A 60,948-nucleotide genomic window follows, 5' to 3' on the forward strand; every position below is an offset into this window, starting at 1 on the left:
GGCTGGCTTTGAACTCTTGATTCTCCTGCCTCAGCCTCCTGAGCCCTGGGATTACAGACGTGTGCCACCACGCCTGGCATCTCATTAATTACTGACTGAGACAGTGTGACAAGAAGCTGATTCGAAGAGCATTTGAGGGTGTTTATAAAGAATTTAATAAAGAAATGTTAGAATAAGTTTTCTTGGTTTAATGTTTGATAGTGAAAATCACAAACTTCTGATATATCTCCTACTGCATATTTATTGGTCATAAATCTACAAGTCAGTATAGCTTCACAGAGTTCCTAATTATTAATAAGTAGAAAAGTCAGAAAATGGTCACTTCTCCTAAAGAGAAGAACACTCCTTGGGAGGATGGTCAGGCAGAGACCTTACATCCATGCTCCGCGGCGTTGCTCTTGGGCAGTCTGAGCAGGCAACCTCCCTTCTAACCTGTAACGTCTGTGACGCTCTAGCTGTGGGGTGGTGACGTGCAGGGACTCCAGAGCAAAGCTCTGCCCCAGTTGGAATCTTGCTTCCATTCTTAGTATCCATGCGACCTTCCCAAATTAGATAACCTCTTCCTCAGTTTTCTCATCTGTGAGGTGAGGGCATCTGTTAAACTTCTTTCAAAGGTTGCTCTTAGGGTCAGGTGAGCAGTGTGGGCCACAGGTAAGGGCAGTGTCTGAGTTTCATCTGGGAAATCTGTTGCGGTGCAGAGTGTCGAGGATGTCCAGGACAGAAGTCCAGGACTCTGTTTTCATCCTCCAGCCCAGTGGTCTTGACGAAGGCCAGATCTGCTGTGGTGTACCACTGTGCACTCCACAGCAGCCCTGAAGCCGAGAGGGCGAGAGGGCGCTCTGCATGCAGGAGGGGAGTGGCAGCAGGGCAGCCGCAAGGGGCTGTGTGGCCCAGCAGAATGGATCTTAGAGGGAGCTGGGGACTCAGGAATTGCTCAGCGGGCTTACCAGAGAGCGTGAACTGGTGTTCCCTTCCACCAGTGTACCAGGCCAGGGGCTAGAGACGGCACGGGGTGATACAAACCCACACAGAAGCTTTCCTGGAACAGGTGCCTTGGAGCCACACTCTAAGTACTTGATAATCATCTTCAAACACACTAAGCACACTTCTCAAATGGTCATAAGGAAGAGAGATGGTACGTGTTGAAAATTAGATCCTGAAATCGGAAGAGAACAAAGGGGCAACTGTTGAATGTCAGGCATCATGACTTAGGACAAAGACAGCGTGGAAGGGTGTCACACACAGACACTCAGGGCACGCACAGGCAACGAGAAGACACCGGCTCAGTTACGGAGCGACGCCGGGCAGTCTGTCCAATCCTGGGTCATCAGAGACAGACAGTCACAGTGGGAATGTTGATGCAGACAGTTTGGCTGGGGTGAGAGTTTATGCAGTTTTCTTCTCTAACTGCACAGTTTTGATCAGCTGGACTCAAAGGGAGAAGATATCCTGATCCAGAGAAAGGTTACCCAGCTGCATCTGGACGTGCATAGATCAGAAATCTTGGACGGGGATGGAATGAAGGAGCAAGAAAGGCAGTTATAGATTCCTAAAGTCAGCGCGGAAAGCAAGATATATGTGTAAAACAAAACTTTTGACTCTGTGCAATGGATTGAAACTGTACTGAAAATGGATTATCTTAGAGAAACAGATTTTAGCAGCAATATAGAAACTAAGAGTTCTTCTTAGACTTCAATATTTGTGGTTTTTAAAAAAAATATTTGTTTCGAATAATTCACACAATAGGTTGATTATCCATTACTATTTTTGTGCATGGCTTCTGTGTTTGAAAAGAAAGCCATTTTCTCTCCCCCAGATTTTCACACCAAACATCGTTTTTGGTGGACTGTGGTCCATTTTCGTTGTCTGTGGTCAGTTACAGGATCTTTGTCACCTGTGGAGAATGGATGTTTCATTAAGTCAGTCAGCTAAAGTGGCCACCAGTGTGCATCGGGACCATGTTACAACCATCGTGGACTCCTTGGAAGGATTTATTCTGATTAGGGAGTCCACCAGGAGGCCAGATAAAGGGGGAATCTAGAGTGGCATCAGGCTACTGCAGGGAAAGTCTCTTGGAGCTTTTGTAGAGCATGTGTTTTTGGGTGCAGTAAAAATGCCAATTGTAGGAGGTATGTGGGACCTCTTAGTCATATCCTTGTCTCAGAAATGATCCATTATTCATTCATTTGTTCTTCCTTCGATAAATATTTACTGAGGGGTTTCTATGTGCCTGACACTGTTAGGTAGCAAACCAGGAAGGAAGGACAGCAGAATAAAATAGACATTTGTTATTGCTGTGTGTATATACGTGACTGCATGACCAATGTGATTCTGCAACCTGTACACTCAGAAAAATGAGAAATTATATCCCATCTGATTCAAATATATGATATGTCAAGATAATTGTACTGTCATGGGTAACTAATTAAAACAAATTAAAAAATTAAAAAAGAATAAAACAGAGAAGTTATTATATGGCTTACCATTAAGGAAGGGGCTGGAATAAATGACTAAGTTAACAAGGAACACGGGATAGTTCCTTAATGTTGGGGTGTGAAGGAAGGAAACGAATAAATGCAGTGAGGACTCCCTCATGGGGACAGTGTGGAGAAGGATTCTGCTTAAGATTCTCATCAGAGAAGACCCCCTGAGGCTGTTAAGCCAAGCCCTGAAGAATGAAAAGGAACCCACCTATGTCAAAGGAATCTGGCTACGGGGGGAGTGGCATGCGGTGGGGCCAGGAGGCTGAACTTTGTAGGCTGTGTAATGAACGTGGCTGTTGTTGGATGTGCAGTGGGAAGGTTTTAAGTAAGGGTGTAATGTGCTCCGAAAAGATGATTGTGTCCTGGAGAATAAATGGGTAGAGGCTGGTAAGAATAGAAGTTGGGAGGCCTGTGTGCAGTTATCTGCATGAGAGGTGATGGAGCATATGGACGTGTCAGCTTTTACTGCTGGCCAGTCTGGGCTTGCAAGGTAGCCAGCATAAGAAGAGGGAGTCCAGCTGTTGGCTGCTGTGTGTTGATGGCTTCTTGGAGTAGGAAGCTGACAAACAGCAACCCAACAGAGAGAAGTGGAGTAATGGAGAAGAAAGGGAGGGTTTTGGTTTTGGTTTTTTAAGGATGCTTCTGTTGTGCATATTTTGTGTGCATATACAAGCTGGTGAGAGAACCCAGGGCCTGACGCATGCTGAGTACTCACTCTACCACTGAGCTATGCCCCCAGCCCCTTTATTGGGCATGTTCCTGGTATAGTAATAAGTAATATGATTCCAAAGGAAAAGCTAGGAGATGGGAGTTAGAGGGACAATTCAGTGACAAGTTTCTAGTTGTAATGTTGGAGTCTTTGGGTCCTTGCTCCCTAATTGGCACCTGTCTGTCAGATAAAGGGGGAGTCTAGAATGGCATCAGGCTACTGCAGGGGAAGTCTCTTGGAGCTTCCGTAGAGCCTGTGTAGTCTTACCTACTGGGTAGGGAGGACTTTGGGAATGTAAGGATTTGGGAGAATTAACCGTGCCTCCTTCATTCCTGGAGACACAGGCGTCAGAACTACTGAGAGCCCCAAAGACCTGACCCACAGCTCTAGGCATGACACCGTTCCCAGGACTTAATGAATCAGAGAGACGTTCAGAAGCCTGTTGGCCTGTGGGCAGCTTTGTGAACTGGCTGTCAGTCTGTGTTTAGAGTGCACTACCAAGAAGAGACGTGAAGAAGTGATCACAAGGAGACTCCCTAGAACCTGTATTTCTGAAGCTGTCACAGGCAGCCTGTTCACTGATGCTGTTCACAGGGTTCACCGGGTCCCTCCACTCCCCCGCCTTCCTCCTCTCTTCTGCAGCTTCCCACCCTGTGCTCTCGGGCTGGCAGGTGGGGAAGCCTGGCATGTTGAGTCCTGCAGTCCCTGCTTCTCCAGGGGCTCGGTCGAAAAGTCAGAAAGGTGGGGAAACCCCTGGACGCCTGGGTCGACCTGCAGAACGTTCGCTGTCCACGGGAGCTGGGGCCTTGCTGGAGAGGCTGTGTGAGGGAGCCTGGTGGCGATGGTGGGTGGGGTGTTGGGGGGCAGGGGCAGGGGCTGTGAGGGAAGGTTCCTGTGGGCGCAGCACACAGCCTGGAGCTCCTGTCCTCACCCGCGGGAGACAGTTCTGTGCCCTCTTGGGCCAGCGCCTTCAGGGTGAGTGCGCTAGCCAAGGGAGCGCCTCTCACTATTAAAGCTTGATCTCACTTTGAATTGCTTGTTATGCAAGTTTGATGGGACTTGGATCCCTTCTCACAACACAAAAAACTTTCAATGTTACATTTATTGATGAAAGAAAATATTTCACGGTTTCAATTTTTTTTGAATGGCTGTGAAATGGTTTTACATTATTTTGTAACTTGTAATCACATAAAGAGATCATTGTTTAAAAATCTTATTTAGAAATTAATGTAGAATATCAAGTATGATAGAAAACCCCCAGAAATGAATTCAAGTTTTAACCAAAACCTGTGAAATTTTATTTGGAAGTATATGATAAATTCTATATTTAATATTTCGCTATTTTTTGGCTTAAGCAGTTTTACTTCAATATGAAAAGATGATTTTCCCTGTGCTCACATCGATCTCCCTTCCCCTTATCTTATCAGCTTATCGTAGGGTGGCTCACAAAGACTGTCTTCATTTTCTGTGTGCATCATGGTGTGAACAAGGTTGGTGGCCACTGTTGTAACACGCCTGCCCCAAGGCCACTTGATGATTGCTGACAGAAACAAAGCCTTCCGTGAGACTGTCCCGGGGCCACTCTCTCACTTTACCCAGTTTCCACTGGCAACATTTCGGGTGTCACCTCTTCAGGGAAGCTTTGTGTGAGCGTCCCCGCAGGCTCCCCCACCCTCTCTGAAGCCTGCATGGTTGGTCTTCCCGGAAGTCGTCACACCCCTGCCTGTCACAGTGCAGTACGTGTTCCACGACGTCAAGGACTTTCTCTCTACTGACCATGGTTACCCCGTCTAGAAGAGTGCTTGGAACACAGTAAGGGCTCAATGCATATTTGTTGAGTTAATGAATGAATTAACTGAGCACTTAAAATTCATTTTCTCTAAAACTCACACGCCTGTTCTACGGGACAGCCTCTTCAGGACGCCAGTGTCTTTGTGGTCAGTCTCTGGTGATTGTCTGATCATGCAGACTCTAATGCAAATCATTGACAAAGTGAAATTACATATATTGCAAAATAAGGATTTCAAATAAAAAAAATTGCCGAAGGTGATATTGGAGGACTGCTAAGCCATGGCAACTCTGGATCTAGCAGCATTAAACCAGGAAGACGTTTCAAGAATGGCTTAGAGATGATTGGCATGTGTGATGACAGGAGTTTCAAAAGAGATTTGTATAAATATGAGAGGATTGAAATTTTAGTTCCTTGGCAAAATCAATGAAAACCTTGAATATTAAAATATTGCTAACTTATAGTCTAGTTTTGAAAGTTGAATATGTAGTAAAGGAAGTCATAAAGGTGTTTTATCTAGCTGTCATGTAAATTCTCACAACTAGGCAATTCCTTTTAGAAGATGGTTCCAGTTATAATCCAAATTTGGTAAATGAAAGGCCAAGCATCCATGTATCAGAGAAAACATTTGGCCTTTGTTTTTTTAGGATTGACTTACTTCACTTAGCATGATATTCTCCAGTTCCATCCATTTACCTGAAAATGCCATGATTTTATTATCTTTTAGTGCTGAGTAATATATCTCAATATCACAGTTTCTTTATCTATTCATCTCTTGAAGGGCATCTAGGTTGGTTCCATGGTTTAGCTTTTGTGAATTGAGCTGCTATAAATTGTGATGTGGCTGCGTCACGATAGTATGCTGATTTTAAGTCCTTTGGGTGTAGACTGAGGAGTGGGATAACAGGGTCAAATGGTGGTTCCATTCCAAGTTTTCTAAGGAATCTCTGTACTGCTTTCCACTGTGGTTGCACCAATTTGCAGTCCCACCAGCAATGTATGAGTGTGCCTTGTTCTCTCTGATAAGAGAATGCTGACCCATAATGGGGGAGGGGCATGGAAAGAATGGAGGAATTTTGGATTGGGCAAAGGGGAGGGATGGGGAGAGGGTGTGTGGGTAGGAAAGAATTAGAAGGACATCATTACCCTATGTACGTGTATGATTGCACAAATGGTGCAACCCTACATTGTGTACAACCAGAGAAATGAAAAGTTGTGCTCTGTGTACAATGAGACAAATGCATTCTGCTGTCGTGTATGACTGATTAGAAAAAAATTTAAAAAGTTAATATATTAGCAAAGGCATTTAAAAAGACCAAGCAAACTTATTTTCAAAATTCTGATCTGATTTCTCAATGAAGTCTTGATCAAACCTAGTATTTTCCCCTAATATTTACTATGAAAATTTGATTCTCATTTAAAATGGGTTAACTCCCAATGGGCTTTTCCTGGTATTGGGGGTTCTTTGAGGACTAGAGTCATGGACTTGCCAAGCCCAATGCTCCCAGTCTGTTCAGGGTGGGAAGGCAGTGCAGAGGAGGGAGCCCGCAGGCAGGCAAGTGCAGGCTTCCTGGAGGAAGAGGTGGAAAAGGTCTGGGCTTCACTCACCAATTGAAGGGGCTTGAGATGAGTAGGGAAGTTACCTCCCAAGGCAGCTAGTGGCTTCAGGGTTTGCATATATTTGGTTTAAAATCCCTGTTCTGTCTCCTCCTTTCTGTGAAAACCAGAGAAAATTACTTCTCTGAGTGTTTGACTCATTATTTAAAAATTACTGCATTGAAAAAATAGCACATTATAAGTTTAAGTTCTGATGAACTAAGAGACATTCTCAGTTCCACTCTCTCCCTCAAGAACGGGTGTGCAGTTAGCTTAAGCTGGACGTTGCTCCTGTTGGTGTGCCTTAGTGGGGTTTGAAGTCCACCGAGGAGCACAGGTAAACCCGGACACCTTCACTGGTCGTTTCAGGATGGCTATTTCTAACCCTCCTTTGCTAGTGTTTACCTGCTGCATTCAGGAGAGTCCATCTGAGGGTGGAGGGGACACAAGGACAAAAGAGAGACTGAGCTGTACAGGCCAAGCCTCCTGATTACACAACAGCCCCTTAAGGCAGAGAATAGAAAATGTCTTTCAGTTCTGCACGGACGCCCTGCACGTCTCTCTCGCTGCTCACCCTGCACTTGGTGCTGTTATTACCCTCCCTTTCCAGGTGAGGGCACTGAGGCTTGGAAAGGCTCCTTGGCCAGGGCCTCATGGCTGACACCAGAGTTAAGGTGATGATCCACGTCTCCTTCTCCATGGAGTGAGCTTGACCAGTAGTCTCAGCTGCACAGAGCTCCCGACCCGGGAGGCCGACTCCTGGACAAGAGCTGGCACCCTGCCTCAGGCTCTTGGTTGGCTTTGGAGGTGAATGAGGGAAGGAAGAGAGAACAGACTGTCTGCCCCTCAGCTTCCCACTCTGGGGGCCATCAGGCCCGCCTTCCTCGCGCAGCTGAAAGCCGTGGCTCTTGTTGTATAAAGCTCCTTCCTTCTCTCGTTAGTAATTCCTCTCCTTCCTGGCCTGCTTTGGTCTAGGGATAGTAAGCCACCTCACTGTAGTCTGAGGGCATGTTATGATCCCTACAATTTCCCAGCAATGCTCACATCTTCTTTTTGATTAATCTTTATATTAAATTTCCACAAATTATTTGAGTATCATCATCTTATTCCTTTCAGGACCCTGATATGAATGATGATCATTTTAATTTTAGGCAAGAATGCTCATACTTTTATGTTTGGCAATGATGATCACACTGTTATTTTAGGATAGCTGCTTTAGCTAGCAGGATAGAATGTGCACTGGAAAGAGAAAGATACGGAGACCAAAGAGTGGTACACAATATAATAAATCTGCTAAGAGGTGACTAGACCTAAACTTGGATTATAGAAGTTACAGTGGAAGGAGAGAAGGGATACACAAGATACTTGAAGAGAGGATCATCATGGCATGGTTTGACCCTTGAAACCAATCAGCTTCGTCCTCACCAAACACTAGGTGTATTAGTCCGTTTTTCCATGGCTGTAACAGAAGACCTGAGATTAGTTATTTATAAAGAAAATAAGTTTCTTTGGCTCACAGTTCTGGAGGCTGGGACGTCCAAGGGCCTAGGGGAACTTCTGGTGAGAACTGTGTTTTCATAACATGTTGAAAGGTGGGAGGTTTGCTTCTCAAGCAGGTGCCTTAGAAGGAGAGAAAACAAGGGGCAGCCTCACTTTATAACAACCTCATGGAAACTAATCCAGTTCTGTGAGTGGCATTGATCCGTTTATGACCCCAGTCCCTCCCCTAGTCCCCACCTCTCAGTGCTGCCACGCTGGAGGCCAGTCTGCCAGCCCATGAACTCCAGGGGGCACACCCAAAGCTCAGCCCTAGCTGAGGGGAGAGTCTGTCCTGCATCCACTTGGAAAGTGAAGACTTGTAGATAAGTAGGAGAGAGGCCAGCAGCACAGGGCCACCCCAAGCTCTCAAGCAGTGTGACGTGGAGGCAGGCTTGGGGGTGTCGGGAGGGACTCGGGTTTTGAGAGGCTTCAGGGTCCTGTCCCATTGGGTCAGGATGGCATTTCTGGCCCCTTCCCATCTTCCGGGGCCCACCAGGCGGTATTGGTAAGGGGTACAGGGTCCAAAGAAGACTTCCCAGGCTAGTCTGGGGTCCCTGAGGAGCAGCAGTGGGAGGCTGGGCTTGGCGCCGATGCACGCAGCAAGCTCATCCAGGTAGAGGATGTAGTCGAGCTTGTCCTGACTGGTGTCCGCGATCACACCCCTGTGGGGAGAAGGGAGCATGGGTTTGGTGATCCTCCCTGCCCCGCGTTCCCGGGTTACAGAGCCCACCCTCCTCCTGTGTGTTACTTCTGCCTCGGAATCAAACCACGTCTTGGAGATGTGTTTCCATGTCAGACAGAAAAGGCTAAAGGAATTGCCTTCAGAGGACGATTCACCTGTGGAAGGAGGAGGCGAAAGGAGGCCCTCGGAGGAGACGCTTTCGTTCCTGGCGTTTGGTAAGAGGGTAAAGTGTGATGGTCCAAACGCAGCCGTGGTTATGGGTGAGGAGGGCCAGAAGGCTTCGCGTCCATGGGCACCTACATTTTTATTCATGTGATTGTGAGCTGAGGGGCCACAGCTTGGGTACCAGAACGGAGCTAGACACGGAGAGGGGGCCTAGTGTTATGTGAAGCCTTCGTCCGTGTCTGCTGTTAAACCTTCATAAGGTCCATGTCAGTCAGTCCGTCCATGAGTCAGACATTCCAGGCACCATTCTAGAGCCAGCAGGGAGCAAGGCCAGAGCCCTGCTGTCAGAGTTTGCCCTCTGGTGGGGACTAGCAGACCATCAGCAGCTCAGTCCAGCGGACATGTCATATGCGGGCAGCCGTGGGTGGTATGAGAGACCCAAGCAGGGCGGGGGAGGAGTGGGACGGCCGGGTTGCAGTTTTGTGCAATGTTGTCAAGGAAGACTTCCCTCACGGGGTGACATTTGAGCAGTGAGCCATGCAGGTGCCCGGGGAGAAACTTCAGGCAGAGGGGGACCAACTGCGAGGGCTCAGGAGGGTGATGCTGGGCCTGGCTGAGGTGTGGTGGGCAGGGGCAGGGAAGGGTGGGCACTGAGGGTGCCCCGGGGACTGCAGAAGCCACCAGGAGCCTTTCTGGGGGGAAAGGGAGGCAACCCAGGGTGTGAACAGAAAGCAGCGAGGTGTGGCTTGTGCTTGTTGCTGAGTCAGAGCAGAAGGTGGGAGACAGGTGAGGGGCACAAGCGTCCTGAAGGCCTGGTCTGAGGTGGCAGCAGCAGGGTCACGAGAAGTGTCCGAGTCCTGGATTCCTTTGGAAGGCAGAGGCCGATAGTATTTGCCGACACAGGTGTGAGAGAAAAGGACTGCTCCAGTGCCACTCAGCCGGAACGAGCGGGTGTCACTGAGGGGAGCAGGGTCAGAGGGGCGCACTGCCAGGGCGGAGCGGTGGAGAGGACCTGAGGAGTTTGTTTTTAAGCTGGGCGTGTTGGTCATGCCTGCAGTCCAGAGTTCAAGGCAGCCTGGCAGCACAGTAAGACCTCATCTCAAAAAAAAAAAAAAAAAGGTTTCCTTTTTTTTTTTTTAAAGAGAGAGAGAGAGAGAGAGAGAGAGAGAGAGAGAGAGAGAGAATATTTTTAACATTTATTTTTTAGTTTTCGGTGGACACAACATCTTTATTTTATTTGTATGTGGTGCTGAGGATGGAACCCAGCACCCTGTGCATGCCAGGCGAGCGCGTTACTGCTTGAGCCACATCCCCAGCCCCCAAATGTTCACTTTTAGACCTCAGATTTGAGGCACCTTTATATATGTGCAGGGAGCTATCCAGAGGAGCTGGAGGAAAGGCTTGGTTAAAGACGCCTGGAGCCACAGGACTGAGGTGTTTAAAGGTGGATGAGGTCCTGCTGGAGGGAGTGAGAGTACTGCTGAGGACCAAGGGGTGGGCTCAGCGAGGCCTAGGAGTGAGCCAGAGGGGACACCAGCAAGAAGAGAAAGCGCGGCCTGAGAAACGGAAGGAGACACACAGTGGGTTTCAGCGGCCAAGTGAGGGCAGGACTGGGTCCCACTGAGAAGACCTGGCGCCCCCATGACATGTCTGAGGCCACAGTCTAGTTGGTGGCAGAGGTGTGTCCCTCCTCCGTACTGCCTCTGGGAGTGGCTCTCACAGTAACTGGGAATCCTTGTGGCTTTCCTTTGTAACAGAATGCACTGGCAAGTGCACCCTGTGGCGACCTGTGTTTCCTACCTTTGAATGAGCTCCTCCTTTCTAGTGAACTCGGCCATCAGCTTCTGGGGTGCAGGGATCTGACAGAGTCCTGTGAGAAAGATCAGAAACACACGGAAGTCCACGAGATTTCCCTTTACTTAAGTTTCCTCCCTCTCATTCTGATCTCCCACGGCTCCACCCTCAGGATGTGAGACAGCCAGGGCTGAGTGGGGCTGCAGTGCACAGGACTCTGCCAGACGGCGAGAGGACCCACCTTGGCCCAGCCTCAGCCTGCACCACTCAGGAGACGTCAGCACCTGCTGCGGCAGCCGCCCAGCCCGTCCCTCGTCCCTCTGCACCTGCTCTTAGGGTCTCTCCCGCCTCTCGCTCACACAGACGCCTCCACAGGCACCGGGGTGGGTGTTAGAGCTCTTACTAGCTCTGATGGGAAGGCTGACCACGACCCCGCTGCACAGCGCAGCTTTGGCACGCGGGAATCCTCAAGAGTGACAGGTGCTGGCAGCACGTGGGTCTCACGGAGGCTGTGCCTGCTTGAGCTGTGCGGGGGCCTTGTGCTCAGTGTCACACTTGGCCTTTTTCTTGCCGTCACAGCGTGGACTCTGGCCCCCCTCTGCAATTTCCCCGCAGCCCCCGTCGGAAACCCCTTTGGGTCTTCTGGGTTCCTGGTGTGTCCAGGCCTGCTCTCACGTGAACCCCCCTGCACTGGGCTCTCCCTGTTCACCATCCCACTCTGGCCAGTCCTGCCCTGCTGGGTACCACAGGCCAGCCCCAGGTGTGGGCTTCCGGGTCCACACGAGAGGTCTGACTCAGCTCACGGGTGCACTTCCTGCTAGGAACACGTTATCCTGAAGAACTAGCAAGACTTGGTGGCTCCCAGAAGCCGCCTGGGGATCGTGGTGTTGGCTTTATCATCCTAATGAGCAGTTTTGAGCTCACTATAAAAAAACCTCCCAAACCAGCACTTAAGTCCTCTACGATTTTCACTTAACTGGACAGAGCTGTGAAAGCACTGCGTTGTTCTCAAAGAAATACAAGTTTGTGGTAACTTAATGAAGGGGGGCGGATTTTTTTTTCCTGTAATGTAAATAGGGTGAAAATCTTCTAAACACTTTCTCTGCCATTTGAATAGCATGTTTGCCAGCTACAAGTACTTAGGTCTTTTCTTTTTTTGTGGTCCTGGGAGTTGAACCCAGAGCCTTGTGCATGCCAGGCAAGTGCTCTGCTACTAGCCTTTTTAATTAAATTAATTAATTAATTAATTTTTGGCACCAGGGATTGATTGCTTAACCACTGAGCCACAACCCCAGCCATTTTTATTTTTTATTTTGAGATGGGGTCTTGCTAAGTTGCTTAGCACCTTGCTAAGTTGCTGAGGCTGGCTTTGAACTTGTTATCCTCCTGCTTCAGCCTCCCAAATTGCTGGGATTATAGGCATGCAGTCTAGGCCCAGTCTCCTAGCTTTTTTAAAGGAAAAAATATATATTTTGAGACAGGGTCTAAGTTGCCCAGGCTGGCCTCAGAACTTATGATCCTCCTGCCTCAGCCTCCTGAGTAGCTGGAATTAGGAGCTTACACCACCATGCTTGGCTGAGGGCACAGGTTTTTAGGTGTGGTTAATATCTATTGCATTTGTACAGTGGGCTAGAAGTCATCATTACTTAATACTGTCTTATATGCTATTTGTAAATTATTGGTGGATGTTTTTATTCACTAAGGACAGCTGGTTGGTCCAACTGTGAATGCTGTTTATATTTAAAGATCACACTCTGCAGTTCTTTGGAATGCTCACTTGTCTAAATCTTGCTCTCTGTAGCAGGCATGCTGGGAATGGCAATAAGTGGCAACAGTGGTCACTTAATAGGCCTCTCCTGTGTCAAGTGTGCCACTTGAGGCTTGGCAGACATTGTAAATTTTAACAAGTCCTGAGAAAGAGGGTCTGCCATCCTCACTTTGCAGACAAAGGCGCTGAGGTGCACAGGGTCCCTGCCCAGTGGCTCTGGACCCACCAGCCCTGGCTCCTGGTGCCCTTGTGGGATCTGCCCAAAGGAGTGCCCAGGGCCTACCGTATTGCTACGAGCACTTAAAAGGTCGCTGTCTCTTCATACCTCAGTTTTATCCACAGCATGCATTACTCCAGTACCTTTTAAAGTGATCTAAAATTCTACTTCTAGTAATAAATGGAAAGACTTAGGAGTAAACAGACTGGACTAGAATAGAATAGGCTCTTGAAGCTTCCAAAAAGTTCAGTTCATCTGAGAAATTTGATTACATTCTGTTCAAATTTATCCCATCTACAGAGTCAGAATCTCCTCTGCTCAGTCAGATGGAGTGACATACACACTCATTATACCACTATACATATGTATGATTAATTGCTCATTTAATTTTTTATAATATTTATATCACTTTGGCTCAGATCTGTTTGATTTTAGCTAAACGGCAGGGAGATGATTTTGGCTGATCATACAGGACTCTAAATAGAGTCAAGGTACCTTTGAACACTCTTGTGGCCCACCGTGCTTGGAGCTCTGTGCCTGATAAGATGGACCCTTTAAGGCCGATAAGGCCAATGACGGCTAATGTTGCTCTCTCCAGGCTTGAGGGAAAGACCCACTTATGTAGGAATATCTTCTTTGTACAAAGGCTTTGGAGAGGTTCTTCAAGAAAGGGAAAAGAAAATATATATCCTGTAGTGAAGATCACAATATCAATGTTGGCTTCCACTGTCCCATCTTCAAAGATAGCAGAGGTCTCTGTGAATCCCTTCACACCGGTTTTCATAGTGACCAGCCCACATAGGATGCAGGTTGGCAGCTCGTCATTCACAATAATTTTTTTTTTCTTCCTTTGACACAGAAGAGAAAAATATTTGTTGTGGTTATAGTTGTGAAATACTCTAGCCAATGATTTATTCAGTCAGTTAAGGTAAACTATCTGTCAAGCCAAACAAGTGAGTGTCCAATTATTCATCAGTCATGATGTCTAATTCACAGTTGTCTGGTTACTATTCATAACATGTTTTCTTTTCTTGTTCCCAGAAGAAGACACGTGGAAAATGATTAACCCCACTCTTTCCTGACTCAATTTACAATTCTCTCTCTCTTATTAATTTCTAGAGCTTTTTTTTTTCCTTGAAGTATCAGCACTGAGTATATAACAAATCACTGGATGACAAGTTTGGGGTTTCATGTCACCTATACTTTTAGGAATGACATCAGGCAAAGAGGACATTACTAAGAAACTCTTTTAATGCCAACTTTGAGTCTACTTATGCTGATAAGTATTTTCATTGTGAGCACCATTCTGCCTAATCATCAGACATGCTGTCTTTATTAGATTTACACATCTGATCATCCTTTGCCATTAGTTTTTTTTTTACCATATTAATCTTTTTAAAATTTTTATTCTAATTTGTTATATATGACAGCAAAATGCAGTTCAATTCATTTTACACATATAGAGCACAATTTTCATGTCTCTGGTTATACATAAAGTGACTTCATACATATACTTCGGGTAATGGATGTCCACTGTCTTTCCTACCTCCACCTCTCCTTTCCCCTCCCTCCCCTTTGCCCTATCTAAATTTCCTCCATGTTCCTCCCATGTTCCCCCATATCCCCATTTTTATGAATCAGCATCCTTATATCAGAGAAAACATTCGCTATTTAGTTTTTTGGGATTGGCTAACTTCACTTAGCATTATCTTCTCTAACTCCATCCATTTACCTGCAAATGCCATGATTTTATTCCCTTTTATTGCTAAGTAATATTCCATTGTGTATATATGCTACATCTTCTTTATCCATTCATCTACTGAAGGGCATGTAGGTTGGTTCCACAATTTAGCTATTGTGAATTGTGCTGCTATAAACATTGAGGTGGCTGTGTCCCTGTAGTATGCTGTTTTTAAGCCCTTTGGGTATAGACCCAGGAGAGGGATAGCTGGGTCGAATGGTGGTTCTATTCCCAGTTTTCCAAATATTCTCCACACTGCTTTCCACCATGGCTGCACCAATTTGCAGTCCCACCAGCAATGTATGAATGTGCCTTTCCCCCACATCCTCGCTAACACTCATCGTTTGTATCCTTAATAGCCGCCATTCTGACTGTAGTTTTGATTTGCATTTCTCTAATTGCTAGAGATGTTGAACATTTTTTCATATATTTGTTGATTGATTGTATATCATCTTCTGAGAAGTTTCTGTTCAGTCCCTTGGACCATTTATTGATTGGGTTATTTGTTTTTTTTGGTGTTAAGATTTTTGAGTTCTTTATATATCCTAGTGATTAGGGCTCTATCTGATGTGCATGTGGTAAAAATTCGCTCCCAAAGTGTAGGCTCTCTATTTACCTCACTGATTGTTTCTTTTGCTGAGAAGACTTTTAGTTTAAATCCATCCCATTTTTTAATTCTTAAAAATGAAATTAAGCCCCTGTCTCTCACCAGGCACAAAACTCAACTCAAAGTGCATCAACGATCTAGGAATTAAACTAGAGACCCTGTACCTAATAGAAGAAAAAGTAGACCCAAATCTTCATCATGTGGGATTAGGCCCTGACTTCTGTAATAAGACTCCTAGAGTGCAAGAAATAAAATCAAGAGCCATTAGGTTTTTTTTTTTTTTTTTTTTTTTAAGTTGAAGGTTGAAATGTATCTTACCAAAGAATATTTGGGTCAGCACATGATAAAAATGACATTTTAATGATCTTATACCCATTTCAGCCTTTTCTCCCCCTTGGCAGTGTGCAGCTCTGTGCAGAGGTGCATCACCCCACATCATTTCAGGAAATGCTACTGTGAGTGCAGACCTCCTCCTCACTCTGCCGAACATTCATTGTAGACTGGTGAGAACAGACCAGCTGCACACACGGATGCTGCCACACTGTATTTTTCACATGGCAGCATTTTCAAGGGTCTTCAGGGCCATTCTAAATTTCCTGATTTTCAAGCTGCAAATGACAGCACCCTTCATTTTCTTGAATCCCTACTTTTGTTATTGCACATCTCAAGTTCTGAATAATATAGAATAAAAATATTGATTTAAAATATTTCCCATGAGAAATGCAAATAAAAACTATAATGAGATACTACCTTATCAGTTAGAATGGCTGTAATAAAAAAAGTCACAAATGCTGGTGAGGCTGTTGAGAAAAAGGAGCTTTTATACACTGTTGGTGAGAATGTAAATGAGTACAGCCATTGTGGAGAATAGTATAAAGGGTCCTCAAAAAACTAAAAATAGATCTACCATATGTGCTCCAGCTAATCCCCAGTTGTGGGTACATATTTAAAGGAAGTGAAATTATCATACCAAAGTAATGCCTGCATGCCCATTTATTTTGGCATTCTTCACAGTAGCTAAGGTATGGAGTAAGCCTAGGTGTTCATCAATAGAAGAAGGGATAAAGAAATGCATATATGTGTACAATTGAGTACTACTGAGTCATAAAGAAGAATGAAATGCTGTCATTTGAAGCGGATGGAACTGGAAGACATTGTGTTAAGTGAAATGAGCCAGACACAGAAAGACAAGAACCATATGTTCTCATACATGGAAGCTAAAAAGTCAATCTGAAAGTAGAACATTGATTCAGAGAGATTGGGAAGAGGGTGTGTGGAGATATCTATCTATATCTATCTATCTATATATCTATCTATCTATCTATCTATCTATCTATCTATCTAGAAATATCACCACGAACCCCATCAGCATTGCAGTTATTGCATGATAATAAAAAGTAAAGAATATAAATAAATAAAAATTTTTCTATGAAATAAAAGAATTGAAGTACCCCTTTGTAATACTCAATCCATAAATCTCATGGTTTAGTCTTTTACTCATCTGCCTCTCTTGAAGCCAGTTTACGAAACATGGAGGCAGCAGTTGGTTAATAAACGTATAGCATCTTCTCGTGATCATCATGTTAAAAGGGTAGCCTCTGTCTGAAGAGCGGCTGATAACCCAGGTGCCAGTTCTAGTACTGAGAAGTACCTAGAAAATAAGGCAATAGGGATGAATACGGGTCATCATTTTGTAGTACTTTTATTCAACTGTGTTTTAAGTGGTCTTACAGCATTCTGGTCTTCTAACAGAGTTTTTATAAATTTGTCCCATATATCTACATATGAGTTACATATTCCTGTTGTCAGTGTTCTAAAAAGCACTTTACCTGATTTAGTTATGTTGAGAATTTCATTATGTTTATAGAGTTATAAGAACAGGATTAGAATGTTTTGAGGTACACAGTATTGACCTGGCAATTTTTTATATGTAAATAATATAAAATTTTAGATGAGGGCTTGGAAAAGCAATTTTAACTGAATTAAGCGCCAACATATTCTTTCTACATCTAATCATTATCTTATACTTTATGCTGAAGTGGAATAGATTTAGATTTTTGTGATTTTATGTTTGGGCTTTATAAAATCATTATATATACTTCTTAGGCAAAGAAAAGATTGCTTTTATCTTAAACCAAGGTATAAATCTGGTTTCTAGTAGAAAACTTGGAGACATCCAGAAAACAACCTCCTCTTTCTAGTCTTATGTGGAGTTTTGCCAGAATTGCAGAGTGAGATAAAAACAGGACAACTGCCTGGGTTGGAGCATTCTGCCCACTTGGTCTTGTTCCTGAAGGAGCTCTTCTGAAAAATGCCTGTGGCCTGGCATTGACACCCTTCCTAGACTCTTTGGAGATGGTTCAGTTCTGTTAATTGGCTTCTAAAACAGTGGCCCTGAAGACTTTCAGTTTCTTCACTTGCCCTCGTCAGCACAATTAGGAACTGGCCCGCAGGCATTCTTGTCTTGAGAACGTGTCTCTGGACGCCAAGGATGAAGACGGGAGTAGGGCACTGATTCAGAAGTGGTACCTGAGCTGCCATTCGGCTGAGCTCCACCGCAATGTCTCCTCCAGTGTTCCCAAGACCAATCACCAAGACACGTTTCCCCTGAAAACCTTCTGGGCTCTTGTACTCTTGACTGTGCAGGATCTGGCCTTTAAAATTATGGATTCCTGAGGAGAGGAAAGGATTAGACGGTTTGAAATACCAGAGGCTGTAATTCCCCAGCAAGCAGGAATAGGGTTCGTTAAAAAAGGAAGTTCCAGAAATATGGCAGCCCTTTGCTCCTGCCACCAGTTGCAGGAAGTAGAACAAGCTTATGATGCTCCTGTTTCCTGGGATGCAGTTAGCCCAGATGTACCTGTAGTGCACCCTGCCTAGTTAGAAATGCACGGGATCATATATTGCCACATATGCATTCCCTTTCAAAGCAATTTGGGAAATAAGAAATGTCCCATGCACTATCCTGAACATCCTAGGGAAGAAGTAGGTTATTTCTAGTCCCCAATAATGACACCCCTTCTATATTATTATACTCAACTATAATTTCTCCCATGAGTACTACACTCATATCCAACTGTGTAATTAACATCTTCTTCTTTAGGAGTCTGAATAAGCATCTCAAACTAAAAAAAAAAAAGTATGTATGTTACTTTACCTAAAAGATATATTCTAAAGGACTGTGATTTTAAAGACTATACCGAACAAAGCCATCCTTTAAAAATTAAAGAGGCATAAAGACATTCTCAAACAAGAGAGTTTATCACCACTAGATCTGTCCTACATGAAATGCTAAGGGGAGTTCTCTAAACTAAAAGAGGTGCTAATGTGTAAGAAGAAAACATCAGAAACTCATTGGTAAGAGTAATTGTGATGGCATATATAGAATGCTCTAATAAAGTAGGTAACGCAAAAACCATTCATATCTTTCATGTGAAGACTAAAAGCCCAAATAAATAAAAATAATAACTACATCAATATGTTAAGAAATAGGCAATATAGACAGAAAATAGGATAACAGAAATTAAAAATACAGAGAAGAATGGAGGGCAATGGTAGAATTTTTAATTAGTATTTCTTCTCTCTTTTTGTTTCTTTCCCTATTTTTATGATCAATGTTAAGTTATTGTCACTTCAAAATAGCTTGTTATTATCACAAAATTCTTTTTTTTTTGTAAATCTCACTGTAATAACAAAGCAAAAATCTACTATAGATGTATCAAAAATAATAAGAAAGGAATAAAAACACACTACTAGAGTAAATCACTTATACACAAAGGAAGACTATATGAGAGGGAGGGAGAAAGAAAAAAAAGGAATTGAAATAAAATTAGAAAATAATGGCAGTAGTAAGACCTTACCTATTATTAAAGACCTTAAGTTTAAATGGTTAAATTCTCCAGTTAAAAGAGTGATTGAATGCATAAAAACAAGACCCAACTATATGCTGCTTACAAGAAATGCACTTCTAAAGACACATAAAGACTCAAAGTGAAGGGATGGAAAAAGATATTGTATGACAATCCAAAAGAAAGCAGGAATAGTTATGCTAATTTCACATAAAGTAGACTAAATAAAAAGAAGGCCATACATAATAGTATAATGATAAAAGGGTCAACTTAGCAAGAGGAAATAATTATAAATATATATGTACCAAATATTGTATGCACTAAATATAATATAAAGCAAATATGTGTGTGTGTGTGTGTGTGTATATATATATATGTGTATATATATATATATATATATATATATAGAGAGAGAGAGAGAGAGAGAGAGAGAGACACACAATATGAATATATATGAGAGAGAGACAGACCAATGCAATAATAGTAGGGGACTTTTAACATTCCTTCTTTCATCACTGGACAGATCATCCAGATGGAAAATTGATAAAGAAATAGCAGAGTTAGACCACATGAATCTAATAGACATCTACAGGACATTCTATCAACCAATGAATAAACATTATTCTAACATCACATGGAACATTCTCTAGAGTAGATCATATTGTAGGTGCCAAGAAAAGTCTCAACAAATTTAAATAATTGAAATCTTATTAAAGTATCTTTTTTTCTATGATGCAATAAACTAGAATAACAAGAAAAACTTTGGAAACTATATGAATACATAGAGAACTTACTCCTGAACATCCAGTGAATCAAGGAATAAATTAAGAAGGAAATTTTAAAATCTTTTGAAACAAATGGAAAAAAAACCCCAGAACTTATAGGATACAGCAGAATCAGCACTAAGAGGGAAGTTTATAGCAATCAATGCCCACGTCAAAAAAAAAATATGAAGGCTGGGCATGGTTGTGTATTCCTGTAATCCCTATTACTTGGGAGGCTGAGGTAGGAGGATCAAAAGTTTGAGGCTAGCCTCAGCAACTTAGTGAGACCCTGTCACAAAATAAAAAGGGCTGGGGATGTAGCTCAGTGGTAAAGCATCCCTGGGTTAAATCCCCAGTACCAAAAGAAAGAAAGAAAGATAGATAAATAGATCTCACATAAAGAACCTATCATTGCACCTTAAGGAAGTAGAACAACAAGAAAAAACTAAACCAAAAATTAATAGAATGAAAGAAATGATAAATATTAGAACAAATTAAAGGGAGACTAAAAAATTTAAATGATCAATGAAATGAAGAACTGGTTTTTCAAAAGAATAAAGAAAATAAACAAATTCTTAGCTTGACTAAGAAACAAAAGAGAAGACTTATAATATCAGGGAGATTGCAACTGACCACAGAAATAAAAAGCTATCCTTCAACAAATTTGATAACCTAAAAAAATGGACAGATTTGTTGACACACAGACCTTATCAAGACTGAATTATGAAGACATAGTAAACCTAAACAGACAAATTCCCAGGTACATGTACCTTACCAAGACTGAAACATGAAGAAATAGAAAAATTGAACAGACCGTTAATAAGTAAGAAGACTGACTCAATAATAAAGAGTCTCCCACCAAAAATAGTTCAGGACAAGATGCCTTCACTGCTGAATTCTATCAAACATTTAAAGGAGAATGAATACCAACACTTGTTTAAACCATCCCAAAAAACTGAAGAGAGGAGATTCTTCTAAACTAATTCTGTGAGGCCCCATATCAAAACCAGACAAGCTCACAACAACAGAAAAGAGGCTAATAGGCCAATGTCCTTGATGAATAAATAAATAGATGCATAAATCCTCAGCAAGACGATGGCAAACTGAATTCACCAGCACACTAAAGATATTATTCACCACAATCAAGCAGAATTCACTCCAGGAATGCAAGGATGGTTCAACATATGCAATACAACACATCAACAGGAACAAAGAACAAAAATTACCTAATCATTTAAATAGATGTAGAAAGGCTTCTGATAAAATTCAATTTCCTTTCATGATAAAATCATTAAACAAATTAGGTAGAGAAGGAACATACCTGAACATAATAAAGGCCATATATAATAAGCCAACAATTAACATCATACTGAGTGGGAAAAGGCTGAGGGCTTCTGAGATCTGGCACAAGACAAAGATGCCACTGTCACCACTTGCATTCCACATTGTACTACTGGAAATCCTTGCCAGAACAATCAGGCTAAAGAAAACTCCATCCAGTTTGGAAAAGAGGAAGTCATATTGTCCACATTTGCAGATGACATGCTTTTATATATCTACATTAAAAAAAAAACCAAAGACTTCACAGAAGAACTATTGGAAATAATAGATGAATTCTACAAAGTTGGAGGATACAAAATCAACATATAAAAATCAGTAGCATTGCTATATGCCAATGGCAAATACTCTGAAATAGAAATCAATAAAACAGTTCCATTTAAATAAATTTAACCAGAGAGGTGAAAGATCTCTACAATAAAAACTTTAAAGCACTGATTATTAAAGAGATTGAAGAGGACATTTAAAAAAATGGAAAGAGATGCCATGTTCGTGGATTAAAATATTAACGTTGGTAAAATGTCCATACTGCTAAAAACAACCTGCAGAGTCAGTGCAATCCCCATCTAAACACCCATGACATTCTTCACAGAACTAGAAAATACTTCTAAAATTCATTTGGAACCACAGAAATTCCCAGTTAGCCAAAGAAATCTTAGAAACAGAAATAAGAAAACAAAACAAGCATCATTAAATTACGTGACTTCAAAACATACCACAAAGCTGACTCAGTCATCAAAATGGCATGGTTGGTATTGGCATACAGAACAGACTAGGTCTAGAGGTAAACCCACACACCCACAGGCAACTGTCTTCAACAGAGGTGCTGAAGAAACACACTGCAGAGACAGGACATTCTCTTCAGTGAATGGATATTCACATGCAGAACAATGAAACTAGACCAGATTTCTCACCATACACAAAAAACAACTCAAAATGGACAAAACACTTAAAAAAGACCTGAAACCATGAAGTACTGGAAGAAAACAAAGGGGAATGGCTTTAGAACATTGAAATGGGCAAGGATTTTTTTTTTTTTTTGGATTAAAAAAAAAAAAAGAAGCATAGGCAACACAAGTCAAGCATGTACAAATCAAACTAAAATGCTCTGCACAGCAAAAGAAACAATAGAGTGAAAGACAACTTACAGCATGGGAAAAATATCTGCAGTATATACACCTGACAAGGGGTTAGTATCCAGAATATATAAGGAACTTTATCAACTCAGCAGCAAAAACAAACAAAAAAACCAAATCATCTGATTTTTTTAAAAAAAGGGCAATATGCCTAAATATCTATCAAATGAAGATCTATGAATGGCTAATTTCTGGAAAGAAATTCTCAAGTTACTAATCATTAGGAAATGCATGTCAAACCATGGCGAGATCCCACTTCACTGCAGGTAGGAGGGCTGTGAAAACAAGACAAGAGCGAGCGCTGGTGAGGGTGTGGAGGACTGGGAGCCTTGCCCACCGTCGGCAGAAGGCAAATTAGGGTGGCTATTGTGCCAAACAGTGTGAAGGTTCCTCAAAGATGAGAAGTAGAACTGCCCCATGATCTGGCAATCCCTCTATTGGGTGTGTAACCAGAGGAATACATGAATGAAACTGTTTTATTGGAGAGACATTTGCACTTACATGATTTATTGCAGCATGATTCACAATGATCAAGGACTGGAAACAGCCCAAGTGTCCATCAGTCGATGAATGGACAAAGAAAACGTTGTATATATACACACACAGTGGGTACCACTCAGTTACAAAGGAGGATAGATCCTGTCATGTGAGGAAACGTGGTGGGGCCTGGGGGTCCTCATGGTAAGTGGAGTTAAGCCAGGCACAAAGAGACAAGCACTGCATGATTCCACTCATAGGTGGAATTTAAGAAAAGTTTATCTCCTAGATTTTGGGAGTAGAAATAGTGGTTATCCAAGGCAAGAGAGAAGGGGGAGGCATAAGTGAAGTAAGTTCTGATGTTCTCACACAAGGTAATTATAAATAACAACATCCCATATATTTCAAAAACGCTGAAAGAAAGGATTTTGCACGTTTTAACCACAAAGTACTAACAAATGAAGAGGAGATAGATATGTTTACCCACATAGAATGTTATACATTGTACACATTTATCAGAACATCATGTTACCCCACAAATATGTATACTTTTATGTGTTCATTAAAAATAAACAATTTAAAAGAATGTGATTCATGTACATAAAATGTTTACACATTAATTTTTTCCCCTTTGTAATACTGGGTATTGAACCCAGGGCTTTGTGCATGCTAGGAAAGCACTCTACCTCTGAGCTACACCCCCAGCCCTTTTTTTAAAATTTCATTTTGAGCCAGGGTCCTGCTAAGTTGCCCAGTCTGGACTTGAACCTGTGATCTTCTCACCTCTGCCTCCCATATTTCATGTGAACCAGGTGATGGCCTGTGGGAGAGTGCCAGTCTGCTGGGAATTGAAAGGGACTTTGCACCACATGAACAGCCCTGAGATTCTGAACAGGTTGACTGGCACTTGCCAGACATTTTCCCATGGAAACATTGTTATAAGAGGCGTTATGTGTTCCTTCAGCCTCCAGGGCCACCTAAGCCCAAGCCACAGATACAATATTGCTTCTTACTAAAGCCTGGATTGAATTCTCACTTTATTGTTAAGGACATTCTGTTTAATTATGATTGCTTTGATGATATTCATACTTCATTTTTTGGTTGCCAAGGTCAACAAGTTTTATTATTCACACACTTCCTTTCCTTCTAAGTGATTTCACTCCCTCAAAAAATTTCAATACTTATTCAGTTGCCTTTAGAACCATTAGTGACAGAAGAGTAGCTATACAACATTTTAGTAATTCTCATTTGACTTTGTTTTCTATGCCTGGTTCTGAATAGGTTTGGGCTTCCCAAATAATCAGTTTTGATCTCAAAAGATTAAGGTTTGAGACAGAGATTTGCTGATCATGAGTATACTAAGAATGTGCTATTGGAGTTAAAAGCATTTCCAAAAAGGAGTTTCAAAACCTTCTGTATATGGATGGCCCTGATCTAAGAGGTATAATGAATGGATCATTATTGTGGTGACTTTTGAAGGGTGAATAGATTCTTCTTCATGTATATTTTCTGGTTGTTTCATCTTAAAACAATCTGTCAGACTTCCTGATACTCACTTAAATTCTTGAGCTACAGGGCAGTCTTGATTCAAATGTCCTGTCATTCAACCTCCAAAATCAAAACCTTTTTTTTTTTTGTTTTTCTTTTTAATGACAGACCTAATAGTTCAGAACCTTATTTAATCACTGAACTTGAATTAGACATGTATGATAAAGCTTAAACAATGACACTTATATTAATAAGTAAATAATAAGACCTGATATCTGCACAGTGCTTTGTACCTTTCAAAGTAATTTTGTACATTTTTTTTTAGAGTAAATAGAAAGTTGTCTATAATCGTGGCAATTTCAACTACAAATCCATAATGTTTCTTCTAGAGGAACCCCAAAGAGTAGGCATGGTTGTGGGTCAAAACGACTCACCAGGAAAGGACTCCAAAGGCAAATGGGGACTCAGGAAGTGTCCTGTGCACACCATGACAGCATCAAAGACTGCTCTGTCCTGCTTGCCCTCCGTCTCTGTGATGACATCCCATTGACCCGTTTCGGAGAAGTCTGGACGTTTTGTCACGCTGCACACAGTGGTCTACAAGTGACAGACAAACACTGGCTTCCTGCCCCAGCCTCTGAGCGTGGCAGTGCCTGGCTCGGCCCCCAGGCCGGCTATGTGAAGTAGACCAGGCCCTCCCGCAGGAGCCTGTGAGGACTGAAGGGGGGAGTGCGGTAGCGTGTGCATACTCCCAAAGTGGTGGCACCCAGACCAGGACCCAAGACCTCTGAGTGCTTCCATTGCAAGTTTTTAATCCTGGTGGGAAGAAAATGAATTGCAATCCCCGATGCAGTGGAAAGATTGAGGAAGATGAGATTTGCTCCATTGTGATTTCTGTGGTTCAGACTTCTAGTCATTTCTTCCTAATGGGTTTAGTGAACAAAATTACTTTCCTTTTCTTCCCCCCCAAAATAAATTAATTTCATCCCAAATGAGAGTTCAGCATTTAGAGGAAAAATCAGGATATTCAGTATTTTAATGATCTGAGTAGAACAAGAACAGCAGGAGGAGACTTTGTTATCTGCCTTATTTATACAGAGGTAAAAATCAAGAAAATGTTCATTTAAACACCCCTGATAGACCAGCTCTCATTCATTAAACTTGCATAACCCAAAATATCTTACCTTAAACCGAATGTATTTCAGGAGGTCAAAGCGCTCAACAAATTCTTGTAGATAGTCCCAAAATTTCTCATGTCTCATGAAATTGGGATAATCTTCTTGGAAAGGGAAGTCACTATAACATGACATTTCCTTGCAGACATTTGTCACTAACGTCCGATAGACCCTGGTCATCCCATCTTTGGAATCTTCCTGCGGTGAAGGCAGAGTTAGTCGGACAGAATGAAGGAGACAGGCGGAAGAGAACAGAGATCTTGGTGGCTCGTGCTAGCCCAGCTGAGAGGGCGTCACAGCAGTTACTGTTCTACTTGTCATTTTGAAGAGTTCCAGGAAACCCAACATTGGGTCCCCGTGCTATAACGATGAGGAAGCAGTAGTACGATTGGAGTAATTGAATACAGCATCTTCCTCAAACTGCAAGAAGTTGATGAAAGGTAACAGGGCCCCCCAAGACCAACGTCATCCTCAGTGGACTCCGAGAATGCAGGGCCCATGGCCTGCTCAGTGTCCTTTTCCTTCTTTCCTTGCCATGGCTACTACTTGCACACTGGCTCTGGTTATTGTCCTCCTTTGTGGGGGTAACCGGGGATTGAATTCAGGGGCACTCAACCACTGAGTCACATCCCCAGTCCTATTTTGTATTTTATTTTGAGACAGGGTCTCACTGAGTTGCTTAGCACCTTGGTTTTTGCTGAGTCTGGTTTTGAACTCATGATCCTCCTGCCTCAGCCTCCAGAGCCACTGGGATTACAAGTGTGCGCCACCATAGTCCTTTCTGAGCAGGGAACCCCAGCTGATATTCCTAATTATTGTCTATGTATATTTTCAATCACTGTCTCTTTATTGGCTCCTTCCCATCAGCAGAAAACAACCTATGTCCCCTGTACCCCATCTCTCTTCATCCCTTCTCAGTCTGCAGGAAAGAATCACCATTAGCCTCTGTGTTCTCCCGTGTCCCTCAGCTTGTGTCCGCTCTCAATCTCCATCACTCAGCAAAACAAGAAGATCTAAAGACACCGGTGAATTTCTTGTGGCTGAGGCGAACCTGCATCTTTCCCTCCAGTCTCTCCTTAACTCTACCTAAGAAGTCTCTTGCACTTCTAACACAGAACTGGTCACACCATGTTGCAATGATCTGTTTGCTGTTTCTATTTCTCCACTCAACAAAGGAGGGCAGGGTCCCTGTCTGTGTCCTGGCAGAAGGACATTATCGAATGAATGAAAATTAAGATTATCATTGTGATTTGAAGAATAACATTGTAATTTTAATAGTGCTGACATGTGGGTATTATTATTATATTTTATTTGTATTTTTCCTTTTGTTTAATTCAATATTATTTTTTAAAATTAACCTGTATTACTTTAGGAGAAAGAAATCAAACCAATCGTGGTGTCCTGTTGAGGCTCAGACTGTATTAGAAAAAAGTGTTGTTGTTGTTGTTGTTGCTGATGTTGTTTTGCTTTCCCCCTGGTACCCTATTCCCCTAGGGTTTGGACCACTCCTGCTGCATTTTCCATTTTCTCCACCATCTATGAAAGATTGGGCAAATGCCATCTCTTTCTTGAAGGTTTCCTCATTCATAGCAGGTGAATGGATGCTGCTTTTGCTTTTCCCCCTGAAACACTGAGTACTTGGTCCTTCCTGGATCCTATCTTCTGACACCTTCTTATTCTCCCTTAGTCCCTGTTGAATACTCTGCTACTCCCTGTAACCAGTGGTCCTCAGGGCCATTCCTGGCCTAAGGCAGGTATCTAGCCACTTCCAGACCCACTTTCTGATGCTCAAGTCACCTACTCTGAGCACAGCTCTGCACGCAGCATATTCTACTCGTAAGACAGACTGGTCAGCTCCTGGGTTCTTTCTGTTCTGATAATGCAAAAGCTATTACCCTACCCACCAGACCTTCCAAGGCCTGGGATCCTGCCTCACTCTTGCAGGTTTTCTTCCTAAAGACCTGAAAAATACCTGGTGGTTGTGCCTCCACCGCCTGATGCTGGTTTCCTCCCTAGCTGGGAGGTATCCCTGTTCACCAGTGCTGCTCTGCTTACTTGATGGGACACTCTGCTACTTTTAGAATGTCTGCGGCTCAGAAATCATCCCAATACCCTATCAGACTCAAGTCTCCTCCTTTCTCTTCCCTGTCCCCAGCCATGCTCTGCCTGCACTCGAGGCTCCTCCCTGAGACCGTGTCCTGCACAGCGTCGATCCCCGCACCATGCACATGTCTGTGGACAGAGTGAGCTACTCCCTCACTTGATCACCAAGGCAGGCAAGAGCCACCATGTCTGACCAGAAACAAAGCCAGTGGCCAGAGTGTGACTGATGGAAATGGAAGGGTGTGACCACTCACAGTGAACTTCCAAAGTCCCCCGAAGTCATCACTTCTCTCAAAGCAGGTGGGCTCCAGGTTCTCATCCAAGCAGCACTTGATGGAGGACAGGCCACTCACACCAGCTCCAATCACTGCAACTCTCTTGGCCATGGGGTTGGAGGAAGGTCAAGCAGAGCTTCTTCAAGTGACAAGGTTGAAAGGGAGCCCCTGACACAGGAATTTTATAGTGCTTGAAATACCCTTCTTTCACCTTAGAGTGGAGGCAGAATCACATCAGTGCATAGAACATTCTAGAGAACATGATAGGTCATAAAAAAGTCTCAAAAATAAAAAAAAATGAGATCATATACAGTATTCTTTTGACCAAAATACAATAAAGCTAGAAATCAATAACAAGAAAAACTTTGGGAACTATATAAATACATGGAAATTACTTTAGATCAACTGAGCCACAGTCCCAGCTAAACATTTCTTGAAACAAATGAAAATGGAGATACAACATACCAAAACCTATGAGATAACAGCAAAAGCAAAAGTTTTTAGTAATCAATGTCCACATCAAAAAAGTAGAAAGATCTTAAACAACCTATCGCTGCATCTCAAAGAACTAGAAAAACAAGAACAAACTAACCCAAAATCAGTAGAAGGAAAGAAATAATAAAGATCAGAGCAGAAATGAATGAGTCAGACACTAAAAAGCAATACATAAGATTAATGAAGCAAAGAGATAGCTCTTCGAAGATAAACAAAATAGACAAACCCTCAGCTATAACTAAGAAGAGCAGAGAAAGGACTCAAAATCAGTGAAGGAGAGGGAGACATTACAACCGACACCACAGAAATACAAAGATATTAGTGATTTTTAAGAACAACTATGTGCCAACAAATTTGATAATCTATAAGAAATGGATAAATTCCTAGGTAAAAATCTTACCAAGACTGAAACATGAATAAATAGAAAACGTGAACAAACCAATACCAAGTAATGAGATTGTATCAGTAATACAAAGCTTCTCATCAAGGAGAAGCCCACAACCAAGCTAAGCTAAGCTAAGCAGTTAGCTTCACTGCTGATTTTTAATGTTTTTGGTACCAGATATTTAGCTCAGGAGTGTTTAACCACTGATGTACATCTCTGACCCATTTTTTTTTTTTAAATTTTAGACAGGATCTTTCTAAATTGCTTTGAGCCTCACTAAATTGCTGAGGCTGACTTTGAACTTGTGCTCCTCCTGCCTCAGCCTCCCGAGCTGCTGGGATGACAGGCATGTGCCACCGTACCCGGCTTTACTGCTGAATTCCACCAAACATTTAAAGATGTAAAACAATAGAAGAAGGAAGAATTCTTCCAAAGACATTTGATGAGCCTGGGATTATCCTGACACCAAAATCGGACAAGGACGCAATAATAATGACCACCACCACTACCACCACCATCCCCCCCAAAAGAAAAAAAGCTCTAGGCCAGTATCCTTGATGACCATATATGCAAAAATCCTCCATAAAATTCTAGCAAACCAAATATGACAGCATATTTAAAAGATTATGCACCATGACCAAGTGGGATTAATCCCTGGAATGCAAGGATGGTTCATTATATTCAAATGTGATTATGGAAAATGGATCAGTAAAATTCAACATCTTTTCATGATAAAAATGCTAAATGAATTAGGCACATAAGGAATGTATCTCTGCACAATAAAGACCATTTATAATAAGCCAACAGTTGACATTATATTGCATGGGGAAAAGATGAAAACTTTTCAAGATCTGAAACAAGACAAGGATGCCTGCTTTACCATCCTCTTCCACATAGTGCTGGAAGACCTAGCCAGGGCAGTCAGTCAGAGAAAAAAACAAAGGGCATCCAAGTTGGAAAAATTGTCAAATTATCACTGTTTGCATAATTTGATTTTTTAAAAAAAAAATTTAGTTGTCAGTGGACCTTTATTTTATTTATTTATATGTGCTGCTAAGGATTGAACCCAGGGCCTCACACATGCTAGGCAAGCACTCTACCACTGAGCCACAACCCCAGCCCCAGATGACATGATTTTATATACAGAAAACTCCAAAAAACACAACCAAAAATGATTAGAACTAATAAATGAGTTCACCAAAGTTGTAAGATATAAAATCACCTACAAAAATCATTAGTGTTACTATTTGTCAGTGACAGACTATCTGATACAGAAATCAAGAAAACCATCCAATGTACATAGCTGCAAAAAGAAATCAAATACCTAGGAATACATTTAACCAAAGAGGTGAAAAATCTCTATGATGAAAATTGTAAATCATTAATGAAAAAAATTGAAGGGGACCTAAAAAAGTGGAAAGATATCTGATTTCAGGGATTGGAAGAATCAATAGTTTTAAAATGTTCGTACTACCCAAGGTGATTTATAAATTCAATGAAATTCATATCAAAATGCCGATGATTCCAGGTACTGTGGCACACACATGTAATCCCAGTGGCTTGGAAGGTTGAAGCAGGAGGATAGCAAGTTCAAGGCCAACCTCAGCAACTTAGGGAGGCCCTAAGTAGTGAGACCCTGTCTAAAAATAAAAAAATAAAAAGGGCTGGGGATGTGGCTCAGTGGTAAAGTGTCCTGGGTTCAATCCCCAGTACCCAAAATTAAACAAACCAACCAACCAGCCACTGCCCCAAACAATGGTGTTCTTCATAGGGCAGGAAAAAAGGCAATTCTAAATTTCTATGGAACCACACAAAACCTTGAAGTCAAAGCACTGGCACTGGTAGATCTCTGCTGTGCTCTCTCATTAACAACACACGCAAAAGTAGTCATTTATTGAATTGGTAAAGTGAGAAACACACTGAACTGAACAGACAGGTGGCAAATGAATTCATTCAACAGGTGTGCCCTGGGTACCCAAGTGTAGGGCCCCAAACAAGTGGGACTCAGTGATTACATAAAAGCAATAAAGTCTTATAAATCAACAAACAACAACAACAACAACAAAAAGCCACAGTGACGGCCCTCACAGAGACACTGCCGGGTGGAGAGAGGATGACAGTCAAACACGGCATGTGAAAGGCCTGTGACAGCAGCATGCTCTGGGTAGGAAGCTTGCAGGCCCTGGGACACAACAGGACTGGGCAGGAACATGTGTCTGTTAAAGGTTGACTAGAGAACTTACCCATGGCCAAAAAATTGGGGACTTGTATTTTTTAAAATTAACTCATATTTACAAACTATACAGTTTTGAGTAGGGGCAGTCCTTTCAAAATATACTTTAGGTCAGTTTGGGAAGGTCACCAACAAACCTGAAATACAGAGGTCTGAGCTCTGCTTGGCTTCTGCCTCTCACCAGCTGATGGGACCTGGCACAGAACAACAAATGTCTGTGTGCCGTGGTTTTCACATTTGTAAAAAAACAATTTTCTCTTTCTTCCTTTCCAGCTTGAAAGGATTGTTTTTTTTTTTTTTTTTTTTGTGTGTGTGTGTGTGTGTGTGTGTCTGAAAACCAGGTAAATAGTTCCCCCAAATCTACCCAGAAACAAAACCGCACGTGAACTCCAAGGGAGGGAGTGCCGCGGTCTGGAGCGCCGGGAGGTGCCTCAGCGGGACCCTGTGCCCGAAGGCTGCTTGTCCTTTGGCGGAAAGCAGCCCTGCCTTTTGTTTTATTTTCATTTTTAAAAATTTAAAAATTTGTTCTCATTAGTTACACGTGAGAGTCGAGTGCATTTTGACACACTGTTCAAAAACGGAGCACCACTTCCCTTGTTCGGGCTGGACCTGGTGCAGTCACCGGGGCGTGTAATCACAGGTGTGCACAGGTAATGATGTCCTTCCTCCCATTCCCTTCCCAGCCCCTCCCTCCCCTTACGCCCCTTGGCACCCTCCAAAGTTCCTCCCTTCTCCCCACCCCCACTATGGATTAGCATCTGCTTATCAGAGAAAACACCTGGCCTTTGGGTTTTGCAGTCCTGCTTTCTGAACTGGACCTTTGTACAGAAGGAATCCGCACCCCATACTACCCCCCAGCTCTCATCTTCTGGGACATGGAGAGATGTGGGTGGTTTGCACACCGTATCAGGTGTGGGCTTTGGGATTAATCAGCCGCGTTTCTCCTCCTGGGCACCGTGATCTCACAGATCCCCAGCCGCCACCTGCGGAGTGTCTCGGTTTCCAGAGCCTGGCTCTGCTGTCATTCCAAAGAGGACATCAGAGGCAAGCTGCACTCAGGCAGTCCGGGACTCTGTTCTTCTCAGGGACAACTTCTTCCCACCCCCAACGTGACCCTGGTCTCCCGACCACTTCCCTGGGCTTCCTGACTTCCTAACTGTGCTGCTGTGACCTGCACCCAGAGGCTCCAATCACCCTCCTCCTCAGCGAACGGGCTTGGCAAGAACAGCGTCCCCCGCAAACGCAGTTTCTGTAAACGTTTCCCCTAAAAACAAACCCCGGACACTTACCTCGTTACAGGGAGCAGACGCTCGGAGCCGAATGCCAAAGAGGGTGTCTCTCTCCCCTTCTCTCTGAAACCCAAGTTACGTGTCCTAAGAGTAAACCTCAGGCTGACTTTGATCACAGCCCTCTCTGCCTCAAAGCCAAGCGACTGGCCTCTCAGGCTGGTGACAGCAGGAAGCGTTCGCTCTAAAAAGTTGGTAGGGACCGGAGCTCGGGCCTGCGCAGTCCTGGGGGCTGGGCGACGGTGAGAGCGGCCTTCGGATTGGAGGGACCGGCGTCTCCTGCGGTCCCAGGCGCAGTGCCCGGAAGGCAGGCGCGCTGTGCCTCGGGCGCCGGCAGGGGGCGCCAGACAGCCCCCCCCCCCCCCCCCCCGCCCAACCAACTGGGCACAAACTTCTCCCCCTGACTCCTAACTTGGCCTCTTGGAGCATCAGGTGCGGTCGAAAAAGATAGAGCAATTTAGGTGACCTGCATCAAGAGGCTCCAATCAGGTTGTTCCACGGCTGGCGCTTCCCGACTCCCTGAGTGTGATTTTAAAATTGAGGATTCACCAGGAGTTCCAGCGGCATCATCCTTCAGATTGGGTCAGCAGAGGGAGCTGGTGAGGTGTGTCTGGGAAAGCCTAAGACAACCTTCAGACATCCACTCAGTCAAGAGGAACAGGAGGACCACAGTGGAAGCACCCCGCATTCCTGTTCTCTCCACCCAGTGCTGGGAACCTAGCATTGCAGACCGTCTTAGGTCTTGTGTCTGGGGACATTTTCCCACACAGTCCTCTAGAAGTTTCTGAACCAGGAGTTACAAATTGCAAACGTCTACAGGAAGGCAAGAAGTGGGTCAGATAAAGTCTGACTGGAAGCAGCACCTGTGGATTTAGTTTAGATAAATGTTGCCAATATCACAAGGCTTTAGGTTCAACAGAAGCTGCAGATCCAGATGTTAATCTGTTGGTAACAAATTAATTTTTTTCTTTTGCAAAATATAAAGAGACAGTTGAAACTGTTGAAGAACCTGTTTCGTTAAGGAACAACAATGTATAAAAGAGGTTAACACCCACACATGCTCTCGCCCCCCACCCCCATGCTCTGCCCCCCACCGCTCTCCCCCGACCCCGATGGCTCTTGCCAAACCATCTGAAAATAATCTGGAAACATCGGTGCCATCCAGATGCTTCAGCATGGGTCTCACAAGCAAGGGCACAAGCCCTGCCAATCATATTGTCAGTTCCACACTCCATGTAAGAAAGTCTATATAAATTTAATATATAGTCCAATATATAGTCTACCTTAAAATTCCTCCACAAAATGCAGAATGTCCAAAGCGTCCTAGTGGTGTGCTGGAGTTGGCTTGTAGTGAGAGAATGGATTGGAGGGACGGGCGTCTCCTGCGGTCCCAGGCACAGTGCCCGGGAGGCAGGCGCGCTGTGCCTCGGGCGCCGGCAGGGGGCGCCAGACAGCCCCCCCCCCCCACCACCACCAACTGGGTACAAACTTCTCACCTCTTCCAACTCTGAGTTTGAGAATATCAAGAGACTTTGGTCACCGTCAGAAAACTTACACAATGAAAATTGGCAAATGGTCTGGTTGGGTGCCTGAACTCTGAGCCAGTCTTAAACATTTACCAGCACCCTCACCTTTTTTTTTTTAGAAACAACTGTGCACATTTAAAGTACACGATTTGATGAGTCTATTAGGACTGAATACAAACATGAAACCAAAAAGGTAATGAACAAGAAAGGTAATGAACGTAATCATCACCTTCAAAAGTTTCCTCTGTGTGTGTGTGTGTTGGGGGCTGGGGGGGGGTGTTAAGAATACATAACAGGAGATCTTCCATCTTAATTGTTTAAGCACACAATACTGCATTATTAGTTACCTGTGTGTTCTATAGCTGATCTCCTGAGCTTTTTCATCTTTCATTTTGAAAGAGTCTGACCACTCTCCATTCCCTCCCACTCTCAGCCCCTGCCAACTGCCCTTCTCTCTGCTTCTATGAATTCAACTATGTTAGATAGTTTATGTGAGTAGAATCATGCTGTGTCTGTCTGTGTGCGACTAGCCGATTTTGCATAGCATAATCTTCTCCCAGCTCATCCATGTCCTACTTAAGGCAGAATTTCCTTTTTTCAGGCTTAATAATGTTCTATGGTGTGTATATTTCACATTTTCTTTAACCATTCATCTGTTGATGGGCATTTGTTCACCATATTTAGCTATTGTGAACAATGCTACAAGGAAGGGGAGAGTGGAGGTGTGAGACCCTGGTTTCAGTTTTCCTGCATGTACACCCCAAAGTGAGATTGGTGCATCATATACCATCATACTTTTGAGTTTTTGAGGACTTTTCACACTGTTTTCCATAATAACTCACCATTTTGTATTCCTACCAAGAGCATGGCAGTCTTCTCATCCTTCCTGGTGTGTGTAGCTTTGTTTATGATAATAGCTATCCTGTCAGGTGTGGGGTGATAAATCCTTGTGGTTTTAATTGCATTACCTAACAATTAGTGGTGTTGAACACCTTTACCTCTTGGTCATTTGTGTGTTTTCTTTGGAGAATGTTAAGTCCTTTGCCAATTTTAGAATCAGTTATTTGTTTTTAACTTCTGGCCTCTTCTCAGATATGTGGTTCGCGGTCTTTCTCCCTCCCACAGGATGCCTTTCCTTTGCAGTATGCAGGACGTGTAGTGTGGTGGAATTCCACTTGTCTGGCTTTGCTTTTGCTGCCTGTTCTTTTGGTACCTGTTATGGTTTGGAAGTGAGGTGTTTCCTAAAAGCTCCTGCTCATGCAGGAATGCTCAGAGGTGAAATGACTGGTCTGTGAGAGCTGTCACCTGATCAACCCGTCCTAGTTCGAATGGGCTGACTGGTGGTTCCTGTAGACAGGTGGGGCGTGGTGGAGGAGGTGGTCACTGGGGGCTGTCCTGAGGCTATGCCCAGCTTGGCCTCTGGAGGTGCATCTTCCCTGTGACCCTTCCCACCTGTGCTTCCTGACCCCACCATGAGCTGAGCAGCTCCTCTACTAGGTCCTTTCCCCATGTTTGCTGTTTTGCTTTGGGCCCAGAGCAATGGAGTCAGCCATTTATGGACTGAGACCTCTGAAACCATGAGCCTCAGATAAATGTATCCTCTCTAACTCATTCTTTTCAGGTATTTTGGTTACAGCGATGCCAAAGTTGGCTAATACAGTGTCATAGCCCAAATTTCATTGCCAAGACCAGTGTCAAGAAGGATATAATGAGAAGTTGGCTGTTTGCACGTAGATTGCTTTGGGAAGTGTGGATATTTTAGCAATATTAAGTCTTCTAACCCATGTTTACATTTAATTATTTAACCTGTTTTAGTCGATGTTTCTGTATGGTGTAAGATAAAGGCATTCTTTTGCATGAGGATTTCCAGTTTCTTGGCCGTATTTATTAAAGAGGCTCCTTCCTGTTGTATATGCTTGGCACTCTTATCAGATGACCATGTGTTTGTGGGTTTGTTTGGGGAACTGCATCCTGTTCTGTTGGTCTCTATGTCTGCCTTTATGCCAGCGCCACATTGTTTTAATTACTAGAGTGTCGTAGTATCATTTTAAACCGGGAAGTGTGATATCTACAGTTTCCTTCTTTCTCAAGATTGCCTTGGCAATTTGCGGTGTTTTGTGGTTCCATGAGAATTCTAGATTGTTTTTCTTTTCTATCTCTCTAATCCAGGAAGAGTGTCTCACTGTTAGGTAGTAGTTTAATAATGAGCAGTGAAACATGAACCAATAGCACAGCAAGGCGTAGAGTTTCTCTGAAATGCCTTTTTTTTTTTTACACATTTGACAGGCAAAGGCTGCAGAAGGTGGACTCTGGTTCTCCTGGTGAACACCAGACAGTTATCAGTTTGGAAGCAGAAAAGTTTCCTGGTCGTTCTCTGCTTGGAGACATGTACTCTGTCTGGAGAGTGTGCTTATTAACCTACAATAAAATTTGCTTGCTTGATTTTCATGGGACACAAGAACTGAGGTCTGAATCGTCAGCTCCCACTCTTCTGTGACACCCAACGTGGTGCCTAGACTCAGATTGACAGCACCCTCTGCAGGAAGGTGCTTGCAGTTCACCTGTTCACCTCCGGGTTTGGGCTGAGGCTATGTCCAGCTTGGCCTCTGTTGCCTTCCTTTGGCCTTGGACTTCTCTGTGAACTCTTTCCTCTGCCAACATTCCCTCCATGTGTCACACCTACGTTCTGCCTGCCCTTATCATCTTGTTGCCTTTGCTCAACTTTATGGCAGTCAGTGACCACATTGGCACCTTGTGTTTTCCACTCACAAACTTAGGCTCTCTTTACTCTCTAGCTCCTTTTTTTCTCCCCTTTTGATTTTTTTTCTTGCATCTTTCTTCCCACTGCTGCGCTGAATAGAAGTGGCAAGAGTGGGCACCTTGTCCTGTTCCCTAGGTTAAAGGGATAGCTTTCAGCTCTGCACCACTGCGTACTCTCCCATGGGCTGTCTCAATATGGCCTTTGGTAAGTTGAATTAAATTCCTTCTACACTTAGTTTTTGGGAGTTTGTTTTCTTTTAGTCAGAAAAAGGTGTTAAATTTTTTAAAAGCGTGTCCTCCGTCTATTGAGATGATTCTATGATTTTTATCCTTCAGAGTTAGAGAATGATCCAGGAGAAAGGGACATGTAGTGTTTTACCTTAATTGATTCTTTATGTTGAGCCTGAGAATGGAGTAAAGTTTATAGATTGCATTTGGCTGTCTTCCTTATTCTGCCACAGTTCTCCAGCTTCCAGGAAGTGCAGTCTAAGAGTGGTCAGTATGTTCCAGTTTGATAGTCCTGCAACTATTCTCCAATAGCCTTTTCACTAAAGTCCTTATTTCTGCTTGTTCCCCTGTAATTCATTCTCCAGAATGATCTAAGTTGTAAAGTAGAGCTCAGCCCTCTGACATATAAGATGTTGAGTGAAGGGATCTGTTCTCAGAGTTAGAGAATGGTCCAGTAGAAAGGGGGCAGTCTGCTTGAGGGGACAATTATCTGAGCAAAGTTCATGGGAAGTGTGGAAGGACGGGATCCATAGCCCAAGTGCAGGGATGGGGCTTGGGGACACAGGTGACCTGAACTTACTATCAGGAGTGTATGGGCACAGCAGCAGGTGGACCCAGAGATGTGGAGGTGGAAATCTCTTGATATTCTCTGCTAACTGAGAGTGGGGTGGGAGGGAGTGGTATAGGTGTGTGGGGAGAGGAGAGAGACCTGGGAGTGAAGGGATTAGGGGAACCTGGCAGGATTTGGGGCAGCAGGGTAGACTGGAGTCCAGGAGTGACCAGTTAGGGTGCTGAGTGCTTTTCTTCTACCCAAGGGCAGATGCTCAGAGGGAGGTTTGAAGAAGCTGGAAAGGTGGATTTTGACCAGAGCTGGAGTTCTGACATGCAATTATGAATGAATGAAAGGGGACAATGGAGTTGGGAGAGTAAGTGGATTTGACATTAGCTGAACTGAGGGTGATCTCTCTGAGACAGCTGACCCCATCCTCAGCTCCAAGCATAGGTGTTTGGGTCTCAGGTGAGTCCCAGCTCCCTTGCAAATGATTGCCTTAGGAGGAGACACCGAAGCTGTAAGGAGGATGTAAGATGCAAGGAGAGATTCACTGGAGACTTCAGTGTGTGTGTGTGTGTGTGTGTGTGTGTGTGTGTGTGTAAAAGCTGAGCTGATGTAACAAAATAAATAATACAATGGCTCAAATAAGAGAAAAGTTCCTTCTGTCACACAACAGCTCGACGCCGAGTCTAGGGCCATAAAGCTACTTTGCGACCTGGGCTGTTCAGGAACCTTGTTCCTTCTATTTGGGTTGCTCTGTCATTTTTCAGGACTTTGTCCTTTTCTGCATGATTAACACTGGATTGGTGCCATGACCATGATGTAGCTCACACAGAAGATAAAGCAAGGGCTATGTTACATACCTTATTTCTATTCACATTCCCTTTGCAAGACTGGGGCCATGTGATCCTATTAGTGCAAAGGAGGCTGGGAAATGCAGTCACTAGCCAGGTGGCACGTGACCAGGAGGAAGGGATAAACACACCTTTGGATACCTGGAAAAGCTCTAGAAGTTCTTTTTCTCTCTTCTGAGGATTGTGGTCTGGGATTTTGGAAGCTGGCCTCTTATGCTAAGCATGGGGCTGCTCCAGGGATAAGGGCAGACCCATGGAATCATGGAAGCCACTGGTTAAGTCAACGTGAAGCTCTGTGAGGCAGGAGGTACTGGGGCTGCTATGCTGTGAAGGGAACACTGGCTTGGGAAAGGCCGTGGCTTGGTCCAGGTCACACAGGTAGCAGTGGCAGAGTGCGTGATCCTGAGCTCTGGGCCTGGTGCTCTAGCCCCTCCCCAGGGGGCATACCAAGAGGTCCAGAGCACTGGTGTGCAAGAAGGTAGGTTCAGTGCCAAAGGCTGGTCAGCGGGGGTACTATTTGTATACGTTAAAAAGAGCTTCAGAAAATATAAAATTATCCTTGGAGATAAAATGCCTTCTGATTTAAAGGGTGTGCAAGAAAGTCTGCGAAGCCAGGGTGTTCTCTACATTTCTCTTTTGTTAGATTTCTGGGCAATAAGTAGTTTAGTTGTGTTTTTTCTTTCTGGGATTATTTATTTAAATTTAAAATCCGAATGCAATGTTTTTGCAGCACTGTGGAGTGAACCAGGCCTTGTGCCGGCGGGGCAAGGGCTCTACCTCTGCACTACACCCTCAGGCCTGATGCTGCTGTCCAGTATGACAAAAAGGGGTGGTTTCTAGGCTGGGAATTCGATTCTATCATGTCTGTTTTATACTTTGACCGTAAAGTAGGCCTAGTATAGTCATAGTCCAGAAAAGGTAGGGGAAACAGGGGAAAGATGTATGTGGTGTGCACAGACAGGGAGCCGTGAAATCTGGGATACAGCAGGAAAGAGTGCACTGAGAGACGGGGTTCACACACGCCCACAGAGTAGGAAATGAGAGAAACACAGGTGCTCCTGAGGACTCTTCTGAGGTCACTGCTAAGTATTCTGAAGTAATTTGTCTTAAATGACAGAGAGCCCTGGATGTGAGTTCTGGAGGCTGTCGTCCCCCCTGTTACCTGTTTACTTGGACAAATCAGCTGACAGCTTTTTGTCTGAATTTTCTTACTTATTAAGTTTTGTAAGATACTTGCCTCCCCAACCCCATAATTATTATCGTGAGGACTAAAGGGGAGAATGGACGGTACTTATTAATTTTAACTATGGCTTAGGATGTGCAACATTACAATTACCCCTTTATAGAATGCTTTTTTTTTTTTAGTACTGTTGAAATAAATGAAGACAGACCTGGCTAAGCAAGATGTTCGGCCCCTGTCTCTAGTGTCTGGCATAGATTCAAAGGCGGGCAGAGGAGTTTTCATAATGAAGAACAGAGAAGGCTTCTGATGTCCCCTTCTGGAGGTTGCTGGCATGGGGTGGCTCAGCAGAAGTGAGACAGCATGTGGAACTGGTGTGGGGAGCTTATCGGGTTTTGTTTGGTGCTCCTGCGCTGGAAGTGAAGCCAGAATCAGACAGGCAGTCAGTGTAGATAGGTAAATGGAGTCAGGTCGGATCAAGGAGGCCAATTTTGAGTGAGTCTGGGAAGTTGGAGACTGTCTCCTGAGGGATTAAAATGTTAATCCCTTGAGACCCCTTCTTCCACCCTTATCAAGAGCCTGCCCCTGCCCCAACCTGCTTCCAAGGTAACCTGTCCCAGGAATAGCCCCTCCCTATAGGGAGCTATAAGGTTGCTAATGTGTCCTGGGCTGCTCCATCCTGCCCTACCCCTTCAGCCCACCTGTCTCCCACCTTTTGGTCATCCTGAGGTGAGGTTTGTCATCCAAGCCCATTAATGAGGCCAAGGGAAGGCAAAGCCTTCTCTGACCAGCATCACGTGTTTGTCAGCTGTAGCCCTGGGGTGGGCAGGCTGGGTTAGCAAAGCACTGACTGGCTCTTTGCTTTTGCTCCTCTTTCTCTGTCCCTGCTAGCTCTCATTCTGTCCCTGCTAGCTCTCTGCTTGGCTGAGTTCTTTTTCTAATGGATTCCAGTGGGATTTGGTTGCAAAGGCAGTGCCCTTTGCATAAAAAAGAACAAAAGACCACTCAAGACCAGTTTCTAGGGTTCTTTCTTTGTCTTTATTCAGCCACATAAAAATATCCTTTGGGTGCAAAGCAGTCTTTTGTGAGGTGGGCCGGGGCTCTTGGGTGAGGTCTTTGGGAACAGATTTTGCTGGACAGCTCTAGGTGTGCTGCCCAGGATAGCTCTCTTCCTAAAATGTTTCAGGACTTCCCAGAGCCTTCAGGCACACAGAAGTCTTGGGCATCACCCTCTAGCATTAGACATAACAGGTGGGAGAGGCTCGGGAGTATCAAAGTCTCCCCTGGAGCCAGTTGGGGAGGAGGGTGGTGGCCTTCAGCATGTAACTGTGGCTTCTAACTGTGAAGGCTGTGTCACTGTAAGGGAGGGGTCAAAAGCTGTAATCTACTCTATGCATCGGAAGAGCCTTTTGGAAGATCTTTTCCTTATAGAAAAATCAGGAAAATAGCAACAAGGAAAGCCAGAAAACTAATGAGTTTAAACAGACTTTCAAAGGAAGACGGGGATTCTCGTACAGTTCGAGTTTTGGTGGCCTTGAGGGTTCGGTCCCACTGTGTCAGGATGGTGTTTCTGGCTCCTTGCCATTTTCCTGGGCCTGTCAGGCGGAACTGGTATGGTGAGCAGGGACCAAAGAAGATGGCCAAGGCCAGGCGTGGGTCCGTCAGGAGCAGAGAGAAGAGGTTGGGCTTTGCATTGATATAGGTCAGGAGCTCGTCTATGTATTCGATGTAATCCGATTGTAAAGCCTTGCAGTAGTGCAAACCGAACCTTTGTAAAAGGAAGATGGTGGTGGGGGGAGACAAAAAGACAACACGACAATAACCTTAGAACACAGCTGCCGCCTCCTTCTGCCTCTTTAAACTCAGCTATCACTGCATTTGCCTGGTGGGAAGAGCCAGGACACTGTGGGTGGAGTCTCCGCAGTGCTGGTTGTGCGCCAGCAGCTTCCTCTGCAAGGGCCCGCTGGCTTGCACCCTGGGGCTGAGGCTCCTCTTTCCTTGGCCAGCTCTTCTATTGACCCCACCCCGCGAGTCTCCGATGCTCCAGAAGCTCCCCTCTTTTCCCCAGAGTAACTGCACCTCTCTGCTCTAGTTTCCCACCTCCCTGTGATTCAGAAAACGCGCCTATGCGGTGCACTCACCCACTGGGCTTGTTCTGTTTCCTTTCCTCCACTTCCTCTATCCTGACGCTAGGTGGCGGCAACGTATGCAGACCTATGGATAGACAGGACCATGCAGTTTGACTTTGGTGCCCGCTTATGGACAGGGGAGCTTTACTCCGTCGTCCTTTATGTCCAGTGCCCTGCAACTCATCAGCTCTGGGGAAAACGTCCTCTGCCTGAGCTGATGGTGTGCTCCTGGCAATTCTGTCACCCTCAGAAAGCACAGGCACCCCTTCATCTCACTACTTAATGCAGCAGAACATCACAGTGGGTTCAGACTTGTCACTCTGTTGGCCAAACTTTTACATTTTAATTGAACCTGTCAATGCAGTCAAAATAACAGGAAGATGGAGTTTATATTTTTGATACCTAGTGTATCACTTGTGCTGGTAAATGGTCCAAGTCACCCTGACAGGCTAATCCAGGGAACTATAGAATGGATCCTGCTTTTAAAGATGCTGTCATTTTAAATGGCAGCTGGTAATGGTTTCAAAATCTCCAGTGTCCAAAGTCACCTGCCCTGCTGCTTCCCACACTCACCTTTCAGGACTTGGACCACCCATCGAGCTTGTACCTCTCCTGTGGGTATCATGGAGCCAAAGGGCTTGATGAGGCCAATCACAGCCAGGGTTGGCTTTTGCAGGTGCGCAGGGAAGACATACTTGTACAGAGATGCCTGGCCACCTTCAACTTTCACAACAGATTCATCGAGGAAGGGGAAAGCAAAGGTGTACCCAGTGGCAAAGACGATGATGTCAACGGGCTCCTCCTTTGGGGTGTTGCTGAAGAGCACGGAGTTTTCCTTCACCTCTTTTATGCTGGGCTTGATCTGCACCTTGCCCGTGATGATGCAGCCCGGGAGGTCGTCGTTTATCACGGGCTCTTTTAACTGCACCCTGAACCAAAGCACAGGCAGGGGAGAGCGCTGACCAAACAGCTTAGCCTCCCTCCTCCTCCCCTAACTCTCCAGTCGGGGCCTCTCCCTGGCTGGACAAGAGGTGCCAGTCTTAGTGCCAGTCTTGGGGGAAGCTCCCTCGGTGGAAGGGGATTCAGGGATGTCCAAGGTTGACAACTGATTAGAGTTTGGGAGCCTGTGAGGAGCCAATGCGTTCCCAGCCCCTGTTACCCTCACTGTCTTCAGTATTCAGCAATCACCTGTCATCTAGAGATCTCCCAGTGCTGAAGGACTGGGAGGGGAGCATCTGTATCCTGGGAACACTGCTGGAAGCTCTAGCCAGTGCCTTCTCTTCCAGAAAGCAGTTGTGTAAGGAAAACCCATGTGTTCAAAGGAACCAGGCAAGAGCCGTCTTCTATGGCTATATCTTTGAGATCGTAAGACGAGCAGTTTGTGAGTTGCTCTTGCATAAGCCGTTTTGGCTTATGGTGAATGCACAGGAAGAGATGGTGTGGTGAAATGGAGGCAATGATGGTAATAAGGGTGGTTCCTTGTCCAACTGCTTATATCTAACAAAGCTTGGGCAAGCCATTTAGGACCTATAGGCTTCCTTCTATTCACCAACACCTGGGACACTGACACTTGCCATCCTTAAGTCATTGGGTAGAATGAAGAACATATGGCAAAGGACAACCTGCATTGAAGAGAGGAGATACCATAGCTCTATGTATGTACTATGGACAGAGTTTGTGGTGGAAGGAGTCCCAGCCCCTGAGATGCCTGGAGGCAGGGAGTGGAGATAAGAAATGGGTGGTGGTGGTGGTGGGGACAATAGAGAGAAGGGCATGTTGAAAGCACAGGACGGGGCTGCAGGCCCCCAGTGGTGACTGGGACCACCCATCCATGTTGGTCCAGACTGAGGTCTGGAGGGAGACCAGACAGGATCTCCAGCTGCAGTGTCAGCTGGTAGTGGCTTTCCACCCTGTAAACCTACTGAACGCAGAAGTAAGACTTTTGGTTCTTGCTGGGGGATAAGTTGTAGGTTGTAAATGAAGAGACAGACTGACATCACGGTCATCTCTGCCATGAGAGAGGCAAGGAAGGGCAACTGAAGGATTCCATTTTTCCAGTATAATGAAGCAAAGCAAGTATGTTGTTTTGTGAACAAAGTCCGTTTGCTGCTGTGGAGGCCCATGTAGCTTGCTGAGGCCCCAGTGCCCACTCGCTGCTCAACCAGTGCAAGTGACTGTATTTTGCTAAGCCTCCATTTCCCATAGTAATGAGGAGATGATGATAACTCCTACCTCAAAGAGCTGTTCATAGTACACCATTCACCCACTGATCACTTAGGAACAGCAAGCTACTATTATCAAGGGGAATCAAATGCAGTTTTGGTTTGTTGTCGTGTTGCTGTGACCTTGCCTGGCTTGCATATGCCACTCAGAGCCCATCTCCCTGATAGCCCTGGACAGATAGCTTATATTTACCTGTCGTCTGGTGCTAATCCATAATTTACATGATCGAACCAGCTGTTCATCTTTCTTGCCAGCAACCAACTCACAATTGGAGTTGGGAGAGCATTTCTGAACATGTTCTGAAATCGTGTTGTGAACACCATGTCCCACGGGTTCCCTGAGTCCGAGACTCTGCTCATCACCCATGCCCCTCCAGTGGTGCTGAGGAACACCTGGAAGCAATCAGAGATTCGAGATGGGTCATGACCTGAAAGGCACCATGTGTCTGTCACCCTCAAAATGCAGACCTAACGAGATAGTCTTGGCTCTTCTAAGCACTCTTTTATTATTATTATAATATATAATTATAAGTTATTATAAGTTATAATTATAAGTTATTATAATATATAATTATAAGTTATTCTAATGGGATAATATTTGAATATGTAGCGTATTAAAGCATTATTGTCTGCCAGGCTTGAGATACCTGGGGACCTCGTGGGAAGATGCTGGGCAGGGATCGCAGGTACCTGCACTAATTCCACTTGTTTGCAATGAGAACAGGCTGTGGAAGCCATCAGGGCTGTCTGCAAAGGTAATTTCTCCACACACTACTGGTTTAACTGGCAGTAAAATTCAGTAATACAATCAGTCTTTTTTTTTTTTTTATCAGATTGGCTGGCTGAGTTTACCACCCAGTTCACTAAGCTCATTGTTGTATTGGTACCTACAGGACAAGTAATTTCCTGTGTAATTGTTCAAAACACACACACACACAATTGGTTAACTCATCCATTACTCCGTTAGTTCAAGACAACTGATTCAACAGTGCTCATCTCCCACCTGACAGGGCACGAGGCCTCAGCCACAGCACCAATGCTTTTGTCTGACTTTATGACACGGAGTATAGCATCTGGCACTGCACATGGCCGGCGAGAGCTGCAGGCCATGGCTGCTCTGACGGCCTGTGCATGACCCTGCCTCTGACATGACGCCGAAAAAGAGGTGACCTTTCAGTGGATATGAATTGTGACCCAAGCTAAGGGGGGTTTCTTTGCTGATGATAAGATGTATGCCAAAGCATGTTTTCTGATTAAAGAAACTTCCAGATGGTTAGTGACACAGAAATAACCCTACGTCACACCCACATGAGGTGGGCCCGGGGGATGGACCTTTCCCTTTCTTTAGATAATTCACCCTAAGTGCCTTCAAATCAATCAATCCATCTGTCAGTCAGTGAATCAGTCATCAAGCCCTTGGCCTCCTCTTCTGCATGCAGGGAGACCAGTGGCCCCACTTCAGTGGCTTGTTTTGGTGATGAGGTGGCCACGCAGTGGAAGGCGTTTAGTGCAGTGCTTGGCAGAGTCTCCCAATCAGCAGTTACAATTTCTGCAGTCACCATCTCCTAACTGTGACATTTCCACTGCAGTGGGCCCACTGGGGGAGGGGCATGGACCCCCATGGGGGAGTGGCAACGAGTAAGGAAAGATGGGGCAGGTGGGAGACCTTAGCCAGAAACAGTTGCCGGGATCCTCTGACTTCCGGGACTGGATAGAGAAGAGGTGTGTCCCAGAGCTCTTGCTGGTTGACTGGGAGAAGCTGGTTTTGGAGGAGAGAAGACAACTGGATTTCACAGTAAAATTCATGAACACTCAATACAAACTATGAACACTCAATAAAAATCTATTGTGTGTTAGGCTTTTGTGCTCCCTGAACATCTGTCACGGTGTCAAACGCAGCCTGAGACATGCCTCCTATGACAAAGCTCTTCACTAAGTCACATCAAGAGCGGTACCTTCTTTGCCAGGTGGCTGGCCTCCACAGCAATGTCTGTGCCGGAATTTCCCATTCCAACCACAAGGACTCTCTTATCCTTAAACATGTCTGGATATTTATACTGTCGGCTATGAAAGTACTGGCCTTTGAAAGTATGTATACCTAGACATAAAACAAGGTCAAGTAGAAGATTTATAGGGTCAGTGAATAAAGTACTAATATTTTTCGGTTGATAGCACCCTTTTGACAGATAATTCAGGTTATTTTTACTAATGCATTCAAGTTTGAGGAAATCTGAAATACAAATTCAAGACTTTGTAAAATATCGTCAGGGAATGACTCCATGTTATTAGACGGGCTGTGAGCTGTACCTACAAGATGGTTAACTCCTGAGCTGAAGCATTATGGCATAAAAATGTTTTGAGCAGGAGTCCTTACGTTTAAGGGCTGTTGGAAGTCAGTGGGAGGACGTTCTGTTCACTAATACCCGACTCTTCCACACTGCATAGCTTTTCACCTCCAACGGACAGGAGTAGAGAATCTAAAGGGAACTGTGAACCAGTGCCTCTACTCGGGGACATCCGCTGTGTGCCTGCCACTGTGCTAGACGAAATGGGGAAATAAGACAAATTCACCAAGATCCATGTGACCTTGGGAAGTTCACTGGTAGTTCACCTCGGTGACTGACAGTAACTTGGCCTGAGTTTGCTGAGTCATCCAGAGAAAACTGGGTTGTGGCCGACACCAGGATTTTGGGGCTAGCTGTATCTCAGGCAGTCAGTGCCAGACTAAACTTATTGAGACATCCAATGCAAACGGAGACTCTTTGAAAATTCTCTCAAGGCCATGTTTCACAATCAGAAGTAATTTGAACTGAACAAAGAACCAGTTGATAAGATACTGAGATTCTCCTGGGGGATAAAGGTATCTGCTTGTGAGTAGTGGCCTTGTCAAGACCAGGTGACCCTGAACCCTTAGGATTCTAGCTTGAATCCTGGTTAAAACCTGACCACAGTCCAAAGCTTACAGAATATAGCCTGGATGCAAACAAGTTCAAATATTAACTCAGTACAGAAACCCAACATGAACCCCTGAGAAGGGAAAGCTGAAGTCTTTGGGTTACCTTAGATTCTCCCTGGAGTAGGCTATTTGGGTCACCAAGAGACAAAACAGACTTCATATGGCTGAGTTGCTTTCTTACCTCAACGTGGATAGAGTGGGAACTTATATTAGGTGAATGTGACTGTGTTAGTGAATACCAGACTGTATATAGCTGAGTGAATAAAAATAGTCATTTGGGGGAGATTCTGCATTTATTTTAATTTTGATACCTATTATTTTTACTAAGACTTTTTGGAATACCTCCTTTGGAGTTTCCTCCAGAACCGGTGACACATTTTTTATTAGGGTTAACAACCACCCCAGGGTGTATGTGCAGACCAGGGCGCCTGCTGTTAGGAAGGAAGGGGGCTGTAGAGATTGGGGGGCTGCATTTCAATCCAGATCACAGACTCCTGGTGCTCAAAGGCACTGTGACAGCCCTTAGCTGGGGGTTTCAGATTGGTAGTGGCTGGTTAAGTCTCACAGAGCCTCCACATGCTACTGGGTGGGGTGATCCACGCTCCTCCGTTTATGGAGGAAAGAAGCCATGGGAGGTAAAAGATGATAAGCTCTAGTTAGTTATGTCTCTTAGAATTCATGCCTTCTGGGTCCCAAGCTCATCCTGTTCAAACTGAGCACATTCGGCCTCGTGCGGGCAGGGTGTGCTTTATCCTACTCTGACAGGACTCCTGAGGTGGCTTCTAGGGCAGATCTAAGACCATGGGAGGCACATGACTTCACTGAACATGTGTATTGGTATCCCTCCAGGTCATACATAGACTAATTCCTCCACTGTACACCCGTGAAACTGTATTCATACCTTCAATGCAGACCACATGTGGTCGTGTGCTCGTCTATACTGCTAGCACCTTGTGTAATTCACCAAAGGTGATGAATCTGTCCAGTTTCCCCTGTGCTGTGGAACTTTCTGGATTCTCTGGATGACCCTATGCCAGGCACTCTTTCCTGAGAGATCAGAGGAATGGCTGCTTGGGGCTTTGCTCTGCAGGTGAGAACTCGGAGGTGTGTCGTCTTGTGGATGGAGAGCATCCATAATTGGGTGTGTTAGAGCAAAGCCTGTTGGACACTCAGACCCTGCAACCTGAAGCACCATTTCCTGCCTGGGAAGAAGACTGAACTTGTTCTTTTAATCCAGTGATTCTGTTCTATGGCAGTTCTCAGGATATGTATTATCCTAATTGGACCTGACTTGAGAAGTCTCTGGGGAAGATTCAGAACCTTTGGAAGAATATTATTGTTTAAGACGAGTCTTGGGATTACTCCAGACCATATTGAGATGACTTCGACTGAGTTTTAACATTTTTTTAAAAAATATTTTTTTAAGTGGTTGATGGACTTTTATTTTAATCATTTATTTATATGCAGTGCTGAGAATCGAACCCAGTGCCTCACACATGTGACGCAAGCACTCCACCACCGAGCCAGAACCCCAGCCCAGGAGTTTTAACATTTTAAATGCTTACTGCAGGTGAAATAAACCAAACTATTGTGTTTTCTATTCCCTTCAGTTGAAGTCCAATTGAAATTTGGCACAGATTGACATGAATTATGATTGCAAAAGCTAAATAAAGAAAGTAACACCCAAAGGTGTCTGGACTTGTCTCCCCAGGTTCCTTTCTCTGTTGACTATTTATTGATCCACTTCCATAAACCCCTAATCTAGCTAATTGCTGTGGCTCATATAAAACAAACAAAAAATGGAATTGCTCTTTCCTCTGTTCACAGGTTGACCTTTGGGGCCTCTAAGCTCAGCTCTGGCACTGTGCGGATGCTGCTGAGGTGAGCAGCTTGTTCAAGTGGCCCATGTTGCCGGGTGTCACTTAAGGAAGAACAGGGAACCTCAGGGACATAAAGCTGCTCACTAAGTTACCTGTCATTCTCTTCCATACTCATTGGTTGTTTGAAGAAATGGGCTAGTTAGAAGAAGTGCCAATCACGAAAACTGTTCCCTGACAGGTGTTTACTGGAGGAGCCATAGGGGTGCATCCCCAGACCAATCAAGTATCAGCATGGGTCCCACGAAACCATTGAAGGCCATATGCAGAAAGCGCTCTGTGTACCTGGAAAGGAGTCCAGTGGCAAATGCGGGGTGGTGAGATAACCAGTGCAGACCATGACCGCATCAAAGGTGGCAGAGCTTTGCTTCCCTTCATGCATTGTGACCACCTCCCACTGGCCAGAGACAGCAAAATCTGGGCGTTTTGTCACACTGCAGACTGTGGTCTGAAAAAAGAATCACAGACGTGATTAGCAGTTGTCAAGGGGCCCTTAGTGACTTGCTGGCTAATGTGCCAGTGGACATTTCAAAAGTTCTAGAACAAAGACCAAACATAATTAATAAGCACCTCATTCAAATCAAATCAGGCTCTCAGACTAACCATGATTTCTTGGCTGGAAATACTCTAAGCTTGGGGTCGTGGAGGGGGTAGCCAAAGATTTTAAGGGACTTGCTCCAATTCTCACAGCAAGTGATAGAACAAAGATTATACGGAAGGTATCAGATGTCTCTTAGTTTTTGTTTTTTGTGGTGCAGTGTTCTCTGTCACAGAGCCCTAACAACAGTTCCTTTAATAGAAATATGGATGTATCCTTGAAGACATAGTTTGGTCCCAAGTATCTTAGATTATGGAAAGTTCTATAGAATATGTTGCTGAAATTTTTCCTGACCTAGAGAGCTTTTGAAAATTGCTAAGCTTATGGCCTGAACATTTGGGAGTAGTATAAATTCAAATAGCTTATTTTTTGTTCTCATTGAGTACATACATGTACGTGAGTATTAGAACTCAGGAAGTTTATTTATTTACTTGCAGTACCAGGGACTGAACGCAGAGTCTTGTGCATGCTAGGCAACTGACTTTGCCTTCAGCCCCAGGAAATATATTTATAGTAAACCTAATATAAGTCAGATTTAAAAGCAAAAAAAAAAAAAAAGCACTAACAAAGATACTTTGTTTTTTATTCTTTTCAATTTTCAAGGAAGATGGGCTTCTCAGGTCTTCCTATGTTCATATTATTCAATATGCCTATTGAGTTTCTACATTTGTATTATCAACTCTGTCTTTTAGAAAAGGTGTCTTTGAGCTTGCCAGTTCAGCTCTTCTTTACAGAATCCAGAGCTGTTCTATAGAGAAGTAATAGAAAATAGGCAGGAGAACACTTTCTGACTACTAACTGAAGTTTGTGTCTTACCTTGAATTGAATGCATTCCAGAAGGTTGAACTGGTTTGCATACATTTTGAGATATTGCAGGAAATGAGAATTTGGCACATAGTTTGGATAATCTTCTGGGAAGGGAAAATCCGAATAACAAGACATCTCCTTGCTGCTGTTGGAAACCACAGACTTGTAGAGGCTGGCTCTACCCTCTTCAACATGTTCCTGTAGAAACAGTGCTCATGGGTGAGCAGGCATGTGTGCGTGCACACAGACACACACATTCACAATGGATGTAAACCTTTTAGAAATCTCAACATTGACCAAGCTTAAGGTGATCCAGATGACGCATGATGCCTGCCACCTTTCTAATAGGATTTGCTGTTCTGCATCTAGGAGATGACATTCGTCCCCAGTATAAATCATATGATCAGAATCATTCTTTCATTCATCACATGCTAACAAATAAATCCAGGATAAACTTACCTGTTCAAATTCATGCAGTATCACTGCAAAGACAGGAGAATGGAGAAACAGATGAGAGCCTAGAAGCAGTTTCTGGACAATGAACAATTGTTAGCTACTTTGGTTTCATAGAGTATTCTTGAAATGATTATACAGATTATGAAAGTTTTGTATCCAAAGTTAAGGGATGTGGATTTTTATGGAAAGGTCATGTAATCCACTGAAAGTTTTAAACATGGAAGTGATTCATATTAAATTTTGGAAAAGTTATTCTGGATCTACAAAAGATGGATTCGAGAGGGCTGGACAAAAAGGAAGAGGGTCAGTTAAGAGCCTAAAACACAAATATGTGATTGCTAGTGAAGACCTGAATAGAGGTGGTGGCTGTTGCCACCCAGAAAGCTGGCATTTGTGACCGATGGTAGGTAGAAGGCATAGGATGCCGGGGCAGTTGGATTTAGGGGCTCCAGTAGAACAGCCAAAGGTTTCCAGATTGAATAACTGTGTGGATGGCACATTCTGACCAGTTTTCTACTCTCTGTTTTGACTGGAGTAACAAGTAAACATCAGCCTCTCATAAGACTGCCCCAAGAAGTTTTCATAATATCTTTATAATATCTGACTTTGGATGTGGAGGCTTGTGCTCCTGATTTCAGTGGGAAGGTCCCTGTATTTCAATGTCATTCGCTATCTTGGATTTGTATAGTTTCTTTTTCCAGGGAAGTCAAAATTATTTTATTTACATAAGTAAGGGAACATGAACCTCACATACGTAGAGGGCTTACTGTTGCCTCTATAAGGTAGAAAACCTAGACCTGCATGAAATGTGCAGTAATCATAGAGACTAAAAAGCAATGATAAATACCTCTGTGGTTTAAATCAACATGACTGATCTCATCAGTTGATTTGACTTTTTTTTTTTATAACCTGCTTATCTGTGACTCCATCTCTGACAGCTTCATTGATCTAGAACAAAGCTAGAAATCTGGAGGCTGAAAGGCCCCTGAGAAGGTGGCTCTAAATCTTGCTCTGTTATCTCACTGGAATACCTACAGCAGCACTAATCAAGTGTCATGTGTTGAAGGTACCAATATGAACTGGTGGTCACCAGTCTGTGACAAGATACTTGCAGAAATTGAGAGTAAGCATTCAGACCTTCTACAGCAATAATGGGACACCATTCAGCATCCAAGTTCATGCAGAACACTTTGTGGCACAGGACGTAGATGGGCCTCGTTTCCTGGTTTCCTTTGAGTTGCATGGAGTCTAGCCTGTGCTCTAGCCGCAGGCCTAGAACTGCAGCAGAATGTGTGGTGTTCAAGCCTCATTGGAAACTGTCATACCGAAGTGCATAAAATCTGGAATCTTTTCACTTCACTGAAAAAAACCCCTTATCTTTAAATATAAACTTACAGAATGAATTATTTGAATTGACTACTGAGAAAGGACAGAAGATAGATTTTTAAAAACAGCACTATTTGCTTCACTTTGCATAGCAGTTTTATTTTTTTAAAAAAAGAATTCCTTGCACTTGCTGAGATGGTGTTAAAACCTCTTCCTCATTCTAGTCAGCACACTCCTGAGCCTTGTTTTCCTACTCTGAGCACTTTTAGACAACACTTAGTGTAGATTTACATTGTTCCACTGAAAGATTATCTCCATCCATCCAATTCAGATTAGGTACCTTGATAAGCAAGAAGCAAGATCCTCATATCAAAAAAAAAAAAAACCTTAAATATCAATACACACTGTGTATTCAAAGTGTGTCTGCAGGTATTTAATATGGAAAACTGCTATTTCATACCAAGTGTTTTGTTTGGCTGAAAGGTACAAGTGTAATAGTGGCTGTCTGTGTTAATTACCTATGTGCATGGAGAACAACGTGCCATTTTTTGTCATTATTTTCTATGTTTAGTGATATTTATGAAAATTAATCTTATGACTTTTGACTCAATACAAATTTTGAATTAATTGTTTCTCATATATTTTTGTTGGTGTACTTTTCATTTTTTCTAAAAATTCGTTTTTATTACATTTGACAAATAATAGCCTATAGTTAATTGGAAATGAAGAAAACCCAGTTGTTCTCTCCAGTTTGAGAAGCACAGCTGTCCATCCCAGTGCCTCTGAATGTTGCTAAGAGTTGCCGGGAAAAATCTTACTAATGTGTGGATTCTGACTCAGTAGGACTGGGTGAGCCTGAGAGTCTGCATTTTAACAGTTTCCAAAACATAGTCCCATCTTTGAGTTACATCCTGCTGGCCCATGGACCATGCCTTGAGTAAAAGGCTTTACAACAGCTTTGCGCAGTAAGAATGCAGAGGGGGCCACATATGTGGCTTTAAATTCTCTAGTGGCCACAGTTTTTCAAAAAGTAAAAAGAAACAAGTGGATTAATTTTTAAAGTCTATTTTACTTGACTCAATATATTTAAAATATTATGATTTTAAGTTGCAAGATTGTTTCACATTCTTCTCAGACTGCCTTCAAGATATGATGTGTGTTTTCTACATATGCAGTCAAATGCTCAATTTTCACTAGAAAAAGTGGACTCACCCATGTTGATCCAAATATACTTAGAAGTTCTACAATAACTGAAGTGAGTTCAAAATTGAAATCAGTTGAGATAAAAAATTCAGTTCCTTCGTCATACCAGACACATTTCAAGTGCTCCATGGCTCTGTGTGGCCAGTGGCCACCGCATTCTAGAGCCTAGTTTGAGAACATCCTTTGACGTGAAGGTGGGCATTAGAACCACATGTGAAGTTGGTTTGCTTTAATCTAAATGGTAATTGGGAACAGGAATAAGAAGAGTAGCCCTGAAGATCTATAAGATGAACACACACCCAGGGGGGAAGCTGCAGAGGGGGAGAAAACATGCATCATAAACATGGTGGGATTGACTAGCGCAGGGTCAACGTCCCCTCACGCTTCTCTGGCCCCCAAGCCACAGAGTAAATACTTTATTGTTAATGCTGGCAGTTTTTGGTTAACAATAATACAAGGCTAACACACTCACACACACTCACACCCACACCCACATACACACTCACACTCTAACACACGGAAAGTTTAAGGAGGCTGAGATACATGATGTGCTTTGTGAAGATTTACATAAGAGTATTTCAAAATTGAAAGCATTTGTAATGGCTTGTTTCAGCATCAGAGAGTAAAGGGGACTTGCTGGAGCTGGATAAATAGGAACCTTGTGTTTTATGAGACCTTAAAGCAAATGGAAATAAAAAATGAAACAAATGAAAACAGAAGAGAAACCCCTCCCCCATCTTTGCATAAGGGAAGAGAAGAAGGCAGAGAAGAAGGCTTGGCGGAACACTGGAGCCTGTGGTGAGATAATGTATCACAGATGCAGCCACCAAGGATCGGTGGAGGGAAAAATTTAGCCCTCAGGGTGGAATCTAAGAACAGCTCCGCTTCCCTCTTGCCTCCCACTAGCTGTTTTTCCTGGAAAAGCCCAAGTCTGGGGTATTGGGCACAGGCCCAGCCAGAAGGGTCACGTCCCTTGTCAGTGCAGGAGGCTCACGGTGTGTTCGAGCTGGAAAGCACCTTCAAGAACACCTCCTTTGGGCATTTTCAAAGTACTATCACGGTTCTCCCAGAGACTTGTATATCAAGAGAAGGCTGCTAAATGAAGGTCGGGTGGATTTTCCTACTTCCCAGGCTACTGATGATTCAGCACTGTCTTTTTTTCAAACTGCTCCATGGGTTCATTTTATAAGTGAGGTGACAGGCGGAACGACTTGGTGGTGGGATGGCATTTACCTTGTCCACTACTGCACCGTCCTCGGATGTCCTACCACGTTCCCCGCAGTGTCTCTTCGCCAGCTCCTCTATCTCCCCAGTCCTCCAGTTCCACTCGCCACCCCTGCACCCTCCTCGCCCCCTGCCGCTGAGGCCGAGGCCCTGGGGTGCTGCTCCTGTGCCCACCTTCCCTTTCCCTCAGCGCCGGCCTCTCTGCCTCTCCAGGTACAGTCCCACTGCTCCTGTCTGCCAGGATCTTGTCCCAGCCTGGACTGGTGTCCAGTGGTCAGTGGCTTCCTGCTGCCCATAGATCCTCTCTTCACCGACAGACCTCTCTGGGTCTTCCTATCACACACACAACACAACTCATCGAGAACAACTACAAGCACAACCACAACCATGACTCGTGATTTTGTTCAAGCTGCTTTTCAAGTTGAATTTGAACTTCTGGCCCAGACATTCAGCCACCCTCCTCCTTCCCATTATTCCTCTAAACCAAAAGGCTTTTTAATTTCCTGAACACACCTGGCACTTTCTCTTTGCTGGTCCCTCCCTGGCACCTTCTGTCCAGCCTCTTGTGCCTGTTGGAATCCTTCAGGGCCGTCATCATGCCTCTCTTCCGCGAACTTCCCCTGGCTCCCTGAGTCTCCCCCATGTGACCACCCAGGTGCCATCTCTGACTTGCAGGATGCGGGCTTCTCCCATCTGCCTGACGGCTCCCTGAGCAGGCGGACCCGTCTCATTTCTGTGTCCCCCTGCATGGGTGTTTGATCTGCACAAGTCACACAGCCAGTTGGCTTCAGCTGGATGGAGACCTGTTTCTCTTGATTCCTAGATGAGTGAGTTTTAGTGTAAAGAATAAGGAGAATTTTTTTTTGTTGTTTTTTGTACAGGGGATTGAACTCAGGGGCTCTCAACCACTGAGCCAGCATCCCCAGCCTTATTATGTATTTTATTTAGAGACAAAATCTCACTGAGTTGCTTAGTGCCTCGCCATTACTGAGGCTGGCTTTGATCTCGCAATACTCCTGTCTCAGTCTCCTGAGCCCCTGGGATGACAGGTATATGTCACCGCTCGCTTCCTGCTTAGGGAGCATTTTGTCATCCCAAGAGGCTAAGTGCAGCTTTTAGTCTTTGGACTCGCTTTTTGCCTTGACTGAGATCACCTTAGCCAAACAACTCTGCTGATTGGGCAGTTTTATCTTTCAGGAAACTCCCAGCTCTGACTGGTTGTGTTTGTCTGGAATACCTGAAGGAATCTGAGACTTATTCGAGGAAAGGTTGACTGCTTGATTAGTACTGTCCTCAGTAGACACAGGGTGGGGAGAGTTTGGCTCAGGTATCTGGGCGCATTCTCAGATGCACACTTCTGCGTGCGAGCCACGCTGGCCGGTGCTGGCGGACTGTGCCCAAACCAGCAGCCCTAGCCTCTCTGAAGCTTCGCTCACTGAATTATAAAATTATCGACTCTGATTCCAAATTCTGCAGTGCTATAATGGAGGAACGCTAAATTTTTTCCCTTGAGCCTCTCAGAGACTCTGAGGCCATCGGACACCTTGTTGTCACGATTCCTGACAATGTTCCTCTTTACAGATTTAAAACTCAGAGGAAATATTTTGCCCTGCAGGAGTAAAAACAGGAGTTTTGGGGAGCTCTGCTGTAGCGCCCCACAGCGGAGCGCTGGGGCTCCACAACACTGTCTGCCTGGGTTAGGTTTCAGTGGCCAGAAGCAGGGCTGCTGGGCGCCCCCTGGGCTCCAGGCCAGTTAGGTGAGAGTTCTAGTCCCCTCTCCTATCCAGCCTGCAACCCTGTTAAGGTTTTAGAATATGGCTTCTCTTTTGTTTGGGGAACCAAAAGGACTTCAAACTCATCTTCTTTGTTTCTGATTGTTCCCGGCTGGCCTGGGATTGCTTGGGCCCAGGACCTTGACCTGGGACTCATCCTGCACTGAGCCCTGGCCACTCCACTGCAGGTGTGCGTAAAGCGGAGTTCTTGCAGGCAGAGGCTGGAGTTCCTGCTGTTACCCCCACGCTGCAGGCTCTGGGCTGCTTAGACCCTGGCTCTGCGCCTGTTTCTCGTCCTGGGCTTGCCCGGTCACCCCATTCCTTCCAAACTCTGTGGCTTGCTTGTTGACATCTTCTCCCCCTGACCCTGGTGCAGTCGTCAGGCTGCGGCACACCTCCCTCCCGCCCTCGGCCGAGCCCATTTCTATCTTTGACACTTTCAGACCCCCTCCGGTCCCCCCATCCCGCAGACATTGGCCTTTCCGGGGGCCATCAGCCCTTGTGAAAGAAACACGGTCTCCTGTTACACCGCTCAAGCCACCTCCGACAGACAGAAGCTCAGAACCCTACTCACGGTGAACCTCCACAGCCCCCCGATGTCCTCGCTCCTCTCGAAGCAGGTGGGCTGCAGCCCCTCCTCCAAGCAGCACTTGACCGAGGCCAGGCCACTGACGCCGGCTCCCACGACCGCCACTCGCTTGGCCATGATCTCCTGGGTGGGAAAAGGCAGCGGAGCTAAGACTGGATCCACAGAAGCCCCACCCCACCCTTGGCAGCCCCGACAACCAGGAAAAGAATCTGAGGATTAGGAGGTTTCTCAGTCTGAGTCCTCTGTGGCCGCCTCTGGCGCGTGTGAGCGGGACCTGTGGGTCGCTGGCTAACTGTGCGGGGTTCGGCTGGAGCTGCGCCTGAGGCTTGTGTCCCTTGGCAGAGGGTGTGGCAGAAGGTGACAGCAGACGCTTGCATTCTGGACAAGCTGCCCCAGCCTCCCCTCTCCAGGACGAGAGTGGAGCAGGCAGCAGGTCAGGGTTCCCTTCTTCCCACTATGGGAAGGTTCCCTGTGCATGACACTGAGGGGCCACACAGCAGCTGGCTGGGTGGGGTTGGGGCCACATGGGTGCTGCACCACACTGCCCCGTGCCCAGTGCTGGTACTTGCCAGGGCCCCAGCTGTGCCGCTGACTTGGGCTTCTTTCCCTAGTCACCAGTGCAAGACAGAGTGTGGCTGCCCGTGAGGACGTGTGGTGGAAAGGCAGGCACGGAAGGCCACCCCCCTACTCGGTTGGACAATAGTTCACCTCTGGACGCACGTATCGCAGTCACCATCAGCACAGGTTAGATAATCTTCTGTCCCTGGGCCACAAGTTAATGGCACAGACTTGTAAGAATGCCGAGAGGCAATATGGCATGTTGATCAAGCAACTGGCTCTGTCAGTTACTGCTGTGTGACCTTGGGTAGACTACTTAATCTTTCTGGTAATCATACAAATGGAGAAAATAGAACCAAGCTAGTTAACCCATGTGAAAGGTTTTAGAACAGTTCCTGGCCCATCCTCAGTACTCGATAAATGCAAGCTATTGTAACAATAAAGACATTTCCAAAATGGGTTCCCACTTTTGGCTTTCACACCGAGTCTGTGTCCTTTAATTTCTGTTCAGTAGTGCACACGTGTGGCACAAAGGCAAATGATGTTGGATATTTCCTAATTTGTGTTTGAGACAATTTTTTCTCCTCAAGTTTGGGAATTTTAAAAGCACAAGAGAAGCTCCCCAAGACATAGTTTCCCTGGACATTTGCTATTTTCGTTTTTCACAGACAGACTCTCCTCGAGGCTGGATAGGCATCCTTCGGCGTTTTTAGGATTGGGAACTCAAGAGAAACAGGTCCGCTTTAGAGACGTCACCTGTCCCATTCCTTCCTGTGCCTCCCATGTCTGAGGGCAGCACTTGGAATGTCATATAACAGGTGCTTAGTAAAGCTGGGGGTCTCCAGGCGGAGGCTGAGAGGACAGCCTGGAGGATTCCAACAGGCACAAGAGGCTGGACAGAAGGTGCCAGGGAGGGACCAGCAAAGAGAAAGTGCCAGGTGTGTTCAGGAAATTAAAAAGCCTTTTGGTTTAGAGGAATAATGGGAAGGAGGAGGGTGGCTGAATGTCTGGGCCAGAAGTTCAAATTCAGCTTGAAAAGCTACAGGTAAAGAGCAACTTATTGGATGAAAAGGTCCTTGTGGTGACTGGATGTGGTCTCCCTGGAAAAGCCGGCCCTTTCCTGTTAGGGGAAGCCACGCTTTAGACCCTGACGCCCTGTAGGATCCAGACCTCTATAACCCCTGCCTGGCGTAAGGGGGCGGAGGGTGACCCGACACCAGGAGAGGCAGCTGGAGGGGACATTGCGGGAGGCACGTGGGCTCCAGGTCCTTTCTCATGAAAAAGCTTGGTGACGGGAAAACTGCTCACCCTCCTGAGCCTCAGTGTCCTCCTTTGCAAGATAGGATACAATGCTGGCCATTTTCGTGGGGCATGACAGGCTCCCATTAAGAACGCTCCCTTTCATGACTCTGGGTGCAAGAAGGAATTGTGTGTGAAAGGCCTTGGAGGCCATGCCGAAGCACGGTGCGCCCCGCCGCGTGGTCAGAGCCCTTGGCAGGATGGCAGGAAGCAGAGCAGGTCACTTGGAGGGAAGCTGAGGAGCCACTTCAAGCCCAAGGCTGGGAAGGGGGGTGAGGCCCTTGCCTTCCTGCGGCTTCTCTGAAACCGGGAGGAGGGCCACAGGGGAGGCACAGCTTCCCCAGAGAGAGGCTGGCAGTGTCCATCACGTCGCTGCATCCAGGGGTGGCCTGGACAGGAGCAATGGGCTCTGTGTGGCGAGGACCCGTGTCCTGCGTGTCCTTGCCTAGGATGCTGCAGGCTCAGGTGCACACCTGCTCACTAGGAGCTGCTGGGAGGCCCAGTCGGATGGAATCATCTAATCCAGTTGTTAATCTGGGCCCAGAGAGACCCAGCGGGACCTGGTTCTGCTATGAGCTAACTGTGGAGGCCTTGGGCAAGGAACTGAACTGCCCTCGGCTCACTTTGCAAGAGCATTCAAGGAGTGACTCGTAATCCCAGGGCCTGATGTGATGGTGGAGCATCTGCCTTTACACCCAGAGGAGCAGCATTATGCCAGGTGGGACTGCAGAGGCTGTGTGAGCTCAACATAAGCACTTTCAAATATTTCATGCTCTGAAGTTGGATTTATTCAAGCGGTCTAGATGGCAGATTATTGGAGGTGGTATGAATAAGTGACTAATAGTTCATGTAGAGTTGGAATCAAATGCCCTATAGGGTCCTCTACTTAGATTCTGTGATTCATTCTCTGATGAATTCAGGCATCGAGCACTCAGGGAGTGGCTTCCATGTGGCCAAGCCTAAGGCTCGGTATTAGGGTGCAGAAGACGAGTTAGTTATGACGCCTTCTCTTGTGTGGCAGTTAGTCTGGTGGGAAAGTCAGACCAGAAAAGAATCAGTGACACCTATCCTGTATTAAGTGCCACAGCAGAGGTGTGTCCGGGTACACAGTGCTGTCAGCACAGAGGGGTGCGAATGCTGACTCGGAGAGGTGGGAAAACCACAGACAGGAGTTCTGTTGCTCCAGGTTCCGAAGGAATGGGTGGGACTTCAGCGGGCAGAAACGGGAGGATGTGCTGCAGTCCCCCATGGTGTCAGAGCGGGAGGTGGTCCCTGGAGGGAGCTTGCCTCCCCTGGGCTTCGGGAGGGACTCCAGGGCCAGCCCCAGAGGCCGCTGCGTTGCATTGTGATCACCTCCATCCGATCGGTTGGACTTCTCTCTACATCAAGCTCTGTCCCCCAAAATAGGGCATTTTCTTTGACTTGTCCCTTATTTTTTCATAGCACCTAGCACCTGGTGGCTAGCTCGGGCTGTAAGAGTGGCCACATAAATATTTGGCAATGGATCAATCTCTTGTTCGGTAAATGAACTCATGCTTCACCTTATACACTTCTCAATTAAAAAACATTAATTGAGCAAATATTTGCAGGTAGCTAATATCCTGGGTCAAAGATTCCTGCCTCAAAGTGACCTTTTATCAAACATGCAACATGAAGAAATTCTCTGAGTAGTAAATCTCCTTACGACTTTTTCTGGGTCATTGGGGGCGTGGTTATGAATCAGAGACCTGGGTTTGAAATTCAGTGCTGATTGATTATCATGACATGAATTAAGTGATTTAATGTTTATGTGTCTCAGTTTTCTTCTCTTTAGTCTGAAGCTAGAAGTATAACAGGTCTTAGACATTGTAAAAAAAATTTTTTTTTGTACAGGGGATTAAATTCAAGGGCACTCAACCACTGAGCCACATCCTCAGCCCTATTTTGTATTTTATTTAGAGACAGGGTCTCACTGACTTGCTTAGTGCCTCTCTTTTGCTGAGGCTGGCTTTGAACTCACCGTCCTCCTGCCTCAGTCTCCTAAGCCACTGGGATTATAGGTGTGCACCACTGCACCCGGCTCAGTGTAAAAATTAATTGACTGATGAATAAAAAGCACTTTTCACAGTACTTGGGGGCAGTTACCCCCGCATAAATGTTACTTCCTTATCTTCATGAGATTTTTCTTTGATATTTTGTGGACATCTGCCTTAACAACATGGGTTTATGTACAAAGTTACAGGATATTTGGAATCAGAGTCATTGGAAAGAAACTAAAAATATATGTGTAAAAAGATGTCTTGTAGGAAATGAAAGAAATGAGTAGGGAAACATAGGAATGTCGAAAGGAGGAAGGCAGAGGGAGAAACAGAGGAGAGCGAGGATCGGCCTCCGCACCCCAGAGCTCTTCTCTTCCTTCTTCTGACTTTTCTTACTGGACACTCCACAAGGTTAAAAGCTACTGTTTTTTTTTTTTTTTCCCTAGGCACCAGGACTCCCATGAGCTCGCCTCACATTTGGAAAAGCAAACCTCAGAATGTACGGGACATGGGGATGTCACCACTCAGGTAGAATCAACACTTCTGGCACTCCTCCAAGGCTGGTGACACACAGAACCCGAGTGATTCAATAACAGAGTGATTCAATAAGTGCTTTAAAAAATGAAAATTTTTTCTCCTTAACTTTAACTAAAAATAATTTCCAGTTAGGGTTGCTATACTTTTAGATAAAGTGACTGACAAAAACAATAAGAAATATAT

At 44.7% G+C, this 60,948-nt stretch overlaps 2 protein-coding genes across 2 annotated transcripts; both read right to left on the bottom strand.

The window, feature by feature from the left end:
• Positions 1–4,295: 4,295 nt before the first annotated feature.
• On the bottom strand, positions 4,296–32,308 carry FMO4 (flavin containing dimethylaniline monoxygenase 4). The gene is made up of 9 exons (XM_081298153.1): positions 32,097–32,308; positions 27,674–27,905; positions 25,326–25,514; positions 24,576–24,738; positions 17,620–17,762; positions 16,542–16,741; positions 13,238–13,590; positions 10,764–10,833; positions 4,296–8,778 (listed from the first exon to the last, which is right to left on the bottom strand). Exons 2-9 carry the CDS (start codon positions 27,803–27,805, stop codon positions 8,304–8,306), a joined length of 1,725 nt encoding a protein of 574 aa, XP_081154279.1. The 5' UTR covers positions 27,806–27,905; positions 32,097–32,308; the 3' UTR covers positions 4,296–8,303.
• Positions 32,309–40,485: 8,177 nt separating this feature from the next.
• On the bottom strand, positions 40,486–56,479 carry FMO1 (flavin containing dimethylaniline monoxygenase 1). Its single transcript, XM_081298157.1, has 8 exons — positions 56,339–56,479; positions 49,793–49,981; positions 48,664–48,826; positions 45,501–45,643; positions 43,739–43,938; positions 41,897–42,252; positions 41,336–41,408; positions 40,486–40,962 (listed from the first exon to the last, which is right to left on the bottom strand). The coding sequence occupies exons 1-8, from the start codon at positions 56,468–56,470 to the stop codon at positions 40,620–40,622; spliced, it is 1,599 nt and encodes a 532-aa protein (XP_081154283.1). The 5' UTR covers positions 56,471–56,479; the 3' UTR covers positions 40,486–40,619.
• Between the last annotated feature and the right edge of the window lie 4,469 nt (positions 56,480–60,948).

This window comes from Spermophilus citellus, assembly GCF_964194105.1.
Source record: "Spermophilus citellus genome assembly, chromosome: 6".
Classification (NCBI taxonomy): Eukaryota; Metazoa; Chordata; class Mammalia; order Rodentia; family Sciuridae; genus Spermophilus; species Spermophilus citellus.

Excerpts from the sequence above, each read along its gene's own strand:
- FMO4 (XM_081298153.1), bottom strand. The coding sequence starts at position 27,805 with ATGGCCAAGAGAGTTGCAGTGATTGGAGCTGGTGTGAGTGGCCTGTCC. Across the intron at positions 25,515-27,673 it reads GGGGACTTTGGAAGTTCACT|GAAGATTCCAAAGATGGGAT; the intron begins GTGAGTGGTCAC and ends CCTTCACCGCAG. Across the intron at positions 17,763-24,575 it reads GCCTTTGGAGTCCTTTCCTG|GAATCCATAATTTTAAAGGC; the intron begins GTGAGTCGTTTT and ends TCCTCTCCTCAG.
- FMO1 (XM_081298157.1), bottom strand. The coding sequence starts at position 56,470 with ATGGCCAAGCGAGTGGCGGTCGTGGGAGCCGGCGTCAGTGGCCTGGCC. Across the intron at positions 41,409-41,896 it reads GGTGGTCCAAGTCCTGAAAG|GTCTGCATACGTTGCCGCCA; the intron begins GTGAGTGTGGGA and ends GTCTATCCATAG. Across the intron at positions 40,963-41,335 it reads AAACAGAACAAGCCCAGTGG|GTTCGGTTTGCACTACTGCA; the intron begins GTGAGTGCACCG and ends CCTTTTACAAAG.